We start from the raw sequence: 69,637 nt of genomic DNA on the forward strand, positions 1-69,637 counted from the left end.
ATTCCTCAACACAGGCTCTGGTGTATTCCTCCCTTTTTCTTGCCTGAGCAAGCCCTCCCTCCCTGTCTCTAACCTCTCCTCTCCATGCCCTCAAGTCCCTAGCTTGTCTTCCAGACCCTGGCTATGCAACATGCAGCTAACAGGGTAAGCACTGTCAGCTTGCCCCTCCTCTCAGCTGTGCCTTCTCCTCCTCACCCCTTGCCCTTTCCGCCTCCGCCTCCAACCACACATGTCCCAAGCTTTGAGGGTGGCGCTTGTTGTTCTGGTCACTTGATTTGCACATAGCTCCGCAGCCCAGTCATGAAAGAGAATGCCCACCTATCTTGGAGACTGGGCCAGAAGATGGCTTTGGGGATATGGTTGGGAGAAGGCTGGGTTAATGATGATAGATCCTTGCCTTAGTCTTCCCACGCTCCTCTTCCTGGGGACAGGCAATGGGGACCTGAACCCAAAGACCTGGTTTTCAGGTCTGGCTCTCCCACTTCTCCAATTCCCTCTTGGAACCCCAGTTTTCTTTATATGTGTCACCAGCACAACAGTAATCTGTGTTTAGAAGATTGAATAAGAAAATGATAAAGGGTGCTGTCCACAGGCTAAGGATTCTACAGGTAGCCTGTATGTCTGCCATCTTCCCTAGTCCTATTCTTTCCTCATTTCCACACCCCAAATCCCACCCTCTTGTGTCCCATCCTCCAAACTCTCCAGCCTGCGGCCCACTTGTCTTCTCTAGGCCCCGGACTCTCCAAGCCATGCCAATATCCCTCCATCATTGAGCTAACATCTCAGGAGGAGTGCCAAGAGCCTTAGTATCACCCTGTCTTCCGGAGCCAGACAGCCATCCCAGCCAGGAAACTGCCTCCTTCCACAGCCAGGTCCTGGCTGGGCTTCCTCGAGAACCCTGAAGTCCTCCTGCTGTCGATGCCCACCAAGAAAAATTTTCCATGAGTAAGTCTGAGCAATGCGGAGCTGCAGGCCCGACTGCCCCTGACCAGGACCTGTAACTGCAGGGACTGGCGGGGGATGGGGGTGGGCAATAGGAGGAGGAGGAGGAAGTCAGTCCTCTACCATCACCAAGCAAAGCCCTGCCCTCCCCCAAATCATGTGGAAGGGGCGCAGTCGTCAAGTACCTAGTTCTTTGCAGTGAGTCAGACCCCCGCCTCCAACCTGGCTCAGCCACCTTCTATTGGTACAAGGCGTGTCATTTAATCCTCTCCACCAGCTCCCCCAGGGTTACTATGGGACTTAAATTATATATCAACAGATATGATGATGTGTCACCTGCCGCGCAGTAGTGTGTCGCTATTCATAACACGACAAATTACTGCTAAGAATTATTACCCATTGATAATAATCATAAGACTGGTCTTGGGGTAGGGGTGCCCGGGCAGCTCAGTCAGTTGAGCGTCGACTCTTGATTTCAGCTTAGGTCCCGATCCCAGGGTTGTGAGGTCAAGCCCTGCATGGGGCTCTGTGCTGAATATGGAGCCTACTTAAGCTTCTCTCTGTCTCTCCCTCTGCCTCTCATACATACATACATACATACATACATAAATACATACATACACAAATACATAAATAAGCCTGGTCTTGGGGTAAAGATTTCACCTGTATGAAAAAGTTCTCAAATGTGACTTATGACTTGCTGCAGCCCAGTCCTCTTTCTGTTTTAAGATAACTGTTCAAAAGGCCCCAAGTCCAGTCCCCACAGCACCTAGGGTCCTTTCCTACCTCATGCTCCTCAAACGTGCTGTTCCACCAGCACAGCCGGGAGACCATCCACCTGGCCTCTGTCTAGATATGCCCCGCCACCATTCAGCCCTGCCAGCCATGCTACCAGCTTATAGAGGGACTGAGGAAACACATCTTGCAGGGGACTCTAGCACCGTCCTTCTCTCCATTTTGGGAGACCAGAGCAGGCTAGGAGGATCTTCTCTCTCTCTCTTTTTTTAAATATTATTTTTTAATGTTTATTTACTTTTGAGAGAGAAAGAGACAGAGCACAAGCAGGGGAGGGGCACAGAGAGAGAAGGAGGCACAGAATCCGAAGCCGGCTCCAGGCTCCAGGCTGTCAGCACAGAGCCCCACCTTGAGCTATGAGATCAGGACCTGGCCGAAGTGGGACACTTAACCGACTGAGCCACCCAGGCCCCCAGAGGCTCTCAGAAGGCCTGGACTACTCTCCATACAATGGACGGCTGCCCTCTTTTTCTCTTTCTCTCCCCTACTTCCAGAACTCCCTGAGTGGTAAAAAGCCCCCAAAGTGGAAACAAGGAGGAATGGGTTCTTAATTCTGGGACAGCCAGAACCAGCAATATGTTGTCTGGCAGATCTTTCTCCGCTCTGGACGACAGGGGCCTCACCTGCAAAAGGAAATGTTTGGAGCTGCTGTTCTCTGTGGACATTTCCACTCTAAACAAACATGGCACTCCTCAGTGCTTTCTTTCCCTTCCCTAAAATCTCTCTCCCCCAGGCTATCTTCTCACCAATAACTATCATGCCCTTCGATTTATGTTCTGTTTTCAGTCCCCTTTGCCCTGAGGGGACCAGATCCCCAAGGACCCCGATCCTTCCCCACCTCCGAGCACTGCCAGGATGGGTCTTTTTCTGTGACTCCTGCACCTGCCCAAGTTTAAGGCCACTCAAGAGAAGCCAGCCTTGACCCTCTTGGTCCCAGGTTTGGCCACAGGAAGTCCGAGGAACCAGTCGGTGAAGACTGTGGGGGTGAGCAGGGTGGCACGCAGGAGGGAGGGGGGATGCTGAGAGAGGGAGGCTGAGCCCCAGCTGCATCTTCCGACATGCTGTCACTGCGGGCCAGCTACTGAGGCCCTCCATCCTTGTGCCCCCTCCTCGGGCCTGCCCGAGGATGTACCCCTACACAACATTACCCAGCGGGAGCGAGAATGCCCTCCAGAAGATGCCTGGGACACACTCAGGGATCTTCAAGTTCTTTGCCACCTCCCCAGCTGCAGCCTACACCCCCAGAATTCTCATTCTGTCTGCAGCCTGAAGAAGAACCGGCTGACTTAGGGGCAGAGAAAGTTGAAAAGGAAACCCAAACACTGACCCAAGGAGAGTCTGCCCTGGCCTGGCCCCCACACCAGCCCCAGCAGGACCCCTGAGTGCCAGGCCCAACCTCGGTCCCGTCCTTTCTGCCTCAGATCAGCATCTGTCCCTTCACGCACGAGCCTGGCACTCTACCCCAACATGGGCAGGGACTCAAGCACAGACCTGGGCACCCCCCTTCCATGACCTTTGAACCTCAGGTAGACATGGCCTATTGGCTTTTCCATACCAATTCCACAACCCTCCATGGCTCAACTGCTTGTACCACCAGACCCCTCCATGGCCCGCACATGCCCATGTGCGTGCACACCTTTGCAGGTGAACTCTCCACCTCCCCGCACACTGGGGAGCCCCTAGGCCCAGCTTCACTTCCGGATACCCTGCACCCTATTCATAATTGTCTACCCACTGGCTTCTTCTAATTAGCCTGGTGCTGATCCCACCAACATCCCCTAGCAACGGACTGTGAGGAGCTCTGACCCATCCCTTAACATTGCCGTGGGTTGGGGGAAGCCCACTCCTCTTTCAGACATGTGCACCCCTGTAAGGTGTCCCAAGTCTACGTTATGTGAGCTGATGAATATGATCTTTTCCCAGGAGGACTCTGTTTACAGGAAACTAGGAGGGCTTTCGCTATGTAAGTGCCAGAGCGGCCTGAGTGGGGCTCAGGTTTTGCTTACCAAATGCTGACCCTTGACCTCTGATCTCCCTGTGGGGAAACCCCTCTACTCTGACACCCCTTTGCCCCCAACACACACTTTCCTCTTGATGGACACTTCTGGGCCAGCCCAGTGGAGAAAAGCGAGAGCACCTGGGAAGAGGGCTGGGTGAACCGGGACCTGCCCACGTGGCCCGGCAGTCCTTGTCCGGCTCTGAGCACCCCACCCCACCAGCCACCCCCGCTCCCCATTACCTCCAACCTCCAGCACCGTGAGAACAGCCTCACAGGAGGCCTGGCCCCGCTCGTTCTGGGCCCTGCAGCTGTACACGCCGGCGTCCTGTGCCCCGCAGCGCCGCAGCCACAGGCAGCTGGGTTCAAGGGCCGGCGGGGGCAGGGGCTGCCCGTCCCGGAACCAGCTGAGGCTGGGCTGGGGCGTCCCGCTCACCGCCACCCGCAGCCTCACGTCGCTGCCCGCCAACACCGCCGCGTCCTTCAGGGGCCGCAGGAAGATGGGCGCCCCGGCCACCGTCCCTCTGCCGGCCCCCACCTTGGCTCGCTTCGGGGGCACCCCGGGGCTGGGGGGTGCCCTCATGCCCGTGTCCCCGCCTCGCGTGCCCCGGGCTTTCTGCATGGCCTCTGTGAACTGCGCTGAGGGTGACGCTGGAACCGGACGGCTATGGGGGGCACCCCGGGGGGATGGTGCCCTGGGAGATGAGTCCTGGGGGGCCGGCGCCCTGCCTTCCTGCTGCCCGCCCGCCTTCGGCCTGTGTTACCCAGAAGGTCACCGGGGCGGCCTGCCGGTTGCGCCTCGGGGGCTATTTTTAGGCCCCCCGGCTCGGGTTGCGAGGGAGCAGTGGAGGGAGGGGGCAGCAGAGGAGGGGACTTGGACTCCCGACTGCTCCTTCCCTCTCTCCAGGAGCCCCTATCTCCAACGTCTGCTTAAAAGGGGCCCTGAGGACTTGTTCCAGGTCCTATCCCTCATGGTGCGCCCGCCCCCCAGCCCACCCAGGAGTCTGGAGTCGGATTACCCCGGGGCTCAACTCATTGCCCTCCCCTCAGGCTGCTCGTTCCCAGCTGGGGGCAGAGGGAGAGGAGGTCCTGGATGACCTGTCTGAGTGGCAGATGGGGAAGCAGGCCTGAGTGGAGGTGAGTAGACAGCCAGGAAGAAGGACCAGTGCTCCCCACCCCACCCCCCAGCCTCCATGCCAGCCCTGCAGACAGTAAGCTCAGGAGCTGGGAGTCAACGGATTCAGGCTCCCAGCTGGTCGGGTCCCAACTTGCTGGGCTGTACTGAAGCTCTCTCAACCCCCAAGTCCTCCTCTGTAAAAATGCATAGTTGAAGAAGGGTTGCACCAGGCAGAGAAGGGTGGAAGGACATTCCAGGCAGAGGGAATGGCATGACCTAAATCAGAGCATGATGAAAGGAGATGCCATGTTCTAAGAGTCAGAGGAGTTTGGAGACATTGACCTGCAGTGGGGTGCGGTCAGTGGGGTGGTAGTTTTGCTCGCTAAGGTCTGTATCCTGATGACTGTGGGGCGCCTCTGGAGGGTGGTAAGCAGCAGGAGAACGTGGTCAGAGCTGTGTTTTAGAAGGATCCCTCTTGGCAGCCAGGTGCGCAGGGTGAATTGGAGATCATGGGACCGTTGGAGGCTGGTGATAGGGTGGTTCTCAAAGAATGACACCCCTTGAAAGTACAGACTCTCAGTCCCCACCCCCAGAGACAAAGGTGCATAAAGGGTGCTGGGAGGGTCCAGGAATCTGCACACATAAGGAGTGGCCCAGGTGACTCAGACGATTCTAAGCGTTACCCTTTGACAAACATCAAGATAGGATATCACCACTTTTGTAAGTTCAAGTGAGACTTTTGCGATGGAACATTCCCATATGCTGACTGGGGTAGCCACATAAATCTACGTATGTGATAAAATTGCGCGTGCGCACACACACACACGCTAATGAGTGCATGGAAAACTGGTAAAATCTCAAGAAGACAAGTGGACTAATGGCAATTTCCTGGTTGTGATATTGTACTGTAGTTATGTGAGATGGAACCATTGGGGAAAGCCCAGTGAAGTACCTGTCCGTATTGTTTCCTGTAACCTCGTCTGAATCTACAGTTATCTCAAAATAAAAAGGGAAACAAAAGTTCAGACCTAGGCCTGAACTTGAGCCCCGAGGAGTGAAGCCGGGGAGGGCAGAGAGGAGCCCGAGAAGGAGCCCTGAGTCATTCTGAGATGCAGAAAGTTACTCTCAATGTCACCTCACCCACCACCTGCACTCGGAAAGACCAAAGTCACAGTGTGCTTGTGCATGTGAATAAAGAGGGTACAGAAGAGACAATTTAAGCACTGAATTATGTTCACAGGGATTAAGGGCCTTGAGGAATGAAATTTCTTTGTTGTTTGCATGCATTAGAGCTTGCTCTTTGTGCTGTTCAGTTCTTCCAGTTTTGACAAATGCACAGAATTGTGCATCCTCTACCTCAGGACCATACAGAACATCACCCTAAATATTTCCCTGAATATCCCCTTTGTGGTCAACCACATCCCCCCCACCAATCCCTGGAAGCCATTGATAACAAAGTCTTAAACATAAATGTGATTCTAAAAGGAAAGTGTGGGGGGAGCTTCACAAGCAGATGCAACATCAAGAACAAAGAACTAGAGAGGCGCCTGGGTGGCTCCCTCGGTTAAGTGTCCCCTTCAGCTCAGGTCATGATCTTACCCCTCGCTTCGTGAGTTCGAGCCCAGCATCGGGCTCTGTGCTGCCAGCTGCCCTCTCTCTCTGCTGCTCCCCATCTTGTGCTCTCTCTTTCTCAAAAATAAACATTAAAAAAAAAAAAGAACAAAGAACTAAAGACTGTTTTAAAAATCCAGTAATCCAAAGCCACCTAGCACTAGACCTCAACAATCGGCTCAGAATGCATACAGTTAGGTGGTCTGTAAATGTTGGCTGGGTTGTTCGTTGGTTGAATAAATGAACTGTGTGTTCTTGAGTAAGTCACTTAACATCATAAAGCGTCAGCTTCTTCATCTATAAAATGGGGTAGCCCAATTCAGGATTTATTTGTTCCTTCAGAAAGCATTTTTGAGGCCCTACTCTGTGCCTGGCATTGTTCTGGGCAGTAGGGATACAGCAGTGGACAGAAGAGACGAGGATTCCTGCCCTGTGGGGGAAACGGAGCAGAGCAAGGGGGATGCAAGTGTGGTGGGGCTTGCACTTTCAAATAGGGTGGCTGGAGCCTGGCTGGGAATAATTGAGCCAATCTTTAAGGAGTGAGGAAACAAAAGGTGGATTTCTGGATAGGACACCTTGGGCAGAGGGTGGAATGTCCCCGGGAGGCTCCAAGAAGAGCCAGGGGACCAGTGGGGCTGGAGGGAGTGGTAGGGAGGGTAGAGGGACATGAGTTCAGTTGGATAGGAGCGGCCAGATAGCCCGCATCTTGTAGGCCATGGCATTTTTATTCTTAGTGAAAACAGGAAGTCATCTCAGAGGCTTTTGAGCTGAGGAATTACATGATCTGACTTAGGTTGTTGTGATGGCTTTAAATTATTATATTAAATATTAAAATGAATATTAACTATTTAAAAGGGCCTGGCGCAGGGCCTGGAACATGGCTTGTGTATCTCTTGGCAGAATGTCCTGAAGTGGGGCATTCATTGATGTGTGCTCAGGGGTGTGTGGGCCTGGGTAGGGAGGGCACAGGCCCGTGTGAGTCACTGGCGCCCTCTCCTGGAGGAGTCCGTACTAGCCTTGACCATCAGAGGCCATCAGGTTCTGGCCAGGCCCACGACCCAGGGCAGCTGGCTGCAAGGTGCTCATCTGTCCCTCAGAATGGACCCCATAGTGCTCTGCGGCCTGGCGCTGGGCTGGGTGTGTGCTGCCAGTCTGCCCTGCCTTGTGATCACAAGCCTATGCTGTCATGGAAAGAGATCTGGACTCTGGAGGCCAAGGAGCTGGAGCCTGGTCCTCCTGTGCCATGGATATGCTGTGCGACCTTGGCAGGTCTCCCCACCTCTCTGGGCCATGGGGAGTTTCCTCTGGGACATCATGATGCACCATGTGCCTGGCACAAGGCAAAAGGTCAGCAGATGTTGGTTGGATCAGTGAATGAAGTGGGGGCCATCTGCCTTCCCAGTAAATATTTAATCTAGAGAAAAGTAAATAAAAGTGCTCCGTGGGTATTCATTCAACAAGTACTTAAATATTTAATGAGCACCTTCAATGGAGCAAGCACTCTCCCGGGCACCCGGAGAACCGTGGTAAGTAAAATGATGAACCCCCCCTTCCACCTTGGTTAGCTGACATTCGAGTGCTGAACCAGATGTCATTGATGTATTTGCATAAGTGTCCTGGGCCACCAGGTGAGAGGAGGGAGAGGGAGGGGTAAGTGGGTAGAAGGTGCCGTCTGGGGGGCAGGGGGAGGAGTGTAGTCAGAGCAGACAGAGGGAGCAGGACAGTGTCCTCTGAGCCCTCATTCCTGGCTCAGGGACATATTTGTCTTCACAGTCCTTCCTACCTCACCTCTCAGGCGGGGTCTGAGTTGGTCTAGAAAGGGTCCCCTCGGTTTTATGTGAAGGTAGTCAGTCCTCCTAGAGCTTTCTTATTTCATGATGTTCAGAGTCTTACTGGAGAAGACACCAGTGTCCCAAGGAACAGGGAGAGGTTTTTCCGTGGAGGTGATGGGGCACGTATGGATGACCACATGAAACCCGGATCTTTTTCTTGGCTTATTTCGCCCATTCTTTGCGAGTGCCATGTCCATGTCCCCTGCCCTAGAGTACCCGTATCACTGTCCGACTCCCAAGGGGGCAGGCAAAGCAGAGGACTTAGAACCAGAGGATTTCTACCTAGGATTTTTCTGTCATTTTTTAAAGATTTTATTTTTAAGTAATCTCTACACCCAACGTGAGGCTCGAAGTCACAACCCCAAGATCAAGAGCCAGACGTTCTACTGATTGAGCCAGGAAGGCGCCCTGAATCAGAAGACTGCTAGACCCAGGAAGGCTCTGCTCAGAGAATGCTTCCCCACTGGGGACACAGGGTGGGTCCGAGCCTTCTCTCTTCTCTGAGGACAGGTGGGTAGTAGTTACCCGAGACAGAAGTGTGCCAGGAGGAGGGCTTTCTGACTTGCAGAGCGCCCCACCGCTAGCAGGGGCCCCCAAGGAGGTAGTGTGTTCTCTGACAGCGGGGATATTCAAGCAGAGCTTGATGACTGCTCATCAAGGTGGTGGGGGAGGCTGGGAGGGGACTACTGTGTTGTGGGGGTCACTGCCTCAGGGACCTGAGGTCTGCCTATGAGAGTCTAAGATGCCTAGACTCTCTCCACTTTAATGACTAGTCTACACTGATACATTTTTTTGGAGGATAGGGGGTACCTCTAAGACCTTCCCTGACCTATATGTCCCTTTAGCCTTTGTGGGGTAGATGAGTGAACGTGCTCATTTAGGGGAAAGAAGAAATTGCTGAGAGGCTCCTGAAATTACAAATACACACACTATCTCTTATCTGCCTGAACCCAGCCTCACCCAAGTCTGTCTCTCACAGAGAGACTAACTCAGATTCCAGGGTCCCCACCAGGTTCAAGGATGAGAAGCCCCTCACCCACCCCTCCTCCTGTATCCCAGGGTGAGGACACTGTAAATGCTACTCCTAATTTCATTTCGGGTTGATTGGGGTAGTTATAGGGTCCGCAGGGTTCATTCCACTAGATCACTAGAGGGAAAGAAATGACCATGAGTCACCCGTGGCAGAGGCTGGGGACCTGGGGGGTGCCCCCGGTGCTCCCAGGGCAAAGATGAAGGATACAAAGGAGAATGTGGCCTTCTTATAGGGAGGGGCTACACAGCCCAGAGGTAAGAGGTAACACGTGAGGGAGGGTGGCATCCGTGGAGAGGGAGAATGACAGAGACACCAGAAAAGCTTTAGAAGTTTCTGGAAACAGCCAGTTAACAACGTCAGACTAGAGACCTTAGGTCTGGAACCCTATTAGGTTTGTTTCTTTCCCCCTGCTGAGTTTACCATGTTTGTGATCTCTACCCTATTCCCCTTTCTTATAAAGAGTAATCTCTTGGGGCACCTGAGTGGCTCAGTCGGTTAAGCTTCCGACTTAGGCTCAGTTCATGATCTCACGTTCGTGGGTTCAAGCCCTACGTCAGGCTCTGTGCTGGCAGCTCAGAGCCTGGAGCTTGCTTCTGATTCTGTGTGTCTCTCTCTCTCTCTGCCCCTCCCCGCTCATGCTCTGTCTCTGTCTCAAAAAATAAATAAAACATTAAAAAAACCTTTTTTTAAATAAAAAAATAAGAGTAATTAAAAAAAATAAAAATTAAAAAAAATAAAGAGTAATCTCTTAAATTTGTGAGTTCTAATTTGAAGGTTGAGGACTCTATGGATCCATCAGGCTTCCTAAATCTTAGATCCATCTGGAATGTTTTGGAAGGAGTAAAAAGAAACAGGCTTCATTCCTGCCCCAATGGCTACCCAATGACCCCCAAGCCTATATATTGAATATTTAAGTTTTCTCCACAGAAACCTTTCATGCGTCTGTGTTAATATTTTATTCTAGGACTTCCTAATCCTTTTTCATGTCTTACACCCCACCTCTCCTACACTTGCCAAATTGTCCCCAAATTTCCCTTTGGTATTTTCAGATTGCATTGCATTGAAATTATAGATTAATGTAGGATAAATTGACATCTTTAGAGCGCTGGGTCTTCTTCTCCAAGACCAAGATAAAGCTTTCCATTTTCCTTAACATTGTTTTTGTTCCTGAATCAGCCCTTGTTCATAGCAGGTGCTCAGGCAGGGGAAGGGAAGAGGAGAGTCCTACTTCAGGGCCAGTCTGAGTCCTTCAGAAAGAGCAGCAGCGGGTATCCTTGGGGCAGGGGGCCCAAGGGGGGCAGTTCAGGAAATGGGACCTAACAGCAGGTATTCAAGGTTCCCTAAAAAAAAGTTCCCTGCCCAACCCCCCTCCACCATTCACTACACACAACAAGGCTGGGAGGTTCTGGGAACAGCAGGGGTGACAGGCCTCAGGGGACAGTCTGACTGGGCAGGAGGGCAGCACACATTCCATCTCAAGGGGCAGCATACCAGGGCCCCAGGGGCTCCCACAGGTAAGCAGGCAGCCAACACAGCCAGGCATGTGCTAGGCTTGTGCTTCTCTTTTTATTGTTTCTGTCCAGAGCCCCTGCTGCAGGGGAGGGGCAGGCGTGGAGGGGGGACCCCTCCCCCTGCCTGAGACCGCTCTCCGCCTCTCTCCTCTCCTCTCCTCTCCAGCATCTCTCCCACCCTCTCTCCTTCCAAATCTCCTGCTCCCACATCTGGCACCTTCGGGGGTTCCCTCTTGCAGCCCCTGCTTTCTAAGCCCACTGTGGGAAAGGAAGGGGCCGGGGGGGGGGGAAGTTTCAAGCCCCCATTCCCACAGGGGCTAGTCTCCCAGTCACCTGCCCGGCTCGCTGGGGAGGCTGCCCTTTCTCTCTGACCCAGGCTAGGAAGTAGGGGGTAGGGAGGTCCATAGGTTCCATCCTGATGACGTGGGGCTCCAACACCTTGCTCTGGAGCCCTCTCCAAAGCCAGGGGCTAGAGCCTGAGGTCACAGAGGTAAGAGGGGCGGGGGCACTGCTCTGCCTTGGCTCCATCCTGGCCCTGCCTGGCACACCCTGAGGGCAGCCAAGAGCCAGGCTCTCTCATTTTCAACATCCAGGACTCACACAGCTGGGGCTGCCTATGCCTGGGCAGGGGTCAGCCCTGTCCCCTGGAGGGGCCATGAGCAGTGGTCAGTGAGCAGGGGTCAGAGGCTGTGAGAGGAGCACTGTGGCTGGGTGTGGTGACCTGGGATGGAGGGAGGCTGGCTTCAAGAGGCAGTGAGGACAGGGGCGAGGATGGTCTCTGATGGCAGAGGGGTCTCTGGCTTTAGAGCACCTCGTGTTGCTGCTGTGTGGCCTCACTGACGACCTGGGGAAGAAGAGAAGCCCCGGGCAAACCAGTGTTGGCAGGAGAATGGAGCCCCAATCCTGGGCTGCCCCCCAACTCTGGTGCAGCAGGAACCCCTCTCCCTCCAGGCAGAGGCTCAAACCAGCACAACTGGTGGGAGACACCTTGCCAACAGCTTCACAAGCACACCCCACAGCCCCCCTCCCCCATGGGTAAGGGGACCAGGCCGATGACTCACCTCCCCATCCCGGGTTTCGATGGTCTTGATCATCACTGTCTTCTTGGTATGGACCTCAGAACCCCTTTGCTCAGGGCTTGTTTCTGCAATAGATTCAACCACGTACTCGAGCCTGGCCAAATCCAGGCCTGGGCCACTCCAGGGACTAGGAGTCCATCCCTGGCTCCATGCGATGGAGCCCAGAGGTCGCCTACCCCTTCAAGATGGGTCTGTTACTTCTTTAGCAAGACTTTATAACCTGTCCTTGAGCCCAGCATCCAGCAGGTGGCTCTGCAGATGCTGGGGCCAATCCCACGGCTGAGATGGGCTCAGGAGCCAACACAGGTGCTCCAGCTGTGGGCTGATTTTGGAGGGTGGGGGACCCCTGAGGCCCCAGGCCACCCAACATTTCCATTTCTCGGGTACCTTTTTCCTTTCTCTCTAACCCCTCAGCTCCAACACATGAATTTGTACCCTGAAAGAACCCCAAAGCCAGCATCAACACACTCTTTTAGAGGACCTCATGGTACCCAGCCCCCTTTCAGACTCCAGTTGAGTCAACCATGTCTTAATGAAAGAGACACAGGCAGAAGTCAGCTACTGATCCATTATACCGGCGGCCAATCACTTGCCTCTCTGTGCCTCAGTTTCTTCACTGTGAAATAGTAACAGTGATACTTGCACCATCATGGCAACAGAACCATTGATTTGAAAAAGCCTTAAGCAGCTTCAGTTGCAAGGCTTACCCTTGGCTGTCTGCATCAACTACCAACTGAAAAAAGAGGTTCTGAATTTTATAGGGCGGGTCAAATTTAGGTCCTGGGTATTATGAGTTTGGTGTTCATGAATCTCCTTAGCGAGCAGCCAACCAGTGATAAACGCTGTAACTTGATGGAGCCCTGCATGTATTTTTCCCGATGGAAAAGAACGTCGAAGATATAAAAGGTTTGATCTAGGAAAGGCGATGCTGCCAAGGACTCTGACTTGCTTTCCTAATGTATCATTATAGCGTGTTTTTCTGCTCTCTGGGGTTGGAAAGCCACTCGATCTGCATATTCCTAATGTCAGAATGGCAGAATGCCCTAGGAGCTCGTTCTTTTAATTGTTTGGCTTTGCTAAGGTTTGGCTTCGTTGTTTTAAACATGCATCCAACATCTTGCTCCAGCAAACTGGAGGTGTACAACACACAGCTGGGGGTAGGGGTGGAAGTGGTAAGGGATGCTTGGCAATTTTCCACACAGACAGTGGCTGGTGGGTGCCTTGTAGTAGGGTGTATGGTTCTAGATGCTTCTGCTGCCAGACCCCCAAGGACACCCCTGGTCCCTTCAGAGGTTGGGCATATTGAAAACATCTCTCTGTTAAAAGGTGCCTCTCCCTAAACTTCCCCACCCACCTGCAGCAGCCCCCTTTCTCTTTCCCGGACCCCAGCCCTGTCCCCACGCCTCCATCCTCCTTTCTGGGCTGGCCTTAGGCAGTGCCCATGCTAGACTCCTGCCCCTGCCACCCAGCATCCACCAACCAGCAAGCACTCACCTCGGAAGTTGAGAGCAGAGAAGGTCTGGATGGGGATGTTGATCCTGAAAGGGGAGAGACCAAGCCCCCAAAGGGTTAGAACCCCCCATCTCTCCCTGTGACCCCCATCAAAGCTTGTCCAGGTCCCAGCTAATGACCACTGTCATCTGTCCCTGTCTCACTGACCTTAACACTCCCACCGTCATGCTACTAAGGGCATGGGGTCAAAGCTCCAGCACAGCTATCTCCTTCTGGAAGGATCACCCATTCCATCTCTGACTTGCTGGCCTGAAATCAGTACCGCCAACCCCACTGCCCTCTCCAGTTCACCAGGATTTCCTTCTTCAGGTGCTTCAGGGTGTATCAATAGCAGCCGTGGGCAATACCCTCATGTATGCCTACCCCCAGCCAGGCTGGAAACCTCCAGCCCACACGTGGGAGGACAAGTGCCAGGGTAAATGCCATCCCCGTTTATGCCTTGTGCTGGGAGAATGCCACACAACTTGAGCCACGTTAAAAGGTTATTATATGTAGATGTAATTCTATGAAATCTGAAATCTATGTGTAAGTCTATGTATCTAAACATGTCTGCTGATTTTTTAAAACCTTAGATATTACCATTTTTATAAATATCAATAGGTGTCATTTTTTTTTGAGCAATTGACCTGTTTTAAGTTGAGATTAAGTTACATACAGTGAAATGCACAGATCTTTAGTATACAGTTTGGTGAGTTTTGATCAGTCTACATCCATGTAACTACCAGGCTAAATCAAGATATATCTTGATTTCTTGGGCGCCTGGGTGGCTCACTCAGTTAAGCATCCAACTCTTGATTTCAGCTCAGGTCATAATCTTATGGTTCGTGACCTTGAGCCCCACGAGCCCACTTGGGATTCTCTCTCCTCACCTCTCTGCCCCCCTCCCACTTGTGCTCTCTCTCTCTCCCTCAAGTAAATAAACAAATAAACAAACATTTTAAAAAAGATGTATAGCATTTCCATCACTCCAGAAATTTCCCTCATACTGTCTTTTAGTCATATGTCATTTTCGGTATCTACGAGTTAGGTTGCTCTGAGCATGTCATGCTGTCTTGTCCTTTGAGCGTGTGTGTGCGTGCGCAAGTGTGTGTGCACGTGTGTATGTGTGTGTGCACTTGTGCACCTTCAGGGCACGAGTCTCTGCACTCTCCTTCTTAGCCTGTGTCCAAGGCTCTCCATTTCTCTCTATCTGCCCCTTCCCTTTTCTCCCTTATCATCCCTTACTCTGTTTTCATCTCTCCCTTGACTGGCAGTAATATTTTATTACTGGTGGCTGAACATGGTTTCATGCTGCTGGTTCTTAATTCTGAAGGTAGATGAGGGAATACTTATGTTTCTCTTTTTATAAAAGCCATTAATTAAATCACTTTTACCCAGGTGGCCTTGGTTAATTCTCTGCAATTAGTGGTTTGGTGGCCTCGTGTATAAAATTATTTCCAGATCTTGCTAGGGTGATCCTGAGCCCCCCTCCCAGGGCAGGAACAGGTGCCTCAGCACTCCCCAGAACCCCACCACCAGCCCCGGCCTCACCCCTCACCGGCTTTCCTCGCCCTCCAGCAGCTTTCGGTAGGTGGCGATCTCCACATCTAGGGCCATCTTGACATTGAGCAGGTCCTGGTACTCGCGTAGGTGGCGGGCCATCTCATCCTTGAGGTGCCGGATCTCTTCTTCCAGACGTGCAATGTTGTCTTGGTAGCCACTGGCCTCGCTAGCAAAGCGGTCTTCCAGCTCCCGCATCTGCCTCATTAGGGAATCGTTCTGCAGGAGAGGGACGCCCAGGTCAAGTACAGGCATGTAGGGGTGGGCACTAGGGACCCAGGATGGGGAGAGACACAGTCTCAGAACTAGGACGCAACCCCAGATGGTCAGGTCCAAGAGCTGGCAAATTCTTCCGAGCTAAGGGACCCTAAACTCAAGTGAAGTCTTAAAAAGAAACCCAGAGAACAGAAATGATAAAAGGAAGCATCAATGTTCATCCTCTCCACCCCCATGTAGGAGCCCCACAATTCCTGAGAGTCCAATTGAGAATCCACCCATCTGTTTTCATCCCTGTGGTAGATTTAAAGAGAGAGAGGCCCAGAGAGGGTATGTGATGGGAACCAAGGTCACAGAGTGAGAGTGTGAGCTGTAGACCTGAACGATTGGGCCCGGCAAGCTGGGCAGGGACTCACAGTGCCCTTGAGGGCATCGATCTCACAGGTGTAGGACTGGATCTGGTGTCGGTACTCCATCATCTCCTGCTTGGCCTGGCGCAGGGCATCGTTATTCTTGTTGGCTGCCTGGGTCAGGTCAGACACCTAAGGGTAGGGAGGGGCATGAGATGAGGAGAATGCAGGTAGGGATGGCAAGGGACAAGGGAGCATGGAGACCCTGGCTCACCCTCCTCCCCATGGATAGAGCACAGGAAGCATCTCCAAACGGGGGGTGGGGGGGGAGGAAGAAGGAGGGGCCATAGCCCCTGGCCAGGCTGCCCACCTTTGACTTGTACCATTCCTCAGCTTCTGAGATGTTCTTAGCCGCAATGGTCTCATACTGAGCCCGAATGTCCCTGAGGGCAGCGGTGAGGTCTGGCTTGGACATGTCCATCTCCACTTGTACTTGCTGTTCCTGAAGTTGGGCCTGTAGTTCTCGGATCTCCTGCAGGGTACAGCTGGGCTTCAGTGCTCTACCGAGCCTCACCCACACAGCACCCGCCCAACCCTGTTCCCAGAGCCTTGCACTGCCCCCTTTCCCTTCCAGCTGCTCTCACCAGGGTCTAAAGACCCTCAAGAGGAAGGCTGAGGACATACCTCCTCATGCACTTTCTTAAGGAACGCGATTTCCTCGTTGAGAGATTCAATTCTGCGCTCCAGGTCAATTCGAGCGAGAGTAGCAGCATCCACGTCCTGGGAGTGATCAAGCAAGAGGGACAAGGTCACTGATAACCCAGGCAGGGCGGAGGGAGACCAGGGGTCACATGGGGTCAGGAAGGTAAGGCTACTTGGGGACCAAAGAGGGCTCACCGCTCGGAAGGCAGCCAAATTGTTCTCTGCTTCTTCTTTCAACTGAATCTCCTCTTGCAGCCTGGCCGGAACAGCAGACAGAAAGCGACAGTTGGTGGGGATAAAATAGGCTGTAGAGATGGCTTGGGGGGACTGCCCAGGGCATAGGGCTTAGGACACCGTGAGGAGGCCTGGCTAGAGGGTAGAGACAAGAGGCCCCACCCACCCAGGGAGGGGACAGGAAGTGGCCCAATTTCTTCCCTAGAGCCACACCCCGGAAGTCTATGTCTCCACCAGATTGTGACCTCCCTGGGATTAGGAACTGTGTCTATTTTATCCGCCGCCATGTTCCTGGTTCCCAGCCCCAGCCTCCACCATGCAGGCGCTCAATTATTGTCTGTGTCCGCGTGGTAAGACACTGATTCTGCTCACTTAAGCTCTCAGAAGCAGGACCTACGAGTACTTGCTCTGTTCTCATTGCCTTTTCTTACGGGAAGCCTGACAAAGCCCACCATAAGGTCCTCCAAGCTTTCTGGGGGCTGTAACCAGCTCCCACCCCTTTCCTCTAGCTTATCCATTCCCTTTGTGAGGTGTCAGCCTCAGCCAGGCACAAGGACCAAGATCAGCTGTTTAGCCCCCTCCCCTGTGACCCTTCTTCATTACAGATGAGCTGAGAGCTGCCACTTGGATTCCCCAGCCTGTCCCAGATCTTCCTTGTCTCCTATCAGCCTCCCCTCCCTCCCCTTTCCCTCTGACTGAAGCCTGACCTCCTCCCTCTACTCTTCTGCCTGCCCCCCATCAACACCACCCCAGCATCTTAAGATGCTTTCAAGGAGACTGTCCACAGGGCCCAGGGTCTCCCATTTGCAGCCCACGTTGTCCCCAAGAAAACTCCTCCTTCGCACAGTGAGAGCACCAGGGAGAGACCTGGAGTCTGCCTCTCCTCGGAGGACACAGTAGGTGACTCTCTCCCCGAAGTGGAGAAGGAGAGTAGTCCCTGGTGCCCTGGGGGAAAGGCGGGTCCTGACAGCTGCGCCCCAACCCTCAGGCCTCGCCTCGGGAACCAGGCCCAGAAAGCGGGGGCTCTGGGAGCGCCGGGTCCTCACTTGGCCTTGAGCCGCTGCAGGTCGTCCAGCAAGTTGTCGCGCTCGACGTCGACGCGGGCGCGCTGGTTGGTGAGCACCTCCACCTGGCGCCGCAGCTCCCGCAGCTCCTCTTCGTAGATCTCGGCCACCCGGGTCGGCTCTCGGCCCTTGAGCCGGTTCACCTCGGCGGCGAGCGCCGCGTTCTGCTGCTCCAGGAAGCGCACCTTCTCGATGTAGTTGGCGAAGCGGTCGTTGAGCTCCTGCAGCTCCACCTTCTCGTTGGTGCGCGTGGTCAGGAACTCCTGGTTCACGGCGTCGGCCAGCGAGAAGTCCAGCAGCTCGCCCGCGCCGTAGGAGGAGGAGGAAGGCACACGGGTGGCCCCCAGCCGGCTGGCCCGCAGCGCCCCCAGGCCCCCGGCCCCGCCCGACGTGCGCGACACCTGGTACACGCGGGACGTCACCGAGCTCGAGGAGCCCTTGGTGCCGAAGCTCCCGCGCGGGAACACCGGCGAGCTCAGCGGGGAGCCGAGCGGGAAGCCAGCGGCCCCACCGAACCTGCGGTGGTAGGAGGACGTGAGCTGGCTGGACGAGTAGGCCTGGCTCATGGTGGCGGCGCGGGCGAGGCTGGGCGGCACGGAGGAGGCGGCGGGCGGCGGCCGGCCGGAGAGTGGATGCGTCGAGGGGAGATAGGGCCCCTGAGCCGTCCGCACTATTTGTATCCCTCCTGACATCAGCCCCCGCCGCCCCTCCCCTGACAGCTGCAGGATCCCGCTGTCCTGCCAGGAAAGGCGGCCGCTGGCGTGGGGGCGGGGAGGCCGGCTCCCCCGTAGGAGGCCTGCGCCCCTGGGCGTGTGGGAAGGGGCCCGTAAGAGGTGTGGGACTGGCCGGAGGACCTAGGAAGGCAGAAGATGGGCAGGCCTGCCAACCCCTTCACCGGGGCAGCAAGCATGTCCGGAACCCCTAGGCAGGCCTCTTTCAGCCCTTGGGTGCCTGAGAGGTAGGGGGGTTGGGGGGAGGGTAGTCAGAGGAGAGAGTGGGTAAGAGGCTTCCACTTGGTTTGAGGGTGTCCCTTTTGCTCTAAGGAGAGACTTCGGGTCATTGCATGAAGGAACAAGGCCTGTTCCCAAGAAAGGCTCAAAATCACCTTTCCCCCTAAAGATTGTCTAGAAGTGAAAGAGGTTGGGGAGGGCTCAGGCAGAGACAGTCCACCAGCCAGGCCCAGAGGAAGAGGGTCTTTAGGCAGATGGGGGGAGGGGGGGAGCAGAGAACAATCCTGGCCAGATCCCGCCTGTTCCTGTATATCCACGGCACCAGGGTTCTAGCCCTGAGCCTCAGTTTCCCTCTGGGCTAGTCTAGGCCCTTCCCCCCTCCTCTTCAGGTTAGGGCGGAGCCTCAAGTTTATAAACAACAGGATGATTTCCAGAAAGAGTCTAGTGCCCTCTCAGTTTCCACTTGCTATGTACTCTTACCCCCGCACAGCGTCTTCCCCTGGCTTCTGCCCCCTCGTGCCCACTCCCACCCCTTCTCTGATTCATGCCCCTACTCACATCACCCACCCCCACATACACCAGGGGTTTGTATTTTGTCAGGAGCCACACGTCTACCCAGCCATCTCTCCCGCAGCAACAGCTGCCAGCCCTGACATACCAGAGCTGGTATTTATAGAGGAGAATGCCTCAATCCGGGAAACAAGCACACAGGAAAGGCGCTCAGGGGGGATGGGGGCCGGGTATCTGAGGAGGCATGGGTGTCAGATGGCAGAGGTAGGTTTGGGGTGATAAGCCCCAATCACTTCCCACCCCCCCATAATGCTCCAAGCCCCCAACAAGAATGGAGTCCCACAGAGGACCTGTCCAGTCCTTCATAGCTCCCTGTCCTCAGTGTACAAGGTACTGGCTGACCTCTGAGGACATCCCCACTTCTCCACGAGCACTGGCCGTCTCCCTACATCTCCATCTGGCACTTCCCAGGCCTCTCTTGGACCTGACCCTTTCAGAATATAAACTTCAGAAATAGGGTACTGGTCCTGCCTCTGCTCTGCCATCACCAGTGGGCCTAATTAACAGCAGGCAAGTCCTTCTCTGTGTCCTCCACTAAAAGTAGAAATAGTCACACACACAAAATCAAATAAAGTGGAAATATTCAACCTTGCCATATCTACCCTACAGGGGTTTCAAGAGGCTTGGGTAACAACATGCAAGTAGTATCTTACACACACAGCACCCACTGTGTGCCACACTGCTGGGCATTCCCCACCATGACTCCCAAAACTCCAACAGTCCTAGGAGGTAGGAACCAGTATCAGTCCCATTTTATAGCTCAGGAAGCTGAGGCAGTCGGACTCCGGAGTTGTCCTTTGTCCCCAGACTGGATGTGAACGGGCCAGGTGAACTGTCAAGGGCATTGTTACTGCTGTCTTTTCAAAGCCTTTCCACACTAAGTATCTAATTTTTATCCAAGAGACAGGCCTATGAGGTGGGTGGGGAGTTCCAGATATTCTTATCCAGGCCTGGAGTCAGTGCAAGCTGTTGTGTTCTGGATATTTTTGTGTCTTGTCTCCCAGACTAGATTGTAGGCTCCTGGAGAATTTTAGAGACCATGTGGATCCTTAGCATATCCTAGGCAACAACCGTCCTTGTTGTCATTCAAACTAACCTGAAAGCTTTCTTTCCATTCTGTTATTTTGGTAACAAGTGCTACACACACACACACACACACACACACACACACAAACACACACACTGCACATGATGGGTGGATAGCTGACTCAGTTCCCAGCTGGGATTCTAAACTGTATCTCTCTGACTACAGTGATTGGCTCAACAGGTGACCTGGACCTGAGAAGGGCCAATCAGAGACCTTCCCTGGAATTTATAGCTGGAACAGGGATTGCTAAACTGGAGCCTGTGACAACCATGTTTTCTGCCCAGTGGGGTCTTTCTGGACTAGGAGGAAAGCGAGGTCAACATTCTAGGAGAAGCAGAGACACCTCAAGAGGAGACTGTCAACCCCAGGGCCCTGGTTCTGAAGCTCTTCCCTCAATGTGAGCTCCCCCAGTGTCCTTCCTGACTCTGGGGCCAATAAACTTTACCTTTTTTTTTTTTTTCTTTCACTTAAGGCACTTGGTGCTGGCGTCTGTCACTTGTGGCCAAAACATTCCTATTGTAGGAGACTGTGCACCCATTTCCTAGGGAGGACAGAACATTTTTGGGAGTCCTCTCTGTGAACAGTCCCCAGACCACATAAGGAAATTGCCCTTCAGACCAGCCCGAGATCTCAGTTCCTTGGTGAAACGAAGCAGAAAACAAACAAATAAATTATGTCACCTATTCTCTACTCAAAACCAACTTGGCTCTGAACCACTTGGGGCTGTTTCCAAACCTCAGTTCCAACCCTGAGAATTTGCTACCATGGAGGACAGCAAAACAACACTCCAAGTCTTGGACAGCAGATGAAAGAGGAGTGCTCCAAAACACGTTCTAACTGGGCAGCACCTCTGGAATGAGTTTCGCCTCCCCAAGGGACTTCTTAGACTTGGACACTCTAAAAATAATAATAACTTATCTGGATGGGTAGTGTACTTGGCACAAAATTCAAGAGGTTGTCCCCTTCTGTGGGTTGGTTGTCTTTTCACTCTGTTGATCGTATCCTTTGATTCACAAAAGGTTTTCACCTTGATGAAATCTGATGTATCTATTTTCTCTTTTATTCCCTGTGCTTTTGGTGTCATATTCAAGAAATCACTGCCAGATTCCATGTCATGAGTTCTACCGCCCCTGTTTTCTTCTAAGAGTTTTAGTCTTATGTTTATGTTGAGTTCACGTTTGTCTGTGGTGTGAGGTAAAAGTCCAACTCTGTTCTTTTACATGTGAATCTCCAGCTTTCATAGCACCATTTGTTGGAAACTGTCTTTCCTCCAATGAATGCCCTTGCTGAAAACCATTTCATCACATGTGTGAGGATTTATTGCTGGGCTCTCTGTTCTTTCCATTGGTCTATGTTTCTGTCCTTATGACAGTACCACACTGCTTTGCTTATTGTAGCTTTGTGATAAGTTCCAAATCAGGAGGGGTGCCTGGGTGGCTCAGTTGGTTAAGCCTCTGACTTTGGCTCAGGTCTTAATCTCACAGTTTGTGAGTTTGAGCACCACATCGGGCTCTGTGCTGACTGCTCAGGGCCTGAAGTCTGCTTCGGATTCTGTGTCTCCCTCTCTCTCTGCTCCTCCTCTCATCATGCTCTGTTTCTCTCTCCCTCCCAAAAATAAGTAAACATTAAAAAAATAAGAATAAGTAAAAATCTTTTTAAATGAAAAAAAGAAATTAGGAAATGTGAAGCCTTCAACTTTGTTCTTTTTCAATTTGTTCTGGCTATTCAGGGTCCCTTGAGATTCCAGATGAATTTTAGAATGGATTTTCCCATTTCTTCAAAAAATATTTGTGGAATTTTGATGGGGATTGCATTAAATCTGTAGGTCACTCTGGGCAGTATTGACAGCTTAATAATATTAAGTCATCCAATCTATGAATATAGGATGTCTTTCCATTTATTTGTGCCTTCTTTAACTTGTCAGTAATGTTTTATAGTTTTCGATGAACAAGGCTTATGCCTCCACCGTTATGTTTGTTCCTAAGTATTCTTTTGATGCTATTATGAATGAAATTGATCATGTGGGATTTCCCCTTCATTCTGTAAATGTGGCATATTAAATTGATTGATTTTCCTATGTTGAACATCCTTGCATTCCAGAAATAAATCCCACTTGTGGTGACATACAATCCTTTGAATATGCTGCTGAATTTGGCTTGCTAAACTGAATTTGTTTAAAAAATTTTTTATGTTTATTTATTTTTGAGAGAGCTAGAGGGACAGAGTGCAAGCATAGGAGGGGCAGAGAGAGAGGGAGACACAGAATCTGAAGCAGGCTCCAGGCTCTGAACTGTCAGCACAGAGACCAAGGGGGGCTCAGACTCACAAACCATGAGGTCATGACCTGAGCTGAAGTTGGCCACTTAACGACTGAGCCATCTAGGCGCCCCTAGATTTTACATCAATATTCATAAGGGATATAGGTCTGTAGTTTCATTTTCTTATGTGTCTTTGTCTGGTTTTGGTATCAAGGTAATGCTGGCCTCATACAATGACTTAGGAAATATGCCCTCCTCTTCAAATTTTTGGAAGAGTTTGAGTGAGAAGTACTGGTGTTAATTCTGAAATGTTTGGTAGAACTCCCCAGTGAACCCATCTGGGCATGCTCTTTTCTTTTTTGGGACATTTTGAGTCATTCTTCTTATTAACCTCATTTGTATTTCACTGTATGGATTTGCATAATTTACTCAGCCAGTTTTTTGTTGATAGGCATTTATATTGCCTCCATTCTTTCACTCTGATAAACAGTGCTGCTGTGAACATCCTGGAGACACACTTCTAAATTTATAAATTTGGGTAAGCTATTTAAAAAAAATAGTCACATAATTTTATGGTCACGGTCTTCCTTGAGCTAATTGATATTGGAAATGGGAAGGTTCCCCATGACAGACCATTTCATTCCGTGTTTGTCAGGGACAAAAAGGGAACAATTTATAAACCTGTGCATGTGGTATAGTGTCTTGTACATCGGGTGTTATCAATACATTTTGTCAAATCAAAGAAAAAAGTCGGTCCTGCTTTTGCTTGAAATCTTCCGAGGTTACCCCGACCTTGGAGAGTCTTGGGAGCTTGAGGTTGGAGGTGGCTTCAAAGGTTGGCAGTGGGCCAGTCCAATGTCCTTACTTCTCAGTTAAGGTTGAACTCTCTCTGGTGTTTCTAGCGAGCGTGGGTCCTGCTTGAATCCCTCCATTGCCTGGGAACTTGGTGTCTCCAGTCAGCCCGTTCCACTCCGCTGAGAGTCATTGGGTACCTAACACATCTCCGTCATGGACAGTGGAAACATTTCCTTAAGGGCACCTAGCTGGCTCAGTCAGTACAGCATGAGGCTCTTGATCTCAGGGTCATGAGTTCAGGCCCCACACTGGGCATGGAGCCTACTTAAAAATACATATATATAGGGGCGCCTGGGTGGCTCAGTTGGTTGAGTGTCTGACTTCAGCTTAGGTCATGATCTCACCACTCATGGGTTCGAGCCCCGCATTGAGCTTTGTGCTGACAGCTCAGAACCTGGGGCCTGCTTTGGATTCTGTGTCTCCCCTTCTCTCTGCCCCTCCCATGCTCATGCTCTATCTTTCTCTGTTTCTCAATAATAAATAAAAATTTAAAAAATTTTTAATTTAAAAATACACACACACACACACACACACGCACAATTCCCTTATATTTGAACCTGTATGATGTGTCTCTGCTCTTACTCTAAACTGGGAGCCAAGCAGAGCTAAAGGAACTCCACTTTCGCAGATCAAATATCTGGGGACAGTACTTCTTCCTCTTGGAGACTTTGCCTGTTTCACCATTTTCAGGTTCTCCCCCTCCCCTGAGCTAAGGAACCAGCAAAACCCAAAGTCATCACAGCCTCCGATCTCAGCTTGTTAGCTTCTCCTTCGGTTCACCTCTCTTCAGCCACATCATCCTCCTCTGTTGGGTGACACTGGCCAGATGACTGGCTGGACGACACTGCCAGGCTCTTTCCAGCCTTCAGATCTTTGCCTTTGTTGTCCCCTGCCTTTCCCTAAGCCCAAAGTCTGGAGGGCCTGTGGATGCCGACCCAGTGTCTGTAGAGATGGAGGCAGATGCCTGAACCTCACAGAGGGCTCCGGGAACATAAGGGCCCTGGCTGCCCATAGGACCTCCCAAATCCCATAGATGGCGCAGATGAGGGGTCAGGTGGCTGGCCTCACTGAGTGGCTGGAGTGGGGACGCTGACCTGACCAGCCTGGGGCATTTGGATTCAGGAAAAACTGAAAGAGGGCAAAAAAGGAGAACCAGGAGCCACTCCTCCACCTTGCCCTGTCTGGGGGTGCCTCACTGCCCCAAGTGTGGCCCAAGATCCCAGGTGGGAGACAGTGCCAATGTCTCCCCACAGTGCACCCTTCCCCCACCCACTGACCCTTCAGGGCTTGTCCTTGGGCCCCTTTCTCCTGGCCCCATCCCACCCCCCTTCTGTTTTCCAACTAAACACGGGCTTCTGTCCCAACCTCGGTTGGGCCAGGAGACAGCCATTGCATGAGAGCCTTGGAAATAGCGTGGCAGGTGTGAACTCTGGAGCCCCGCTCTTGCCTCAGCTTTCACACCTGGTAGTGAGGTAGGAGGCTTGAGCATGGGGGTGTGAGTGTAAGGTGGGCAGCCAGAGGCAAGATATGGGTCTTCATCCTGGGGGTCACCAACTAATCATCTGGGTGACCTGGGCAAGTCCCACGTCCTCTCTGGCCCTGCCAGGCCAAGGAGTGACAGGGGCTCAGGCCAGGTCACCTCTGCGGTGTCCTCAGCCTCTGATATCCCGAGTCTCTGGGCCAAGGGAGTGGGAACAGTGAGGGTCCCTGGCTGAGCCCTTAGTCTCCAGTTCCTCCCTGCCTCAGTGCTCCCAGAGCCCTCCCTGCAACGGCCCCTCTTCCCTGTGGCACCTCCCTCCATTCCTCTCAGCTCTGGTGGCTGCTTAACCTCCACAGGCCGCTGAGGAGGCTGGAGTGACTGTAAAAGGGAAGGAATGCCCAGAGGCAATTGTTTCTTCCTGATATGGGGGGTGGAGGTTGAGTTGGGGGGCCCAGGAGGACGTGGCCTCAGGATTCTCCCTGAAACTCATCTCTCTCATCCTGCCCCTCCCCAGGCGGGGCCAGCCACCCAGCCCGCCTCTGCCACCCTCTGCCTCTCACTGACTTAAGACCTTCAGGCCACAGTCTCCTTCGCCATGGGACCCCAGACTGCTTTCTGAGCCCCTGGATTCCCCGGCACTCCCACCTTCATTCTCATAAATCCCTCCTCCACCTCCGCCTCATCACCCCCACACCCCCGACCCAGCTCCTTCCCCGGGGAGGTTCCACAGCTCAACTCCAACCCCCTGCCTGCACCACGCTCCTTTTACAGACATGGAATGGCTGGAGGTTTTCTGCCAAAGTAGGAGAAGTCTGAGGCCGATCTCACCTCCTCCCAGCCCCCAACTGCTACCAAATTGGACGCTTTGCAGGCTGGAGGGGCTGTGGGGGTGGGGCTGATCTTCAAGGGGAGGGGCCACTGAGACGGCGAAAGTGGTAGCATCCTGGACCTTCAGGTGGCGCTCGTGTGGGTAGGAGATGGAGGAGCAGAGGATGGGGACCCAAGTCAAGAGGAGAGAAGGAGAAGGGGCTTCAGTAGTGTTAGGAGAAGGTCCCCCAGAAGGCCTCCTGATGTGCAGAGAGCAGCATAGGGCTGGGAATTGGGAGGCCGGATGTGGATAAGCTGTGTGTCCCGACTCTTACGCCCTTTCTCCGGGTCTCAGTTTCTCCTTGCTTTGAGTGAAATATCCTGGACGTCCCTCCCTACTCTGCTCCAAGGAAAGGAGTGGGAGAGGCCTTTTCCTTCTGAATCAAAGCTTCGGTGCCTCCCTGGGCAGTCCTGTTGGGAGCCTCTCAGACCCACCATCATTTGGGACCCAGCTTCTTGGCACAGCCCCAGAATGGCCCCAATCCCGCGATGAGACATGGCTACACCAGCCAGCAGAAATGGGATTAGAGTCCTTGAAGTACGTTCTCCCTACCCTCCTGTTCTCCTGTCTTCTTTCTCCCTGGGGGGGTGTCCTGTGCCGGCCCTCAGAGTCCCAGCTGTCCCCACACGGCTCTCTCCTCACCTGTTTGGAGGGGATACCTCTAAACTTCTCCAAATGGTGCCCAGTCCTAGGCCATTTTCCTGAAGAGAAAGAAAGGGGGCAGTGGAGCCCCCTTTCCCCACCCAGGCAGGCACCCCCCTGCGATACCCCCAAGCAGAAGAGGAGAAATGCCCTTTGAGCACACTAGGGTGTATCTGGGTGGAAGAGGGAAAGAGTCTGAGAACTGGGGTGAAGGGTGTCAGCGGGAGCTGGGAGCCCCTGAGATGGGGTCCAATGGTGCTCCACCCTGCTCCGACCTCCATGCAGATTTCACAGGCTCCTTCACCTGCCTACTGATTCACACCTGAGATAGCCTCGCAAGGTCTAACTCCAATGCCTCTGCTGAAATGCAAGCCGCTTCTTAGAATTTGACCAGATAGAGAAAGGCAGCTTCCTCGCTTCCCTGGAATTCTCGCAGGTTCTTAGCCATCACTCAGCCTCTCCTTCCCTGATTCATCCCCATTCCTTTCATCTTTCCTCATAGGCTTTTTCGGTTTCTGCCCCTCTAGTTTGGCCATATCTCTCTGTCCTGGGCCCTTTCCAGGTTTCCTACATCACTCGGAGGCTGTGCAGTGCTTTAAACAGGGCCTGAGCAGGCTGGCAATGACCTCACATGGCCACTATGCACAGTTGCTATCTATAGCCTTATAGGATCATCCTCTTCTTCCTCCAGCCAGCTGAGTCACAGTCATCTTGGGGTCCACTCAGACCCCAGGGCCTTCTCTGCCAGCCCAGACCACAGCCCATCACAGCACTCTGAGCTGTTCTAGCTGCCAAGCGGGATGCCTTGTTCTTCAAATCATCCTAGTACACAGTGGAAGTGAGTCTTGGGTTCCAGAAGATATCCCTTCACTGACCCTCAGTGTTTTTACCACCCTGTCCTTCATCCTTCTATCTCCTCACACCTGTCCCGATAGCCAGCCAATGGCCTACATTCCATTGGACTCTACAGAGGTATGGGTAGGGGGAGTGGGGATTGGGAAGCAGCTGTTGGGCCACTGCCTGGGTCCAAATTGGATCTATCACTCTTGAGCCCTTCTATTGGATGTATCCCTCACTCACCCTCCTGAGCCTCAGTTTACTCATTTGTAAATTGAGGCTAATAGTTACTTCCCAATGTTGTACGGATTAGAGACAAATTTTATATGGCAGGTGTTCAGAATACCATGCCCAACATAACTACCAGTTATGGAGCACCTACTGTATACTAGGCGTCGTATTCTGGACACCTACCATATGAAATCACCGTATCTTCAATCCTTACAACATTGGGAAGTAACCATTATCTTCATTTTGCAGTTATGGATACTAGATTCAGAGAGGTTAAGGAAGTTCTCTAAGGTTGCATAGCAAGTAAAAAACAAAGTCTGGGTTGAACCTTAAGTTGATAGCTCCTAGAAACCCAGCTCGTTTCTCTGGGTCTCTCAGGCTTTGCCACAGATTGACTTGGCAGGCTGAGCTCTAGGCTCTTCCTTTTTTTAACTCAGCCCTATCCAGGGATCTCCACTGAAAAGTCCCTTGTCTCGTAGTGGGCAAGTCCTTCCCAACCTTCCACCCTCTCCTCTCCCCAGCCCCACTGCCCACCAGAAAAAGGACTGGGCTTGGAGGGGGCAGATTTCAGGGAGTCAGACCCCATTAGCAGATAAGTCTGGCCTCCATCCCATAGGACCTGGGGGCCCTGAAGACATCCCATCCAGGGAATAAAGAGGCTGGTGGGGGTCACTCTGCTCGGTGCCACCCTCAGGCCAGCCAGGCACTGGGACTCCCCTGCCAGTTGGAGAGGATCCCCTAAATGCACCCTGGCCCCAGACTGCCCCCAGCTGGCCTGGGAGCTGGCCTCCGGCAGAGACAGGCGCCCTTCTGTCCTCGAGAGGCTGCCTGCTGGAGGAGTGGGACTGGGGGCTGGGCTGGATCCTGATGTCCAAGGTCAGCTGCTGGGGATTCCCACTGCCGTGGCTCTCAGGCCCCAGAGCCACCCAGAGATGTCTCAGATCCACCCCCCTTTCCAGCTTTAAAGAGACACAACTTGTTGAGAGCAGAGCACTGCAGTTTTTTCTCCAAACTCAGAGCAGTCAGAACCCTGTCCCAGGGAGCCGCCCTGATGCCCCTTCCCCATCCAGCCTCGAAGGGTTGGGCCAGGCTCTCTCTCTGCCCTTCCCCAGGCTCTCCAGGCTCCCCAGCCACACGGGGGAACCAGAATAGACCACTGACCACCTGCCCTGGGAGCTGGGAGGGGCCACAGCTGGTGCTGCCAATCAGGCATGGGGGTAGGGGTGTTGGGAGGAGAGGTGGCGGCCACTGGGACTGTGGGAGGGCGCTCCTCTGTTTTGTGCAAGGGCGCTCCTCTGTTTTGTGCAAGGGGCTCTCCACCAACACCCTACAAGCAACAATGCCTCCCACTTCCCAGCCCCAAGACTTAGAGTGCCAGATACCCTCTCAGGAGGGGGCTCAGACTGTCTCCATGCCCAGCTTCTTCTCCCTCTCTGGACTCTGCCCCCTCTCCCTGGTCTCTAGGCCATTCCTCCTACCCCACCCTCAACCTTCAGGTCTCTCCCCACCCCCCTATGCCCCCCATGGTCTCTGGGTCTCTGCCCCCACCCCTCCCCCAGCCTCCTCTGAGTGAGGATGCCCTTGCTTGGTGACCCCACATTCCAGTTACTGGGGTCAGAAGGGCTTCCGGCCTGGTGTGGGATCCCTGCCCCCACCCTTAGCTCCCAGCAGGCTCTTGGGACCCTGGCCAGCTGCTGGCCCTTCGCAGTCCCCTTCTCAGACACCTCCCCCAGCCCCAGGCCCAATTTAGCTCCTTTAATCTTCCCTGTAATCCAATCCAACCATTTCCTAAGCACACTCTGCACTTCCCCAACACCAGTCCCCGGAGAGGGGCGGGGGAGGGTGGCCTCAGCTCTACCCCGCACTGGAGCACCCCTGCTCCCTCCAGGCACCCCTGCAGTGCTGCTCTTCTTCCCACCTCTAGGAGGCCCCCTCCCCGGGAAGCTGCAGACTCTGCCATCTGGCCTCCACACAGCACGGCCTCAGACTAGCCTGACTCCTCACCTCCCTCTCCCACCTCTAGGCCTTTGTCAATGCTCCCGGCTCTGTCCGGAACACCCTCACCTCCCTAGTGCTTGTCTTCCCTAGGAACCCTTAGCCCTCCCCTCTCCAGACCAGCTCCACCCTGATCTCCCAAATCCCAGACTACAGGTTCTGGGACCAGACTGCCTGGATCCCTAATCCCAGCTCTGTCTCTTACTGACCTCGGGCAGATGGCTTCCCTAAGACTCTTCTTTCCTCATCTGTGAATGGGCATCATAACAGTGCATACCGCAGAGGGTGGCTCGGAGGACTAATTGAGTTACTTTATGCAAATAAAGTGCTTAGAACAGCTCTGGGTAGACTGTACGTGCTATTTAAGTATTAAATGAAAATTATCTTTTTCTGCCTTATATTCCAATGACCATTTCCTTCAAGACATCCATGAACTGTGAAACACTCCATTTACTTAATAACATCATTTCAGGGGGAAAAAAACATTACCGTATGGAATGTACAAATTGTAAGCCATCTTCCAATTTCGTGTATGTGCAAATGGTTCAGTGACAATATTTGTGTTGAGAAGAGCATACTCTTCTCTCTGCTTCTGCTCAGCCGGTCCCCTTTGCTGCTTCGTGTGCATTCATTTTTGATTAAAGTAACCTCTCCTGGGGCGCCTGGGTGGCTCAGTCGGTTAGGCGTCCAACTTCGGCTCAGGTCATGATCTCACGGTCCGTGGGTTCCAGCCCTGAATTGGGCTCAGAGCCTGGAGCCTGCTTCAGATTCTGTGTCTCCCTATCTCCTTGCCCCTCTCCAGCTCCTGCTCTGTCTCTCTCTGTCTTCCAAAAATAAATAAGCATTAAAATAATTTAAAAAAGTAACCTCTACACCCAAAGTGAGGCTTGAGTCTGAGGTCATGGCTCGCCTGGGTGGCTCAGTTGGTTAAGCATACGACTTTGGCTCAGGTCATGATCTCACAGTTCGTGGGTTCAAGCCCCGTGTCGGGCTCTGTGCTAACCACTAGCTCAGAGCCTGGAGCCTGTCTTCAGATCCTGTGACTCCTTCTCTCTCTGACCCTCTCCTGCTCACGCTGTCTCTCTCTCTCTCTCTCTCTCAAAAATAAATAAAAACATTAAAAAATTTAAAAAAAAGAGTCTGGGGTCAGATGCTCTACCCACAGAGCCAGCCGGGCACCCCTGTGAATTTGTTGATTATGATTTGTTCACAGGGCTTGGATTCAAGTTCTTACTCCCAGATGATATTTAGCTGATCCAACTTAAGTAAATTCTTTTGCTTCATTAAGCCTTGATTTTTCCTACACAGTCAAGATGACTCACAATTTTAGTGAGTACTAAATGAGATAATATATCCTTTAAGGTGTTAATACTGTATTGGATATTCAACACAAGAGAACTATCTATCATTCATTACCAGGATGATTTAAAAAACGGTTGTCTCTGAAGACAGGAGGTGAAGAGCTGGTATTTCAGGATCGAAGTGCCCTCCAGTGGCCATAAGGAAAAACTGCAGGCTTCCTGATGCGCTTGGGGCGCTCTCGTCCTTTGCTGTCCCAGGAATGAACTCAGCCTCCACCCCCACCCTCCAGCCAGGCTTATCCAACCCTTCTGGAATTCTTCACATTATCTCTCCTTTTACAGAGGCTTTAAGGGGCTTTACAGAAGTACTTAATAGGATAAAAGACCAGGGACGGAGCTTTAGCCCTGGAAGGGCTATAGCCTGGACATGCGCTGTCTCTCAAAACTTGTGGGCCCAGAACCCTGTGGCAGGAAGGTAGGATGGTGGAATGCTGTGCACTGGGCATCATTCTCTGACCTGGACACTGGTATATGGCCCGTGAGAAACCCTTCCTGCCGCCCACATCCAGAAGTCTAGCATAGACCGAGTATAGCCCATTGCAAGTATCCGCTTCTATGCTTTGACAGATTTGTCATCTATTCACTCATATACCCTTCCTCCCTCCCTCCCTCCCTCCCCCTCTTTGTCTGTCAGTATTTACTAAACACTGGCTGTGTACCAAGCTTCCCTGTCCTAGGTGCTGGGCTTAAAACGGTCAATCCAACATAGACACAAACACAGCCCCCAAGAGTTTTTCACAATGTCCCAGACACCACATGCAGAGTTAATCCTTGCATTTGAGTGTTTACGGCTTCTCTGGGTGGCTGAGTGGGAGAGCAGAGGCAGGAATGGCCAATCAGGCTGCCTGATTTCCCTGGATGAAATATGTCCATAATGGAAGCTTTGTCTGGCCAGGTTTGGGGGCTGACTTCCCCCTCCCAGGCCACATGGCTCCCCATCTCAAACCTTGACCAAACCCCCAGCTCCACCTGCCTCGGTGTCCCTGATCTCCCCTCCCCTCCCTCACCACTGCGCTCTGCCCAGGACCCAAATTCCCTGTGCTGGGAATCAGGGAGGAGGGTTGGGGGGCCTGAATAGGGATTTTACTTAACTGATTCTTAGCATCCAAACCCAGATCACTGGCCACATGTGGCCAACTCTGCATTGTCTAGGATTGAGAGAAAAGAGCTTTATTCTAGAGTTAATGCACGGGAGGGTGACTGGAGGCACCCAAGGTTCGTCTTTTGGGAAGACGGCAGGAGGGGGAGGAAGAGCTGAGGTGATGTGTGCATTGTTCCTAGGACTCCGTTACCTCCCTGAGCTGTCAGCCTCCTGCCTTCCCTTTGTGATCAAGCTTCTCAGATGTCTTCCCATCCCTTCCCACCCTCTTGCTTGCTCCTAATTGTTTCAGTTCCTCAGAATTCTTCCCAGCTGCCTTAGCACAGGCTACTGGTCGACCGCTGGGTCCCCTCCACTCCTAGACCAGCCTAACAGAAATCGAGAGACACACATGTATCATTTTAAATGTTCTAGCAGCCACCTTTTTATCTTTTTAATATTTATTTATTTATTTATTTATTTATTTATTTATTTATTTATTTTGAGTGAAAGAGAGGGAGAGAGAGACTTCAAGCAGGGGAAGGGGCAGAGAGAGAGAGGGAGAGAGTCCTAAGCAGGCTCCATGCTCTCATTGTGGAGCCAGATGTGGGGCTTGATCTCACGACCATGAGATCATGACCTTGAGCCAACATCAAGAGTCAAATGCTCAACTGACTGAGCCATCCAGGCACCCCTCTTTTACCTTTTAAAAATGTGGGTACGGATGCTTGGTGCCTCAGCGTGGAGCCTGCTTAGGACTCTCTCCCTCTCTCTCTGCCCCTTCCCCTGCCTGTACTCTCTCTGTCACTCAAAATAGACATTTAGGGCAGCCGGGTGACTCAATCAGTTAAGCATCTGACTTTAGCTCGGGTCATGACCTCATGGTCCATGAGTTGGAGCCCCACATCAGGCTCTGTGCTGACAGCTCAGAGCCTGGAGCCTGCTTTAGATTCTGTGTGTGTCTCTCTCTCTACTCCTCCCCTGCTTGTGCTCTGTTTCTCTCTCCGAAATAAATAAACATTAAGAAATAAAATAAAATAAATAGACATTTAAAAATGTTTTTTCATTTTATTTATATTAGGAAGAGAGAGAGATAATCCCAAGTAGAGCCCCAAGCAGGCTCCACGGTTAGTGAGAGGCCCCACACCGTGCTTGATCCTACGACCCTGGGATCCTGACCTGAGCTGAAATCAAGAGTCAGATGCCCAACTGACTGAGCCACCCAGTCAGTTAAGGCACCCCTTAAAAAAATGCTTTTTAAATAAATAAAAAGTAAAAGAAACAGGTGAGATTAATTTTAATAATATAGTATTTTAACCCAAAATTTTTACCATTTTAACATGTGATCAGTACTTTAAAATCAAGATCGGGGTGCCTGGGTGGCTCAGTCGGTTAAGTCTCCGACTTCAGCTCAGGTCATGATCTCGTGTTCATGGGTTCGAGCCCCGCGTTGGGCTCTGTGCTGACAGCTCAGGGCCTGAAGCCTGCTTCAGAGTCTATGTTTTCTTCTTCTCTCTCTGTCCTTCCCCTGCTCGTGCTCTGTCTCGCGTCTCTCAAAAATAAATAAACATTACAGGAAAATTTTTTTAAAAATAATAAAATCGAGATCTATTATACATTGTTTCATCAGCTGATGTGTATATTACTTTATATGTGTGGTGTCGCTCAATTCAGACGAGCCACACTTCAAGTGCTCAGCAGTCACGCGTGGCCGGTGGCTACTCTAAGGGGTCGGGCACACACTCTCGTTATGTGTGGCTAATCACCCCCTACCCACATGTCCTGTCTCCCCAGGGAGATTAGAAGCCCCTGGGTCAGAGCTTTCAGGTCATTCATCCCTGTAGTTCCCATGGCACGTTAAAGCCTCCCCCAGGAGGCCCTCCAAGCATGTTTGTTGATGGGAGTGAGCATTGGGGATTGATTTCTGTGGTTTCGTTATGGCTGTAAGCGGTGTATTATAGATCGCTTCTCTAGATGCACCCTGCTGCAATATTAGCAGAAACAAGCGGCCGTGGTTGTCGGCAGAGGCAGAGGCAGATGCCTCAGGGCCGATAGGGCACCCTGACTCAGGCTGGGGAGATCCCGCCAGACCGTATGCCATTGCTCTGGCTTAAGAGCCTGTCACTGCCACGGTGTGAGCCGGCCTGCAAGCCCTCCGTAGGCCTTGGCCGTAGCCCTTGTTGGGGTGTGTTACACAAAGGATGCGTCTCCACCATCCCACCGCCAGGCTGGGAGCTCCTTGGGGCAGAAAAGGAGTTACTGGGTGGACCAGAGCCAGATCTGCGACAGATGCACAAAGCATGCCTGTCGAGTGACTAAGTGAATGGAGAGTGAAGCCTCTCACTCGTGTATCCGCGCAGCCCAAAACCGCTTCTTGAGCATTTGCTAAGTGTCAGGTGCTGTGCTAAGCACCGGGGATTCAGTGGGGAAAAGCAGATGTGGGCCACGCCTTCCTGGAGCTGACTTTCTGGTCAGAAAATGGAATAAACAAGTAAACACATGAAAATGAAATAATTAGCACACTGACCTGGGAAGGGAAACGAAAGGGCCCAGATAGAGAATGAGAGTGGAATTCTTCAAGCAAAGAAGAAAGTCTGTCTGTAAGCTTCTGGGATGCAGGGCCCTCCCATGCCCAGGTCAGGGGCCATCATTTAGACATCGGCCACTCTCGGCCAGCCTGAGGCTTGGCGCTGTAAGGGCATTACTGTTTCTTGCATTGATGGTGTCACAATGGGCTCTGTGGGGACAGGGACTGAGGATCCTGTGAGTTGCTGCAGAGGGGCAAAGGCAAGGGGAGGCGCTGGCAGAAAAAGGCAGTAGGGACTCCAGCCGCCTCCTCCCCCTCCCGCCACGTCTCTATTCAGCCTCTGACAGACCTGGTCCAGCTCAGGAGGAGGCCAGCAGGTGACCATGGCGCTCAGCCTCTCTGCCACATCCATTTCCAGCAACTGGCTCCCAGGCTGCCCTGAGGTAACTAGGCCTGTCTTCTAGGTCTGTCTTGGGTGGGAAAGTCCCAGCCAGAGCAGATGGCAGACAGGTAAGCTGGCTGTTGGGTCCTAGGCATTGTGTGTTGTGGGGGGGGGTGTGAAAAAATGAAGGAAATATGGCCCCTGCCCTCAAGTTGCTGACAAATTAGACTTTATGCAAGAGGCTTATCAGAATAATACTCCTCGTCCTCTCTTGGCTAACTTTGGAGGAGGAAGGTGCTGTTAGTGGGATCATCACAGACCCTGTCTGGTCCCCCAGTTTCTGTCTCTGGGAACCCAAAAAGCACTGAACTTAAGGGCAGCTTACCCATTGGCAACAGTACTTTTGAGAACCTGAACTGTTTATCGGGGTGATCTAAGGACAGAATTTGCAGCGTGGCTTAAAAATGCACATTCCTGAGCCTCAGCCCAAACCTTCCAAAGCAGGGTTCTCAAGTATAGGGCTCATGAATCCGCATTTTCAAAACCACCCTAGGTAATTCTTACCCTAAGCACTGCTCTGGTGTTTGTTTGTTTGTTTGTTTTTTAATTTTTTCATGTTTTTATTTATTATTGAGACAGAGAGAAACAGAGCGAGTGGGGGAGGGGCAGAGAGAAAGGGAGACACAGAATCTGAAGCAGGCTCCAGGCTCTGAGCTAGCTGTCAGCACAGAGCCTGATGTGGGGCTCGACACACGAACCGTGAGATCATGACCTGAGCTGAAGTTGGCCACTTAACCGACTGAGCCACCCAGGCTCCCTAAGCCCTGGTGTTTAAATACCGACTACAGTTCCCAAGTCCAGCTGACCAGCATGGGTCAGTTTTTCTGTCCAAGGTGGGTGTTGGCTTTGATATTTTTATTACTGATGAAAAGCCATGATTCATAGGCTGCTAGTGGCTGGTTGTCAGCTGGGAAGGAATCAGAGGCCACCGAGAAAAAAATTCTCTATCTTTTCGATCCATCTATAAAATGCTTACCTGAGCAGACACTGTTTAAAGGCCATTAAAATACCAGACACAGAATAACCCAGTCCCTGGAACTTTATAGACATATTTACTCAAACCCAAGTGCTTGCAAAAAGTAAATAAAAGGGAAGCAAAATGAGCAAGCACCCCTAGAAATACAAACAGAAAGTAAACAGCCTTGTTCACTAAAATAAACAGGACAAATCCAGAGAGGATTAAATGACCTCTAGTCAGACAGGCTCCGAGCCAGAAATGCCCCATCTTGGCTCCAGGAAGAAGGAGAGGTGAAGGCTTGTCCCTGTCACCTGGGGGTATGTGCCAGGATCGCTGCCTTGGTGGCCAGAGCTGGGGCTGCAATGGCAGACATTATCCTGGGGGGTCCAGGTGCTCCCCAGCTCTCCCTGTGAGTCCCCCATGGGACCTGAACATCGCCATGTTTAAAGATCAAGAAGTGTGTCCCCAAAAGCCTCTGATAAAAATGCATGTTTTCTGGAGGTGTAGAACCTTGAGTGGCTATTATACCCCATTTATTCCTTAATTTGGGGAGCATTTATTTGGCGCTTGCTGTGTTTCAGACCCTGAGCCGGTCGCTAAAGATATCAAGATAAGGAAGGCATTACCGAGCCCTCAAGTTGCTCACAGCTTACTATGAAAGAAGCAGAAGAAATAATAAATAGTAACCTTTATTGTTCACTGAGAATTTGGCAGACTTAATGATAAGCACCCTACAGGCACTGTTAACCCTCATAACATTACAGATCTCATTTAAGGACCTCATTTACTCTTCCTAACATTAGGCAGTCATTACTGTTGTCTTTCCACGTTTTACCGATGCATAAACTGAGGCTCAAAGTCTCTGGTATGATGGTAAATGGTTAATAAGTCTCTGAAACTAAAAAAAAAACAACAACAAAAAAAAGCCCTGATTCATAGTGTTTGTCAATCCCAGTAATGTAAATACTCGAGGGCTGGTTCCAAGCTTCCGGCCTGATGTCACTGAATATGAAGTTGGAAAGACATAGGAGTGTGAGCGGTCCCAGCACCACGCTGCAAACAAGGCTCCCAGCTAATCGATGAGTGTGTAATCCCAACCCCCGTGCACAACCATGTTGTTACACTGCCAATAAGTACATGAGATCATTGACATTTGAAAGGGATACATCTTAAGACCTTTGCAAAGTGCCAGTTTTACAATGCTCCATAAAACTTCTTGGCTGGTTAATAGCCTGTGCTTCCTCTCTGTTTTCATTGCCCGCCAAGAGCAGTTGGGTTTTTTTTGAGGGCCATTTAAAAAGCTTCTTAATTTTGAAATAATTATCATTTGCAAAAATGGAGCGGTCCTGTGTACCTTTCACCCACTTCCCTCAACGGTCACATCTTACATAACTACAGGACAGTATCACAATCAGGCAAGTGACACTGGCAAAAGGTGTGTGTGTGTTTCTATGCCCTACTATCTAGGAGTGCCAGGTTTGACACATAAAAATAAAGGATACTCAGTTAAAAAAAATTTTTTTAGTGTAAGTATAGCCCATGCAACATTTGGGACATACTTACACTAAGAAATTATTTTGATCTGAAATGCAAATTGAGTTGGGTGTCCTGTATGTTAGCTGGCAACCGTCATCTTATCACATATGTAGAGTCATGCAAACACTGCCCTAACCAAGATACAGGACTCTTCTGCCACCACAAAGATGTTTCTTGTGTTACCCTTTAGAATCACACCTATCCCGTAGCAACCACGAATTCCCTCTCCATGCCTATAACTCCGTCATTTTTTCCCACTCAGCATAACATCCACGAGATCCATTGGAGTTGTAGCAGTTTCAATGCTTTGTTCCTTTTTATTGCTGGGGAGTTTTCTCTGAGGGCCAACATTAACAATCATTTTTTTGAAATCTCATTCATTGGGTAAATATTTACTGTTATCTCTACAAGGTGCGAGGGGCAGACATGGAGCAGGGGAGGAGCTGGTTGCAGTGAGGGCTGGGCGTTTGCCAGGCAAGTAAGCAAATACAGAGTGGCAGGGCAGAGACATGATTAAGACAACTGAGCGAATTATGCTGGGCAGGGGACGGAAGCCGAGCCTAGAGCAGGGAGGAGCAGGGAAAAGCTAGGATCAAGAGTTCATAGTTCAATGTAGGTGAAGAATTAATGGAGTCGCGTAACTTTTTCGGAAGGTTTCCCTATCTCGTGCCCAGTTTGTTTTTTGTTTATTTTTAAAGTTTATTTATTTTGAAAGAGAAAGAGTGCTCCTGCCCATTGCAGGGGAGGGGCAGAAAGAGGGAGAGGGAGAATCCTAAGCAGGCTCAGTGCTGTCAGCATGGAGCCTGACGTGGGGCTCTAACTCACATGATCACATGTGAGATCATGACCTGAGCTGAGATCAAGCGTCAGATGCTTAGGACACAACCCATTGAGCCACCCAGCTGCCCCTATTTTCTAATTTAAATATCAACATCAAAAGAAACATTCTATCCACATCCCATTTTGTATGTAGACATACTTTCTATATCAGAAGTAATACAGTTTTACATGGGCATTAAAATATTTTTTCAATGTTCATTTACTTTTGAGAGGGAGAGAGAAAGATAGAGTGTGAGTGGGGGAGATGAAGAGAGAGAAAGAGACAAAGAATTCGAAGCGGACTCCAGGCTCTGAGCTGTCAGCACAGAGCCCGATGCCGAGCTGGAACTCATGGACCGCAAGATCTAGACCTGAGCCCAAGTCTGAGGCTTAACTGACTGAGCCACCCAGGCGCCCCTCATGGGCATTTTTAAACTGAAGGTTTTAGGGTTAAATGTTAACCAACAAATTGCTCACTAACTCAATCAGAGTACAGAAGAAAACAAGGTTATGGTCACAGAAAGTACCTAAAGGTCATCTTTCCGTTTCTAAATTTACTTATTTTGTTTTAAAAGTAGGTAATATGGGTATGTAGGAAAAAATTCAAACATACAAAAAGATTTATAGGAAAAGAGAAACAGTCCTCCTATCACAGACCCTTGGCCAAAATTTCTCCTTCCTAGAGTCACTATTTTCTTGTGACTGCTTTTAAACATATAACAATATGTCTCTCTGTGTGTGCATGTATGTTTATCCACAAACAAAATATACCATAACTGCTATGCTGCACCTTGTTTTTTCCCTTAGTATATCTTGGAAACTGTTCCTTACCAGTACCTACAAAGGTGCTACATTCTTTTTAACCATTTGAGCTACTTATTAAAGCCTCTCTCCTAGAACATAATTGGTTGAAAATTACAATCTCACAAGCTACTCACCTCAAGGCATCCTGGAATTTGTAGTTCTTAATCAGTTGAGTCTTGCATGGAAAACAGAACTTGCGCAGAAGACATGTGCTGGAAATGAAAACGTCCTTCCAACAACACTGTGAGAGGACATATTGTACTGTGTCCTGTGTGTGCTCCTATCATTATGCCCGGAAGCGAATTATTCATGCACTTAAACCACCAAGATATCAATGAGAGACCCAGGTCTGTCTTAGCCTCAGGAAATCAAGATCATTTTAGCAGACAGGGACAAGACACACACACACACACACACACACACACACACACACACACACACACACACCATGCCTTCTCTCCCTTACAGCATTGCTTTGGTCTACTGTATCATAAGGTAGTCTTAACAATTACGTGACAAATTGCTACTTAGAAAGCTTCTCTCACAAATAGAGAGGTCAGAAAGGACACATATAATCAATGAATGCACGCTGATGTGTGTGTGACCAATTGCTATGGTAACTTCCAGGTATTTGTTCCTTAAAACTTGTTTAGTCAAGGCGGCACCTGGGTGGCTCTGTCCATTAAGCCTCTGACTTGGGGTCAGGTCATGACCTCCTTGTTCGTGGGTTTGAGCCCCGGGCCAGGGTCTGAGCTGTTAGCTGTCTGTCAGCTGTCAGAGCCTGCTTCAGATTCTGTGTCTCCCTGCCTCTCTGTCCCTGCCCTGCTCACACTGTCTTCTCTCTCTCAAAAATAAATAAACATTAAAAAAATAATAAGGTAATATCAAAATTGGTCAGCCAAACAGAAATGAATGACAGTAGCATTATAATCATCAGCTAAGGACTGATGGGGAAGATTTTCCCAGCAGGCTGAGGGCAAGAATGATTCTCAGAAGCTTTTGGGTCGCTAAGGCCTCCTTGACCCTCCCACTTCATAACCGATACCACTGCATTCTCCTTCCAAACCTGTTTCCATGCACTTACATGTATACGTATATAAAATCTAGACATTTAGTTCATTATGTGAGTTTTACCTAAATGCTCTTGCCCTTTAAGTGTTGTTCTGGAAATTGCTTTTTTTCATTCAGTATATTTTTCTATGATAACACACGAAGATTGACCTCATTGCTTTTTACTACCACATGTCAGTCTGAAACACTGTCTCAAACTTGAACTCTCATTCAGATCATCTAAGGATCTTGTTAACACGCTTTGATACATTTGGGGTGAATCCTGTGATTCTGCATTTCTAGAAAGTGCCCTAGTATTGTAGATGCTGCTGGTCAACAAATCACACTGTGAGGAACAAAGATGTGGAGTCTGAGAGAAGTTGTGTGCCAGAGCTGACTTGGATCAGCTCATGAGACATGATTGTCATCATTTTGTCCAGGAATTTTGTGATCCTGTCACTAAACATAGAAATCATTAAATATTCAACTATGCAAGCTTTTAATAAATTATATTACAAACATATAATAAATACTGAAAAATCATCACCTTCCTAGCTATTTTATTATCAATCTATGCTCTTTTTTTCAGTTTATTTATTTATTTATTTAAGTAATCTCTATACCCAAAATAGGGCTTGAACTCACAACCCCAAGATCAAAAGCCGCATGCCCTTCTAACTGACCTAGCCAGGCACCCTCAATCTACGCTCTTGAGGTTATTTATGTCCATTATATCAGTATGGTATAAATCTATACAATGCCCTGCTTTTGCACGTCTGTTCCTAACTCCACATCCAGTTCAGGTTGGCAGCTTGGAACCAGGCACTGGGTGAGTTTAGAGTTTACACCACAGAAATAAAGGCATGCATTACCCCAAGTTTTCTCCAACACTTGATATTACCAATTCTTTTCCTTTTTGCTAATCTGACAAATCAAAAATGGTATCTCATTTTTAGCTTGCATTTCCTAGATTACAGTGAGACTGAGTGTCTCTTACACTCATTCTTAGGAATTTAATAGTATATCCAGTTCTTATAAATAAGACCCTTTTACTAGTATAATTTCTTTCCAGTGGATTATTGCCTAGGAAAGCTGATAATTTTTAAAATCAGGTCATTCCTCCTACCAGTTCAAATAGCTTGTCAGTTTATTTTCTTTCTTTTTTTAAATTTTTAATGTTTTATTTATTATTTTTTAAATTTATAATAGTTTATTGTCAAATTGGTTTCCATAAAACACCCAGTGCTTCTCCCCACAAGTGTGTTTCATTTATTTTTGAGAGAGAGAGAGAGAGACACCATGAGCGGGGAGGGGCAGAGAGAGAGGTAGACACAGAATCTAAAGACAGGCTCCATGCTCTGAGCTAGCTGTCAGCACAGAGACCGACGTGGGGCTCGAACCCACGAACTGTGAGATCATGACCTGAGCCGAAGTTGGATGCTTAACCAACTGAGCCATCCAGGTGCCCCTTGTCAGTTTATTTTCTTGGAAGTTCTAGGCAATCAAATAATCTATAAATAATGAAAAATTTTACTTTTCCATATATATAGTTGTTTATTATTTTTCTTTTTTTAACATTTATTTTTTATTTTTGAGAGACAATAACAGAGGACACGCAAGGGAGGGTCAGAGAGAGAGGGAGACACAGAATCTGAAGCAGGGTCCAGGCTCGGAGCTGTCAGCACAGAGCCCGATACGGGGCTCGAACCCACAAGTTATGAGATCATGTCGTGGGCCGAAGTGGGACACATAACGGACTGAGCCACCCAGATGCCCCTATAGTTGTTTAATCTGCTTTGTGGTGCTGGCTGTCACGGCGGGGCCACATTGACTACCATCAGTAATAGCTCACCAGTGTCTTCCTTCTGACTTGAATAGGAGCACTTCTGTGTTTCCCACTAATTTATATTGTAGATTTCTGGCAGATAGTTGAATCCTTCCTCTTTCTGGTTTCTTTTCTTTTTTAAATTTTTTAAATGCTTATTTATTTTTGAGAGAGAGAGAGAGAGAGAGCACAAGCAGGGGAGGGGCAGAGAGAGAGACACACACACAGAATCCCACAATCCAAACCAGGCTCCAGGCTCTAAACTGTCAGCATAGAGCCCGAGGCGAGGCTCTAACTCACAAACTGCGAGATCAAGATCTGAGCGGAAGTCAGCCGCTCGACTGACTGAGTCACCCAGGCACCCCCCTCTTTCTCAGTTAAGAGGATTTCATTTTGGTGTGGGTTTTTTTTTGAATCAAAGATGGATGTTCAAATTTATCAAAATGTTTACTTTGTCTAAGTTACCCATTTTGGTGATATTTGAATTTCTCACATTAGCACATACTCTTTTTTTTTTTGTTTGTACTCAGAAGAGCATTAAAATTTTTTAAGTTAAATTTCCTTCCCTTATACATTGTACCCCTGTTTCAGTTCTTGTCACTGTCCATAAATGTGTCCCCCACTAACCAGCCTCTGGCTCTCAGAGGAAAAGAATGTTCTTTCCATGACACTCTCAGCATGGAAACTATACATGATGACATTTCAATAAACAGAGAATGCCAGGAATTTACCCCATCGCCTGTATATTCTTGAACACTTCCCTGCAATACCTACTTCTGTGAATCGAGGGCTGCAGGGCCTTTCTGACTACTCCGCTGCCCCATTCCTGCCCCAGTACACAAAGGGCAGATTGCTGACCTGCAGTCCCTAGAGTGTTAACACCTCTGAGTGTTGGGCCATGTTTGTTTGTTTTTTTAATAGTTTATTGTCGGATTGGATTCCATATAACACCCAGTGCTCTTCCCCACAAGTGCCCTCCTCCATCACCACCACCTCTTTTCCTCCCTCCCCCTTTCCCTTCAACCCTCAGTTCATTTTCAGTATTCAATAGTCTCTCAGGTTTTGCATCCCTCTCTCTCCCCAACTCTCTTTCCCCCTTCCCCTCCCCCTGGTCCTCCATTAGGTTTCTCCTGTTTTCCTGTTAGACCTATGAGTGCAAACATATGGTATCTGTCCTTCTCTGCCTGACTTATTTCACTTAGCATGACACCCTCAAGGTCCATCCACTTTCCTACAAATGGCCATATTTCATTCTTTCTCATTGCTATATAGTACTCCATTGTATATATATACCACATCTTCTTGATCCACTCATCAGGTGATGGGCATTTAGGCTCTTTCCATGTTTTGGCTATTGTTGACAGTGCTGCTATGAACATTGTTTTGTACCTAAGGGCCGCCATCAGTCCTGATCAGAATCTATGACTAGGTGGGTACCTTGGTTTTTTAAATTGTGGCTTACCACTTTTGACATGTGAAAACTAGGATTGCCTCCAAGAACACGTGGAGTTTATTTTGTCCTTTTAAGAGTGGAAAGAGTGCAGGTATGAGTCATTCTAGATGCAGTTGTGTGATCTTAGGAAATCAGTAACTTCTCTGTGCCTCAAGGACTCTCCTGTGTAACATTACACTTACTTACCAAGGTGCATAGAAAAAGACGCAGAAAAGACCAGAGAGTGGCTTGTCTCAAGCCTCCGGAATCAAATTAATTGAGCTCAAAGCCCACCTCTGCCATTTACATATGGTATCTGTCCTTCTCCGCCTGACTGGACAGGTCACTTGCCTCCGTATTTCGTTATATTCATGTGTAAAATGGGGACAGTAAAAATACAAAGTTGCTAGAGCAGTTGTGAAGATTAAACAAGGTAGCACGTTAAGCCTTAGCGGAAAGCTAAAGCTTATTGTGAGCGCTCCGTGAACACTAGCCATGTTACTTTTATTATCACAAGGGTGCCTGCGGAGAGAGAGAGCACTTTGTACCGTACTCGTCGGACCAGGTGAGCCCACAGGGGCAAGTTTTTTCTCAGACTCTGACCTGGGACAGGAGACGAGGAAGGTGGCCAGAGGCTGTTCTAGCACCTCCCGGGCAGCAGAGGGCCCCCGCCCTTACCGCGGACGGCGGGGCGGGGCTGGCGGAGCGGCCTTCCTCGGGGCGGAGCAAACGGCGCGGCAAGGCGGGGATGGGGCGGGGCTAGCGAGGGGCGCGGCGGGCGGAGAGCCACGGCAGGGTGATCCTACACCGGCCCACGCCTTGGGCTATGCAGGTGAGTGTGTCCGACCCGCCCAGCTCCAACTCAGATCCCCTCCGATCCCGCTCGGGACTAAGGTTAGTAGCGCGCTGGGGTGAGGGCCGTGCCCGACCTAAAGCGAAACCGAAAGCCCGGCCTCCGTGACCCGATCTTCCTGGGGTTGGAAAGGGTGGCCTGCTATAGATTGTGTGGGTCGAGGGGAGGTGGCAGTATTCCCCAGAGAATAGGGCTTTGGCTCCTTGGTGCACGCCCGCCCAGAGTTAGGGGCCCATTTGGCGGCTGAGAGCTCGGAACCAACCGGGATTTCCCCGTGGGGCAGGCACGTGGGGGGTAGGATTTAGGGGGCCGGGCTAAAGCTCGAATTGGGGCGGGCCATCTGGGAGGAGCTGGGCAGGGAGCGCCTTTCGGGTTGTGATACTTTGGCTGGAGGGCTGGAGCTTTCAGCTGAGAGAGGTTTGGCTGGGCATCTGCGTCTTTCCGTAGGGAAAGGGGCGGAAGCAGAGGTCTGAACCTCGCAGCGGTCACTTAGGGAGAATAGGGCTGGGGAAGGAGGTGGTTCCCGGGGCCCGGATAATATAAATCTAGGGTCCCAAACCTCGTAGGAGTCTGAGCACCTCCTTTCCCCTAGGTGGCCATGACCGGCAGGGCCCGCAAAGAGGCGGTGCAGGCCGCGGCCCGGGAACTCCTCAAGTTCGTGAACCGGAGCCCTTCTCCTTTCCACGGTAAGTGACCAGGACAGACATGAGGAGGGTGGGGCCGGTGTGCCCCCTTACCCGCTTCCACTGCTGTGAAAGCCCTCTTTCTCTACAGCTGTGGCCGAGTGCCGCAGCCGCCTCCTCCAGGCTGGCTTCCATGAACTCAAAGAGACCGAGAGCTGGGATATCAAGCCAGAGAGCAAGGTACTTGGTATGGGGTGGGGGCAGAGAACCAAGTTCCTAGGCTGGGGCTCAAAGTCCTTTGTGCCAGCTGGCTGGCTAATCCAACTCAATCTCTGCACCCCCATCTCCAGTACTTCCTGACCAGGAACTCCTCCACCATCATCGCTTTTGCTGTGGGAGGCCTGTATGTTCCTGGCAATGGTTTCAGCCTCATTGGGGCCCACACGGACAGCCCCTGCCTCCGGGTGAGGAACTGGGGCAGAAACGGGCAGGGGGTGGCAACCGGGGGAGTACAGGGCAAAAGGAAATGGAGAGGTACAGATTGGGGGCTCTATTCCTGGAGCCGGGGAGACTTTTCACCCCCTTCCTCCACACTTTGGGCCCTTCCCTTCAGCACTATGTGTTGTGTGTTACTTAGCTTTCCATCTGTCTCATCTCCAAATCATGTCGTTCAGCCTTCTCTCACTTCTTGTCCCCACTTTCACACTCAGGTGAAACGGAGGTCCCGCCGCAGCCAGGTGGGATTCCAGCAGGTTGGTGTGGAGACCTATGGTGGTGGGATCTGGAGCACCTGGTTTGACCGGGATCTGACCTTGGCCGGACGAGTCATTGTCAAGGTGGGATCTGGGGTCGGACCTGGGAGGTTCTCACGTTTGGCTGCCTGAAAATTGACTGGGACCCTCTCTTAGGGTACCTGTGGAGAGCCCCCCAGGGAAGGGGAGGTAGGGCAGTCTGGTCTGAGGACCGTGTTGGTCAGTCTGGGTGGAGTGGGGGGTTTTAACCAACCATGGTCAGGACGTGCCCTGGGCTGACTTGGCTTGGGGGGGCCACAGTGCCCTACCTCAGGTCGCCTGGAGCAGCGGCTGGTGCATGTGGACCGGCCCATTCTCCGCATCCCGCACCTGGCCATCCATCTGCAGCGAAATATCAATGAGAACTTTGGACCCAACATGGAGTTGCACTTGTGAGTCTGGTGCAAGGGCTGTGGTGAGCGGGAGGGGTGGGTGTGGCACCAGGGGAGGGAAGGGGCCCGGTGGGATCTGGGACAGCACTACCTAATGATGGCCACAGCTAGGTTCTACAGTTGGGACCCAACTGATCCCACTTGGAAAGCAGGCTGGGAATCGGAGGACAAGGGCAGTTCCCATTGGGAGACGCTGGAGCTCGGGGTCCCGTGCCTCCAGCTCTCCCCATACATCCCTCTTGTGTCTCCGCACAGAGTCCCCATTCTTGCCACAGCAGTCCAGGAGGAGCTGGAGAAGGGGACTCCCGAGCCTGGGCCTCTCAATTCTGCAGTACGAGAGTCCCCTGCTCATGGGGAGGGATGGGGCAGGGACTGACTCCCTGAGAAGGGGGAGGAGGGGAAGAGCAGACCTTTCTGCCAACATCCTTCTGCCCTGCAGGATGACCGGCACCACTCAGTCCTCATGTCCCTTCTCTGTGCCCATCTGGGACTGAGCCCCGAGGATATCTTGGAGATGGAGCTCTGCCTTGCTGACACCCAGCCCGCGGTAAGAGATGGGTGCGGGAACTTGAGGGTGGGGACCGCTCGGGTCCTAACCCACCGCATGTGCCCTGAAGCCCTCACCGCCTCGGCCGGTCCCCCGGCTCCTTTATCTCATCCCTGTTCTTCCCAGTAGTCACCATGCCCCTCTGCCTCCAGGCCAGTGGTTCTCAAAAGGACCTGGAAATCAGCCCTTCCACACACTCCTTAGGAGTTTCTGCTACAGGCGGTCACTTGTTCCTTGACTCATCCTGGCCCTGCACCTTTCAGGGCAGAAGGCCTGGATGTGGCCCCGCCCCCTTTCTCTGGAGCCTGCCCTCGTGTCCTTCCATGTTGTCCACAGTAGGAGACCGTGAAGTCTTTGCATGTTCGGGCCTGTATGAACGTGCAGTGTTTCTGGGCTGGTCTCTTGTGTATTTCCTTAGCTCTTCTTGTGACCGTTCAGCTTCTCCAGGAACCAGTAGGAACTGTAGGCATCACCCTCACGTCCCTCAGCTCCTGCCTGGCCCCTTTCCCCATGGTCCCCTCAGCCCTACACCGCAGGATCACGGTGCCTGAAGCCAGGGGGCAGGGAAGAGCTGTGCACAGACCCACTGGGCTCACTCACACTCAGGCCTTGGGGAGCAGGGAGAAGCAGATGAGTTGGGGCGAGGGGTTGAAGGGCGGGCTGACTGTCCTGTGTTTCTAGGTGCTGGGTGGTGCTTATGAGGAGTTCATCTTTGCCCCTCGGCTGGACAATCTGCACAGCTGCTTCTGTGCCCTGCAGGTGAGCCGAGGCAGCAGCGCCCCGGGCAGCACACGCCACCCGGAGGAGCGGTGACCGGGGGACTGCCTCAGGTCCCAGCAGGTCATGAGAGGGCCACCAGCCCCTTCCCTGGTCTTCTGGTGCTGGGTGGACCACGGGCAGGGGCAGGGGTGTGGTAGGGGAAGGCTGAGAGGCTGGCAAGGGCACTGTGGCATCTCCTCCTAGCCCTGCTCTGGCTGCTTCTCCTTTACGTTAGCCTCTGCTCCCCGGGAGAAGCCTTAGCATCTCCCAAGGCAACGTCCTCCGCCTCCCTCTGGTCCCCCTGGCCCCCAGGCCAATGCCCACTCAGCCTTCTCTCTGTGCCTTGGGTTCTCTCTTCCTGCCAGTCACCTTGGTGTCCCACCTTTCTGCCCTACTTAGTTCTATTTCCTTTTTTTTTTCTTGAGAGAGAGAGAAAGAGGACACAAGTTAGTAAGGGGCAGAGAGAGAGAAAGAGAATCCCACAAGGAGCAGAGAGAAACAGAGGGGGAGAGAGAGAGAGAAGCAGGTCTCACCCGAAGTAGGACTTGTGCTCAACAGACACGGGACTCAAACTCACACACCGTAGAATTATGACCTGAGCCAGAGTCAGATGCTTAACGACTGAGCCCCCCAGGCGCCCGTCAGTTCTATTTCTTTCTTTCCTCCTGCCCCATCCCTTTTCATACCTCTCCCTCCCTCCGCCTCCTATTCTTGGAGACAGGCTTGGGACTGTCATTGAGACCAGAGCCAGACCTGGGACCTGTATTCCAGCCACCTGTATCACTTCGATGGAGTCCCGGTCACTTGGTCACCCCTTCGGACCTCGATCTTTTCACTGAGGCCAATTAGGTTACATGCTCTGTGTGGTTCTTTTGACTTTCCAGGATTCTCTGCTCTTCCCCTCCAGCTTACTCATCCTCCTGCCTTTGGCAGAGGGAGATAGGGGAAGAGAGCACCCAAAGGGCAGATCTCCCAGCCCAGGTGAAAAGGTCTTCCACATGCTGGGCAGCGCCCTAAGTGCTGAAAGCCCGTGAAAGCCCCAGCCCCCTTTCCTCCAGCCATGACCACAGAAGGCAGGTGGGGAGTGTGAACCTCCAAGGTGTTGGGGGGAAGGGTGACAGAAGGGGAGATGAAGAGGATGTTCTTGATACCTGCTACCCCCCCCCCCCAACAGGCTTTGATCGACTCCTGCGCAGCCCCTGCCTCTCTGGCCTCAGAGCCGCACGTACGCATGATTGCTCTCTACGACAATGAAGAGGTACATAGAGGGTTCTGGGGGGGTTCCCCTCTGAAGCTTCCCGCAACCGGCTTGCACCAGGCACCCACTGTAGGCCAGGGCTATGCTGGAAGCCTCAAAGATGGGAAGATATTGCCTGTGGTCTTTTAGGGCTTGGTCCCTCTGGCTCAGCCTCTGCTTTCAGTAGTGAGACCACGCCTCCCCTGTCTCTACGTGTGCCACATGGTGAGCGCCCCGAGAACAGCGACCCTGCCCTTCCATCCGTTTGTCCCGGGCTCAGCACATGGTGGGTCCCTACTCTGTGTGCCTATGTTGGGTGCGGTCTTTGACAGCGCACCAGAGCCTGAATAGATAGATTGTTCCCTCTCACGTAACTGCACAGGTCAGAGTTAGCAGTTCAGGACAGAGCTCTGCCACCCTGAGCACTCGGCTTCCATCTCAGGATCCAGGGTGGCTGTTCTGGCTCCTGCCATCGCATCTGTACTGCATGAGGAGGAGAGAAAAGGGCAGAGGGAGAGTGAGAGTGTACGCGCATCCTTTTAAGGCGCCACCCAAAGGTGGCGTGCCTCGCTGCCCATGCTCATGGAACCTGGCATGGCCACCTTTAGCTGCAAGGGAAGCTGGGAATGTCCTCTCTACCTGAGTAGTCGTATGCTTAGCTACAGTCTGGGTGTTCTGTTGTAGAAGACAGCGTGGGTAGTCAGCAGTCTCTGTCACGTGCATCAGAGAAGATTGGCAGGTGTGAGAGGGCATCTGTGCTGAGCCCCAGACATGAGGGTCGGGGGAGGGAGGAGGGGAGCAGTGTAGGAAGCCCACAGGAAGTGCTGTTGCTGCCCTGGCGGTGACTCAGGGTTGGTTCGGGCCCTGGCCCACCATCAGGTTTTCCGTGGTACAGTGTTGTCGAAGTTGCTGACACATCCCGCAGTCCTCACCCACTGAGTCTGTTGGGTCCCAGGCCAGTCTGGGTGTGGGGCCTCTCTCCTTGGCCTCTACCTCAGGCCCCCCAAGCCCAGAGCCAGCCTCTGCCCTCACCAGGTGGGGTCCGAGAGCGCCCAGGGGGCACAGTCACTGCTGACAGAGCTGGTGCTGCGCCGGATCTCTGCCTCATCCCAGCACCTGACGGCCTTCGAGGAGGCCATCCCCAAGTCCTACATGATCAGTGCAGACATGGCCCACGCCGTGCACCCCAACTACCTGTGAGTCCGCTGGGCCCCGCCTCTCCCCCTTCCCCCCCTTCCCCATTCTGGTGGAAGGTCCGTGGTAGCTTACTTTCGACTGCTCCCAGACCCAACTCGGTCAAAGTCATATAACGCCCCACCCACATAGGTTGAATAGACTCTGTACATTCCTTTCCCTCTCGTCCTGCCTGGAACACTGGCATGCCTCTTGGGTCCTGCTGGGCTTGGGATGCTTTAGTGAGGCCTCCATTGGGAAGGTAGTGGGTGTTGCCAGGCCCGTTTCCTGGTTGCCATTTCTGGCCCTCAATCTGCCTCTTGCAGGGACAAGCATGAGGAGAACCACCGGCCCTTATTCCACAAGGTGAGGTCCTCCTATTTCTCCTTAGGGACTTGGAGGCCTGGCTGGTTCTGGGTCCCATCTCATTCCTCTGAGCCCCTCACCCGTGTGTGGCTCACCCTTGCTTCCTGGTGTCCCTCTCTCCAGGGCCCCGTGATCAAGGTGAACAGCAAACAGCGCTACGCCTCGAACGCAGTTTCAGAGGCCCTGATCCGAGAGGTGGCCAACAGGGTTGGGGTGCCCCTGCAGGTGAGGCCGGGCCCTGCCTGGGAAGATGTGGATGGAGGGAGTGGGGTTCGGAGGGTGTCAGCAGATGGGCCCCTGGTGAAGGGGAGGCCTGGTAGCCAGCCTGTAGCAGAGGGGCTTCCAGTTGAGTGGGAAGAGCGGGGTTTGGGTGTAGGCAGAGCTGGGAGCAGTGCCGGCTCTGCTATGGGCTAGTCTCCTTTCTCAGAGTCTCAGTTTCCACACCTGTAAAATGGGGCTGATAACTGCCTCTTCTGCTGGATTTCTGTCAGACTCGAAGGTACAGGGTGCTCGAAGGCACATGGTGGTTGGGTCAGTCCTACCTTTTTCCCATCCGGCCCCTTGTGTCTCCCTGACCCATCCTGGGGGCTGCCATAAGGCAAGTTCAGGGTTGGGGAGACTGCTCATTTCCATTCTTGCCTCGGCAGTGGGTCCATCTTGAAAGAAATACGTAGAGGCAGAAATTTAAGGGACTGGGACCCAGGTGATCCAGTGACAAGCAGCAAGCAGGTCCTGGTGACTCAGGACTAAGATCCTGGCATCCTCTCTCCTGGCTCAGGGTGCTCTCTGCTCACAGCCCCACCCTGTCCCCTGTAGACCTGAGTAGTTCCACTCTCAGGGAGGCCTCTTGAGGAGGTGGCGCTTTTAGCTGAGACTTTACTAGAAAGAGGCAGCTGTGGGTGAGTCTGCAAGGAAGAGCATCCCACGGCCACGGAAGGGGGTTTTTGCATTTTCTTCTAAGGCAGAGAGACAATATGGGAGGAATTTTCTTTAATAACTTACAGCAGAAGCAGTACATGTGTACTTCAGAAAATTAGGAAATACAGAAAGAAACAAAATGTTAATCCACAGAGATTTGTGTATATTCTTCCAGATTGTTTTTCTATGCATATATTTAACGTATATATTCTTTTTACAAAATGGAATCATGTTGGACATATTTTTGTTCCCTCTTCACTCCATATTCTCTACCTTTTCATTTCAGTAAGTTTTTGTTGCAGTAAATTTGTGTCTAATACACAGACCTTTTTTTTTTTTTTAAGTATGCTTTACACCCAATGTGCTTAAATTCATGACCCCAAGGGGTGACTGGGTGGCTCAGTTGGTTATCTGATCTCAGCTCAGATCATGATCTCATGGTTCATGGGTTCAAGCCTCACTTCAAGATCTATGCTAACAGTTCAGAGCCTGGATTCTGCTTCAGATTCTGTGTCTTCCTCGCTCTCTGCCCCTCCCTTGCTTGCCCTCTGTCTCTTTCAAAAATAAAAAACACTAAAAAAAATAATATGTTCGTGACCCCAAGATCAAGAGTCACATGCTCTACCAACTGAACCAGCCAGGCACCCCCAGATCATTTTCAGTTTTTCCTAGTTATCCCCAAAATATTCTTTATTTTGAGAGAAGGAGAGGGAACTCAAGTCGGGAGGGGCAGAGAGAATCCTAAGCAGGCTCCACACTGTCAGTGCGGAGCCCCATGTGGTGCTCAGACTCATGAACCATGAGATCATGACCTGAGCCAAAGTCAGACACTTAGCCCACTGAGCCACCCTGGCGCCCCTCTCCAAAATGTTTACAGACATTTGTACCCCCTTAGTATCCAGTTCAGGACCGCGTTACATCTGGCTGATACATTGCTTGAGTGTCTCATAACGTAGTGCAGCCCTCACTGCCCCTCTTTCAAAATAACATTGACTTAAAAAAGTAAACTATTGACTCATTGAAGAAACAAGGCTCATCAGCCCATATGATTCCTACTTTCTGGATTTGTCTGATTGCTTCCTCTTGGAGGTGGTCAGGTTCTGCATTTCCTATAGATGGGAAATTACACATAAAGCCTTAATAGATGAAACCTTGGCCAGAAGAGGTCATGACGGGTGTGTCCCTCATGTTGCACCATACACGTATTATCTGAGCACTCCACCCTTAGTGATGATAAGATTGAGCAATGCATTGGGGTGCTCGCCTTCCCCTACAGCATACGGGGGTTTTCCACCTTTGGCTGGACAGCAGCCTGTGCAAGTGATGTGTTCCCTAGCAACCAGACAGGATGGTTTTGACCCCCATCAATAATCCTTGCTGAAGTCACTAAATCTGTCCCCCGATTCGTCCCTTCTCCGTGTCACCCCTTCTGCGTTGATCAGCTGCTATTCTGGGAGGCAGAACTTTCTCCCTGTCAACTAGGGCTATTTGGTTCTCATGAAATAGGGTTTCTGGTGGAAAGACAGGGTAAATGCTAATTCTTTCCCTGTACTAATCAGTTATACATGGTGACAAATAAGGGGCTTTCTTCCTTTTCCTTTTTTTTTTTTTTTTTTTTTTTACTGTTTTTATTTATTTTAGAGAGACTGCATGAGCAGGCGAGGGTCAGAGAGAGAGGGAGGTACAGAACCTGAAGACAGGCTCCAGGCTCTGAGCTAGCTGTCAGTACAGAGCCTGACCCAAGGCTTGAACCCATGAACCGTGAGATCATGACCTGAGCCAAAGTCGGATGCTTAACTGACTGAGCCACCCAGGCGCCCCTTCCTTTTCCTTTTCTGACTGTCATTAAATCAGGGTTTCGTTGGGTCGGTGTGACCCGAGGCACTGTAGTTGTTTACTTTCACTGTCAGATTGTCATAACTTTGACCACTGGGAACCCTGCTGACATGTGTCCTTTGTCGGGACCCTTGAGAGTTTTCTTGCTCTTTGTACAACAAAAAATTGCAGGTCCATCCATCCTGTTCAGTTGTCTCTTCGGGCGTGGATGATGATTTTAGAGACTGTGGTCTAGTGCCATGAGTGTCCTTTGTTATTGGGGAGTCAGGGGTGCTTTGGGGTCATTTCTGTAGACCTAGTTAGAAAACCATGTATATTTTTTGAAAACCATGAATGAATACTAACTATATTTAGGTAAAAAGTCATAGTCACTGCTTAATTTATCTGATTTTATAATTCTGTTTTCCCTTATACTAAAAATCTTCATTTTTAGTATATTATGATTTTCTTATTTACTTCTTTATTTTTTTAAATCTTTATTTTTGAGGGAGCGAGAAAGTGTGAGCAGGGAAAGGACAGAAATGGGACAGAGGATCTGAAGCAGGCTCTTTGCTGACAGCAGACAGCCCGTTACGGGGCTTGAACTCACAAACCATGAGATCATGACCTGAGCCAAAATCAGACGTTAAACTGACTGAACCACCCAAGTGCCCCTTCTTAGTTAATTTAATTTTATCAGAATATAAAGATATCAGAGTGCCAATAGCAGTATTTCTAAAAACACTAAAATTATGAAGTCATTGTTCTTAGTGGCTGGGGCGGGGGGACAGGGAGAGAGTGTGTGCTAAGCAAGAGGTTGATATAAAGGGTATATATGTTTTTACTGCCCCTGCCCGTTATGTGGAGAATGGAATTTAATGGAAGGGAAGGTGGGGGTAGCTGGGATTAGGGTGATGGTAGTTCAGATCCAGAGAGTAGGACCAGTTCGGGACATACTGTCCTTCGGGCCTGCCGTTTAACGGAGGCTGTTTTTATTCTGGTCACATCTACTCTCTGAGGGGGCAGAAGTGGGTGCTCTGCCAGGCCCCTGGCAGTCCTGCAGTTCTAAGATGACTTCCTGTCTGGGCTTAATGAGCAGACACCACGTGTTTGTGAACCTGTCCTCCTCTCCTAGGATCTCATGGTCCGGAATGACTCTCCCTGCGGAACCACCATCGGACCTATCTTGGCTTCTCGGCTGGGGCTGCGGGTGCTGGACTTAGGCAGCCCCCAGCTAGCCATGCACTCCATCCGGGAGACCGCCTGCACCTCAGGAGTCCTCCAGACCCTCACCCTCTTCAAGGTGACTCCCACCTCACCCATCACCGTGGCGGCCGGGCTCCGACTCTGGTGCCTGGACTGGTTGCTGGGGCAACAAGCTACGGTGTAGGAAAGGAAGGGTCCCCGTTCTTCTTAAGACGCAGGGGCCCCAGTCAGCCCCCAGGATAGTGATGGGACGGAGATGGGAAGACCAGGGCGGTTGTCACATGTGGGTGTGTGTCACCTGTGTCTCTCTGGCTGGGCCAGTGTTGGCGGGAGCAGGGCCCCCCCATCTATTCTGCACTAATTCCAGATCCCTTGCTGCTCTCCGTTTCAGGGCTTCTTTGAGCTGTTGCCTTCTCTGAGCCGTAACCTTTCAGTGGACTGAGGCCTCTTGGAAAGACTTCTCTTGCACTTGACAAGTTGTCAGCTGAGCTGAAGCCAGATTATTAAAGTGGATTTTTCACTCAGATGCATTCTATCATGCTCATTTGGAGACCAGAGGGGTGGGAGTTGAACCTGGCTTGAACCTCTGGAACCAGAGGGGAAGGTAGGGGGGAGGTGGGGGAGGCCGCAGCTCCTAGGAGCTGATGGAGGCCTGAACTCAAGTCTCTTTTCCTTAAGCCCATGCCCGAAGTGGGTGATGGGTAGGTGGGTTCACAACTGGAAGGTCCCTTCTCCCATCCCTAGTCCCTCTCTTCTGGGAAGCGGCCTCAATGCTCTTCCATTACCAGAATATTCCAGGAGCCCTTCTCTGTGCTGTGACGGCTTCACACTCAGTGTGAGAGCTCTGGGGAGCTGCCCTGGGCAGCCCAGCTGTCCCCCTCCCTGCCCCTCTCAGTCTCATGGATTTTTATAAATAATCTCTTATTATTAAATGTTTTTCCTTTAGTTAATAATTTCCCCCTGTCATTTATATCTCCTTTTTCCCTCTTTTTCTTCCTCTTCCTCCTTCTCCATGTCTTCCTCCTCCTCCCCCTGCTCCTTTTCTTGTATTTGTTCATTCCCCTTCTTTGTCTTACAGTTTGCTTGTTTTGTGGCTTTTTCCTAAGCACCAGCAGTCTTATTGTTAGTGTGACATGCGCTGGTGACAGACACTGGCATGCGGCACTGTCCCCATTACGAGCCTCCCGCGGGCTGAGGAGCCCAGGCCTTCAGAGGCCGGGCTGAGGGTATAATGCTGCTTGGAAACTGAGCTCCCTAGTGCTGATGTGATCAGAGGAGCTCAGAAGAGCAGAGACCAGGTGGCGGCACTTTGTCACCAAAGTCTGTAGTATTTTCTCGTGTGCGGTAACCACAAAACACAAATCGTTTTGTTAAGTTTTTTTGAGAGAGACAGCGTGAGTAGGGGAGGGGCAGAGAGAATCCTAAGCGTGCTCCGTGCTGTCCGTGCAGAGCCCCACCTGGAGCTCGTCCTCCAGAAACACATCATGACCTGAATCAAGAGCCGGACGCTTAACCAACGGGGCCACCCAGGTGCCCCGAGATAGGAGTATTTTTATTTCCTTCCTTCCTTTGGTTGAACTGAGTGGCTTTTGGAGGAGGTGTGGAGAGATCTGGACTTCAGCAGCTGCTGAACTCCTATGGGGACTGCCAGGGCTGTTTGTCATGGAAAACATGTTGGTAGAAGACACTGTTACTAACCCACCTCGGGCCCTTGCTTTGATCACTTCAGTAGACTTGGCCCAACTTCCAACTGCCCAGAGCTACACTTCTTTGCCTCGGGGCTGGCTTTTGCTGCTTGATTAGTTTCCCACTCATGACATCTGGAAATCCCAGGGAACAAATTCTCCCCACCCCAGAACAGCTCCAACCAGAAGGCCAAGACTAGAAAAAAATTCCAGCTCCCTCGCACCCTGGGAGATCACTCGGACATGGGTAGTTTACACTGGCTTCCTGACCCTCTCCAGTGGAATCAAGCTCTAGAATTAAGCCGATAACACACCCCTTTACTGGCCCTCCTCTCTCATCTCATATCCCCATGCCCCTACCAGTGTTTACCTCCACCTCCCAAATAAACTCCCTGCACTTGGATCCTGGTCTCAGGTCTGCTGCTGGGGGAGCCTTAAATAGTATCCCTTGGCAGGGAAGAGTAAGACAGGATGCCTGGTTTTCTATTTCTAGTCGATATTGTACTGTTAGTCCTTAGCTTGGGTGATACGGTGAGACAAAGGATAAAAGAGGCACTGAGAGGGGAGGAGTACACTTCCTTTTGATATGATTTGTTACATACAAAACCCAAAAGCTGTATTATTTGAATAAGAGTTTATCAAGGTAGCTGGCTGAGAAATCAACACACAGAAATTAATTCTATTTCTTTAGGCCAGCAATGAATAGTTTGAAAATGAAGATTTAAAAGAACAACGTCTACAAAGCATAATAATCCAGTACCTATGAATAAAATATAAAAAGTGTGCAAGATTTCTACAGAAAAGAATTATGTGAAAGGAAGTCCAAACAATTTGCAAGATAGGTGTTATCTATGGATGCGAAACTCAATATTTTAAAAATATCGGTTATCCTCCAAAGTGATAGATAGGTTCAGTGCAATCCTGGTAATAATGTTAACGGGTTTGCTCCTCCCTGCTTTTCTTATTTTGTGCAAGTTGACAAGTTGATTCTATAATATATATGGAAATTGCTAACACACTTGAAGACAACAATCACCTTATCAGTTACCAAAGCTGATTGCAAAACTGTAGTGATTAAGAGAGTATATTATTGTCTCAAGGGTTGACTGACCAATAGAACAAATAGAGACAAGTAAATCGCTGTTACTGGATTTATGAGGGAAGGGGCAATTCAGATGATCTTTTCAATAAATTGTGCTATGAAAATTGGATATCCATATGGAAAAATCAAGTTGGAGCCCTACCTCCCACAACACGCAAAATCAATTGCAAATGGATTTCAAATCTAAATGTAGATGGCAAGATAATAAAGCTTTTAGAAAATATTAAAGGAGAATGCGACCTTGGTTAGGGGAAGATTTAAGTAGGGTTCAAAGAACACTAAGTTTAGAGGGAAGTATTGACATCTGGCCTCATTGAAATTAAGACCTCTCTAAGAGGATTAGAAGGCTTATTTGTAACCCATGTAATTGACATAGAGCTCATATTCAAAGGATATAAGACCTACAGTCAATAAGAAAATCAGACGTCTAAAAGAATGGGCAAATTACTTAAACAGGTACTTTGTTAAAAAAAGAAATTCTAAACAGCCATTAAATATATGAAAACATGCTCTACTTCATCAGTCATCAGAGGAATTTGACTGAATCATGAAATTGTTTGTGTCTGACCATTTTGACCAACAAAATGGCAATTTCATATGGTTTAACCTAATATAAATTAAAACTGAGATGACTCTGCCACCCACCAGTTATGATAGATAACATTTTAAAATCTGACACTACCAAGTGTTGGTGAGGATGTGGACCCACGGGAACTGTGGTAACAATGGGAATGTAAGTTGACAGCAGTTCAGGACCTCAGTTTGGCATTATCCTCACTGGCCCTGCTATTTTACTCTAGTAGACGCCCTCAGTAAAAGTGAGATTGGGGAGTCAAAGGGCTCCATAAAAAATCTGCTTTTCTTTGGTAAGACTGTACACCCACTTATGCCTTGTAATTGCATAAAGCATATGTCCTTCTTGGAAGGGACAAAGAGTTGATGATTTCTTTAGGATAGATAACACCTGAGGAAGGACCAGATGCAGATGAACGGAGGACGCTCTCATATGTGTATTCCAGACCACCAACACTAAGAACACCTGGACCCTTGTCTTTGTTCCAACTGGTTCCTAGATACCCAAGAGGACATGTACTCCAGACCTTCATCCTCAATAAAAGCCCGGGTCCCAAGCAAAGGTGAGCCTCTCTCTCCTTTCCTTACAGAGTCTCCCAGACACTTTGTACCTACACTCTCTCTCTACCGTCAACGGATTCTGCTTTCACCTCCTTCTGGCTTGTATTTGGTTTCTATCCTGCACACAGCCAAAGACCCTCTTGGCTGGTCCTGTGGGATCACTTCTGGGTCCCTGGACATAGCCTGCTGGCATGAAAAGCATCTGCCTGTGCACCAGGAGATGTGCAAGAATATTCATAGCAACTGTTCACAAGATTCCCAACTCGGAAACAACCCAAGAGTCCATACACAATACAGTAGACCCTGGGAGAGATCCCAGTTTTGTGGGGGCTGAAACATACAGTTTGGGGACCCTCTTTAAGTAGAAGAATACAAAATTACAAATAAAAATTTAGTATGAAAACAAATTTAAGAATGAAGATGTTGAAGGAAGAAGTAACACCAATTCTTCACAAGCTCTTCTAAAGAGCAAAAGAACATCAAAACCAGATGAAGATATCACATGAAAAGAAAAGGAAAGAAATTCACTCATTGTGAATATAGATGCAAAAATTATCAACAGAATAGCAAACTGAACCTAACAAGTAAAGAGGATTCTACATCATGACACAGTGAAACTTACCCCAGGAAGGAAGGCTTGGTTCAGCTTATGAAAACCAATCAACATAATATGCCATATTAATTGAATAAAATGCTAGAACCACATGATCATCTCAATAGATCCATGCATAAAAAGCATTGACAAAATCCAATATCCTTTCATGATTAAAAAAATAATAATAACATCTAACACTCAGAAATAGAAGGGAACTTCCTTACCCTGATAAAGGCTATCCCTGAAAAAACCACAGATAAATGTCATACTCAGTGATGAAAGACCAAAAGCTATCCCCCTAAGGATCAGAGACAAGACAAGGATGTCTACTCTTACCAATTTTAGTCAGGATTATACTAGAGCTTCTATCCAGAGCAGTCAGGCAAGAAAAAGGTATAACTAGAATGTGAATATATAGTATAACAAGTTACTTCTGCAAATCATATACAAATATTTGATCATGTGAACACATTGCTAAGGCTCCTCCCAGAGCCCCGAAAAGGCTCTGTGAAGACAAAGACCCCTAGAGCTAGAGGCTCCTTGGCTTTATAGTACTCCCTACTCTGAATTGTCATGTAACATTATCACACAACGGAAGACTATAAGGCAATGAAAATGAATGCAATACTGTTTCACTCAATGATACGGGTAAGTTGGGGCATGTGGGTGGCACGGTCAGTCAGTTAAGCTTGCAACTTTGCTCAGGGCATGATCTCACCACTTGTGAGTTCGAGCCCCGCATTGGGCTCTCTTCAGCACTGATCCAGCTTTGGATCCTTTGTCCCCATCTCTCTTTGCCTCTCCCCTGCTCTCCCTTGCTGTCTCTCTTTCTCTCTCCCAAAGATAAATAAACATTTATTAAAAAATTATATGGGTCAGTCTTTAAAATATAATGTTGGGGCACCTGGCTGGCTCAGTCAGTAGAGCATGTGACTCTTGATCTTGGGGTCGGTCGTGAGTTTGAGCCATTGGCATTGGAGATTACTTTAAAAAATAAAATAATGATGTTGAACAAAAGCAGTCAGCACAAAATAATATATATTGTGATTTAGTGATTTGAATAGCATATCCCCCAAATTGCTGCCTCCCTGGAACCTTAGAATGTGTCCTAATTTGGAAATAGGGTCTTGCAGATGTCATTAGTTAAAGATCTCAAGATGAAATCATCCCGGATTTCAGGTGGGCTCTAAATCCAATGATTAGTGTCTTTATAAGAGAAAAGAGAGGGAGATGTGGATACACAGAGACACGGATGGAGGCAGAGATGCTGTCACAAGCCAAAGAGTACCAAGAGTCCCCAGAAGCTAGGAGAGCAAACAAGGATACTCCCTAGAGCCTTTGGAGGGAGCACTGCCTTGCCCACACTTTGATTTTGGAATTCTAGCCTCCAGGAGTGTGACAGAATACATTTCTATGTATTTTTTTAATTTTATGGGTTTTTTTTTTTGAGAGACAGAGAAAGACAGCATGAGCAGGGGAGGGTCAGAGAAAGAGGGAGACACAGAATCCGAAGCAGGCTCCAGGCTCTGAGCTGTCAGCACAGAGCTTGACACGGGGCTCGAAGGCACGAACCGTGAGATCATGACCTGAGCCGAAGCCAGATGCTTAACCGACTGAGCCACCCAGGTGCCCCAATTTCTATAACATTTTTAAAGTTTATTTATTTATTTTGAGAGAGAGAGAGAAAGAGAGAGAGAGAGAGAGAGAGAGAATCCCAAGCAAGCTCTGCACTGCCAACACAGATCCCAACACAGGGCTTGAACCCATGAACCGTGAGATCATGACCTAAGCTGAAGTCAAAAGTCAGATGTTTAACCAACTGAGCCACCCAGGGCCCAGAGAGAATACCTTTTTGTTTTAAGCCACCAAGCTTGTGATTGGTTGTGGGAGCCCTAGGAAGCTAGTACACCATATAGGTAATTCCTAAACACTACTCTTTAGAAATGTGTACCTGCTTACATTGCACAACAACAAAGATAAGGAAGGGAGTTATGCCCACTAAGTCAGGAGAGTGATTAACTTCGGGGAGAAGGAAGGCTGTGGTCTGGAAAGGACAAGGAGGTGTTTCTGGGGGTGCTGGCAGTGTTCTGCTGCCTGGAGAGTATGACATGGTTGTTCATCTGTTGAGCTGCACCTTTGTATCTTAACCACTTTTGTTTATCCGTATCACTTTTCACAATCATTAAGTAAATATACTCATTAGAAAGTGGGGAAATCATAAAGCCCTCCAAACACAAAAGTTGGCATTAGATGCATTCTAAATTGAAGGCGAGGGGTGGGGGGGGGGGGCGCCTGGGTGGCTCAGTCAGTTAAGCGTCTGGCTTCGGCTCAGGTCATGATCTCGCGGTTCGTTGGTTTGAGACCCGTATCGGGCTCTGTGCTGACAGTTCAGAGCTTGGAGCCTGCTTCAGATTCTGTATCTCCCTCTCTCTCTCTGACCCTCCCCTGCTCGCACTCTCTCTCTCTCTCTCTCTGTCTCTCAAAAATAAATAAAAGACATTAAAAAAATAAATTGAAAGAGGGGTTGCCTCTAAGATGATAGGGTTATTAGACATAAAGGAATGTTCCCTTCTTGAGGAATACACCTGAGAAGCTCAGGATTGGTCCTGGGCAGAGAGTAGATGAGGTGGGTCCAGTTTTCCCGGAGCATCCACCCTTCCCTAGTCAGGCTCCCCTTGCTTCCCCCAGGGGGCGCTGCTCTCCACGGAACTCAGCTTCCAGGTCCTGGAGATCGCCCTTCCTTTGCTCCTTTAGTGCACAGCCTCATTCTCCAGGAGATTCCCACCCCGGATGATCATGTCCTTGAGGGAAGACCATGTTGCCTGACAAAAGGGTTGTGGCCCAGGTCTTACAGACCTCAACACAACGGTAATATTTCCTTCCCCGGATATCCAAGAGGAGGCACAGGAATGGCAGCCCATGCCTCACTCATTACCTGCTCCCCCCCCCAAAGTAAACCGCAGACAAAAGCCCCTAGGGAGCCTCCAAGGCTGAGTTCAGCTTCAGTCTGGCTTTGGTGAGGCTGCCTCGGGGCTCCCTCTCTCCCCATCAGGGTGGGCAGCTCCTGTGCTCTGGGTCTAGCTGGGCTCTCTCACCCCATCTCCCCAATGAGCTGTGAGGCAGGACTCTTGCGTTCTTGTTGTGCACAGAAGCAAGGATGTGAGGATAAGGGAATGAGAAAAAGAAGAGAGAGAGTCAAAGGATGGGGACAGGAGAAGCAACATGAGCAGTGCCCATATTGCCACTTTATTCCTCATAAGCAAGTAGTTTTATACAGACAGCCACAGGTGTAAATAATCCCGGAAGATCACCAAAGCTTGAAGCACAATCAACATTCCAACTCAAGAAGCATGAAGGTCATTTGTACAATTAATATTTTGACTCAAGTAATCTAATCCTAGAGAAACTGGGGGCAGCTGCAAGGGTTGTAAAGGCACGAGGACTTTTGCTCAATCGCACTCTCCCTACTGGATCCTTGCTGCTGCTTCCCACATGTTCTGCTCCTGATTCTCTACCAGACCTGCCCTTCAGGGCTTCATGGTCTTCCACACACCCACGGGGCTTGGGCTGTGATCTGAGAATCCCAGGGAGGCCGAAGCCGAGGTGGAGCAGAATTCAATTCCCATGTTTGTATAGCATGACACTATTCTCATCCATCATCACCATTTCATTCTCACGGTCTCCCTCATAGGATGCCCATCTAACAGACAAGAACACTGAGGCACAGAGGTTTCCACACCTGTCTCTGGACCCAGAGTCTCTTTCATTTGTTCAACAAATATGTATTGAGCATCCACTCTGAGATAGGTGTGACACTGGGGGTGTGACAGTAAGTGAAACAGACATGTCCCCTGCCCCTCTCCAGCAACTGACACTCCAGTGAAGAGGCAGAAAAAAACAAGTAGGGGCATCTGGTGGCTCAGCTGGTTAAGCATCCAACTCTTGGTTTTGGCTCCAGACATGATCTCGTGGGTTTGTGAGTTCAAGCGCTGGATCAGGCTCTATGCTGAAAGCACAGAGGCAGCTTGGGATTCCCTCTCGCGCGCGCTCTCTCTCTGCCCCTCCCCTGCTCACACTGTCTGTCTCAAAAATAAGTAAAAACATAAACTTAAAAAAGTCAACAAGTAAACAAAGGAACAAGTCATTATAAATAGAGACAGGCGTTGTGAGGAAAGTGAGGCAGTGATGATGCGTAGGGAGAAGAAACATCTCTGAAAGGGTGGTGTTTATAGTGAAACCAAGAGATGATCATGAGGGCGGGGAGAGGAGGAAACAGTCTGTGAGAACTGCTCAGGGGTTCACGAATGGAAAGGAAGTTGGTGTGGCTTGAACACGGAGAGGAAGCGGAGAGAAGGAAACAGGTTGGATAGGAAGGTGGGGCTAGGTCATGCGCACCTTATAAGCAGTTTGGTAGTTAGTCTAAAGTTCAGGAAAGCTATGGAAGAGGGGTAAGCGATGGAGAAACATCCTTCAATTTCTATTTTAGAAAGCTCCTCCGGGTGCTTAGAAAAGGGATTATTGTGAGGCAAGAGTGGAACAACGCATATTCAAACATATATTTATTGAGCACCTGCAAGTGAGTGTGCGGACACCATTCTGGACTCCTGGAACACACCCCAGTTTATCATTATTACAAGCAACCAGATGAGATGCAATCTAAGCAGCAGGTAAGAGATGACAGGGGCTTGGACAATGGCAGTGGCATAGGGCAGTGACAGAAAGCTGGATGGGAGAACAGTCGTGGCTAATGGTAATTGAGTACTTACTATGTGCCAGTCCAATCATACTTCTAAATGCTTCACGGGGAATGAAACTAATTAATCCTTCTAGGGAGACTGTGAGCCAGATTCTATTATCATCCTCCTCTGAGAGATGAACTGGAGCACGAAGTCAAAGGGCTACCTGCTCGGTCTTGGATTTGACCCCAGGCCATCCCACCGCAGCACACCGTCTTAAGGAGTACTACGTAGGGGACCCTACTTCTCGAGAACTATGCCTGGGTGCTGTTTACAGATTTGCAATTACACAGGGTATCCAGCGCCCCCTCCCCACATCTTTAATACTTGGAGATAAGGAGATGGAGGTTAAGCTTCTGGGGATGGGAGGATGGGGGGTGTCCGGAGGGGATTCTAGAGCGACGGTCAACTATATTCAGGAGCAGCCCACTATTAAGAGCAGGACTCTGTCGCCAAGACCGGGAAGAGCCGTGGTTGGGGGCCTCGTCACCAGCCGCCTCCATCGGCCGAACTGCCAGAGAGGGGCGCTCGCACTGCCGCTGGGGTCTGGCCTTGGCCGCCGTTGGCGCGGTGGAGCCGGCAAGCGCCAGAGCGACCACGCAGCAGCCGGCCCGGCGGGCGCGGGGGGGGGGCCCGGGGACCTGCGGGGATGCGTCTGATTCTTTGTTTCCTGCTGTTGAGCAGCTGCCCCGGGGGCTGGGACGCCGGTAGTCCCCACTGTCAGGAGGAAAGCTGGGGGAAGGCCCGGGAAGTGGGGGCTGTGGAAGCGGCTGGTGCACGAAGCTGGGGGAACCATGTGGGGTGGGGAAAGTCAGAGGGCGTCGTGCAAGCCGAGGGGTGGGGGTGGGGGTTAAAAATCGGAAGGTGGAGGTAGGACGGAAGAGAAGTGGGCCTCAGGGGAGATTAGGGGTGCAGCAGGAGGAATGGAGGGGACCCCCGACCAGAGAGGTGACAGATCCAGGCCATGTAGCCACGGGAGAAAAGCCCGCGGAGGGCCGGGGTGGAGGTACCTGGAGCTGAGGGGGTAGGTGCAAGGAGCCTGGCCACAGGCACCCAGTCTCACTCGAGGCCTAGGGCCAGTCAGGTGCCTGGGCTTACCTCTAGCCTGGAGAGGCAGGTTGGGGCGGCTGCGGGAGGACGCCTAGCGTTCCCCACAGTCGTGGCCCTCCCCCTCCACTTGAACTTGGACTTCTTGCGGGCCTGGGGCTCTGCAGAGTGCTGAAGAAGCACAGAGGGGCCTCAGGCCCTGTGCAGATGCCTGAACCCTTTCCTCTTCTGGACTTTCCCTCCACTCCTTCCCGCCAGTCCTCCCGTCTACCTGGACTGAGGACGGTCTGTATGGTAGAAAAGTTACTTCCCGCATTGTGTAGCTGGGTATACTGTGGCTTTCAGGATTAGAACTTGGGACCCCCAGGCCTTACAGCCTGAACCCAGCTCCCAGGCTTTAGTCCTCCAAGGATTCTGGAACTCTTTCCAGCTCTCCACCCAAGAAGCAGCTGAACTTCTTTCCCCCATCCCTACCCTGTCACCCTGTCTGTCCATTCAATTTTTGTAGCCCTCTGAGGCTCTGCTCACCTGTCCATCCACAGGTTTCTCTTTGTCCGAAAACTCTGCTCTCACCTGGAAGCCTGTGCCAAGGGTGAGTGAGACCCAGAGGGAAAAGAGGAAAGGGTGGTGATGGGAGAGAGTCAGTAACTGGGAAGGGGGAGGGATCCCAGCGTGATGGTGGCGGGGGTTCTGCCTCTCTGCTCCCAGGCCCTCGTGAAGGCTTTTGGCCAAGGTCCCTACTAATGCCATTCTGTGCCCCTAGAGGGACAGCCCCAGGCGGCCATGCTGCCAGCCAGGTCCCAGCAAGAAATCGTCAACCTGGTCTTCCGATACTGGCAAGGTGTGCTTCAGTGGCTTCATTAAAAGCTCCTCCCACAAATTTCTCTGCCTGAAACTTTCTCTTTATCCTCACCTCCAGAGCCTCACCTGCTCAGACCCTGAGCAAGTGGTGGTGGTGGTGGTGGTGGTAGTGGTCTCCCAGCCTTTGTGGGGAAGCTGTTCTCACTTGCCTTCCTTATTTTATTTTTTAATATTTAGTATTTTTGAGAGAGAGAGAGAGCACGCGAGCAGGGAGGGGCAGAAGGGTTGGACAGAGGATCCGAAGCGGGCTCTGTGCTGACAGATGTTGGCACATCGGGTCTGCCTGACCGATGTTGGGCTCGAATTTACAAACCGAACTGTGAGATCATGACCTGAGCTGAAGTCAGACACTCAACCGACTGAGCCACTCAGGCGCCCCTCACTTGCCTTCTTTAGAGGACACAATAAAGGCAATTAGAAGTCCCTGGAAGAGGTCTGCATAGGTCCCCTTGGGACTAGCCCTATGCCCCCCACCCTGTGCTATCCAAGTGCTCAGGGCCAGAAATCATGGGGCTCCCAGTCAGAACCTCTCCCTCCCACACACATATTCCAGACTCTGAACTGAGGGAGTAGGCAGCTCGGAGTGAATGGTCAATAGAAGCATGACAGATAGGGGTGCAGACTGGGAGGGGATTCCTTGGGGAGACGTGTCTGATCCTCCTTGAAAGCAGGGTTTCATGGTTGCAGGTTCAGCAGAGAGATCTGCTCGGAGTTCGGATTACTGCTACACATGATCAGAGTTTATGATATGTGAGCAATGCCTTGGAGTTTTAAAACCACTGTATTTGTCCTCAACTTCCATTTGGTCCTCATAACAGCACCCTCGTTAAATTCACATTTGGCTACTTATTGCCCACCAGCTGCTGTGCTAAGAAACTTACGTGGATTACCACCTGTAATTCTCTCTACAATCGTTCATCATTTCACGGCTGAGAAAATGGAAGCTTGGCCAATTTAATTAAGCTTCCCAGGGTCACAGAACCAGTAAGAACAGGGATTCCAGTGCTGGGGGGGCGGGCATAAGGCAAACCCCTGTACCCCAGCCAGTCTCTGGATCCCTCCACTGCCCTGTGGCCCTTGTGTACTTTAGGAAAGCAGAAATTCTGATCGCACTCTGGTTTCTGAGGTAGGCCAACCCGTCCCGTGTAAACTCACACTCCTCCCTTTCTTTCTGCAGGACTGTTCTGGAAGGATGATGTCACTCAAGACGTAAAGCCCCCGAAGATGGAGCACATGTCCAGGCTCCACACCTCTGAGACCTACATGAGGGAGGGGTAGGCGGCCTTTCCCACCAAAACCACCATGCTGAGGTGTGTGAGGCCCGTGGTCTGGCCACACTGCACATGTCTGGTAGAAAGAGCACCTGGGAGGGGAAGCAGTGTCAGGGCTGCCCGCAGGAGCTGTTAGAAGCCCAGGGAATAGACTGAAGAGAGCGCCTGTCTGGTTTCGGCCAGAAGCAAACCCATGATGCCTTAGTGATGGCTGCAAAGGGAAGGAATTGGGACACATGGCCACTCTGGGGTACCCCGGGCTTCGTCTTCACCTTCCAGGAGGAAGTGCAAAGCGAAACTCCAATTGTTGTTCCCTAAAGTGAGAGTCCCTTGGGGATTTTGAAATGCTTCATTTGGACCCCATCTCTTTTCCCCTGGGCCTTTTCGCTGTTTTCTCTTGACCCTTGACTCCTGGCTTCCCTCCCCTCCGAGCCCAGTGACCAAGGTGAACAAGGGATAATGCCTGAACTCTGAAATGGGTTCGGAGGTCCTGAACCAAGAGATGACCAACCACAGCAAGGCCCCTCTCCAGGTGAGGGCCTGGCCTTGTCCAAGAACACTGAGCCCACCAAGGACCTGTTTACAGAGGGGATGGGGTGAAGAGGGGTTAGACATTGGTTGATAAGGAATGATTTCACTGAGCCTGATGGAGAACCTTCTGGAAGAGAGGGCCTGGAGGATGGAAGAGAAAGAGCCAGCCGAATCTTCACTCTACCACTGCCCAACTGCGACCTTGGACACATTACCTAGGCTCTTCAAGTCCCTTCTTCCACATCTGTAAAATGGGAATAAATAAAGACAATCCCTCTGGTGTTTCTGTGTGGATTAAAGACAAATATGAAAAATACCAGTGGTTGCTGGATTGAGGGGAAATTCTCCCGTTGCCCACTGGAGGGCGTCCCCACTTTCTCTCACACAGCTTTTCACAGATTCCAGCAGTTGGGGGATGCAAGGGGCTGGGGGCCTGCAGTGGCCTCTTGCTCTGTAAGATCAAGCACAGGCACAGAGTCTGAAAGGCCTGCAGAAATCTACTTGAGAGGTTTCACAACTTCAAAAATATATATGGGCTCCCTGTTTTTCTAAGAAAATCTTGAGTATGACATGACCCTAAACTCTCACCTTGTTCATCTATCCATATCCATATATCTATATACATTTCTCTCTCCCTCTTTCTGTAAACATGCACACACGTATATTTGTACACACACACACACATATATAGATATGAAGCTACTATCCTTAAGTGAGAGAGGAGTTCCCAGAGCCTCTCACATTCAGCCTCCCCCTTGCTCTTCTCAGTGGTGTGGAGGAAGCCACCTGGGAAGGCTTCTGGGCATCCCCTTGGACCCTTGAGCTCTCTGGAGCCCAGGTAGGAAACTACCCTACCTCTTAGTTATCCATCCATCTTTACAGCTGAGAAACTGAGTGCCAGGGCCAGACCTGGTCTCCGACCCAACCTTCCCCCATCCCAGCCCCACCCTTCCTCTCCAAGGCCCCCATAGAGGGTTGAGCTGCTTGACACATCAGACTTCTCCACACCAGGGATAGTCTGAGGAGGTGACAATAGAATTTTGACCTAAATGACAGCCTGGAAACAGCCAGAGGAATTTCTGGAGGAAGAATCCCCAAGGCAGAGAGAATTACAAATACAATTGCCCTCAGGTGAGATTGGAGGACTTCTTAGGAGAACAAATAGAAAGACTTGTGGCTGCAGAATGGGTCCAAGGACTATGCAAGTCTGTAAGACAGGTTTGGGTTTTGTTCAAAATGTAGTGAGAAATCATCAGCAAGGGAAGGGCAATATGATTAACAATTCTATAAGGATATAGTGACGCTGCTGGAAAATGGATTATGAAATGGACAAGAGTAGAACCAAGTAGAACCATCTGGGGCTACTGAGTTGTCCAGGTGGGATCTGCTGGTACCTTAGACGAAGATCGGGGCAGCCTTGCTAGGAACCTCTTAGCTGGACTCCATCGGAGGCAGCCTGCACCTCAGAGGTGCGCTAGCCTTTTACCCCTTTCAGAAGAACTGGTCTTCATCTCTGTCACCATGGCAGCCAGGCCTCCCTGGCTTGGATTGGTTGCTGGACCACATCATCAGTCCTGTGACTGACCCTGTGGCAGGGACCGGTTGCCATGGTTCTATCAAGTGTGCAAACAAGGAGCTGCCATTCTCTTCAGGCTCAGGGGACCAACCAGCCCTGTGTCTAGTGGAAAATCCCTGGAAGGAGATAGAATTAGAGATAGGGACCAGGGAAAGGCCTGTAGTCTGACAGTGCCTGAGTCCCTTGTCTCAAGGCTTATTCACGTCAAGACTGCTATGGAGACTTGCTCTGAATTTGGTGGGGAGGGGTGGGGCCGGAAGTCAGTGTATTCATTGAAAATTCCTTGTTTCTTCCCATTTCAGGATGTCTTTGAGCCATTTCCTAGTCTGAGTCACAAGTCACAACCTCATAGCTGATTAAAACCTGAGGGGAAGCCTCCCATCCTCCACACCTTCCTGGTGCTCTCAAGAAGGGCAATTTCAGGGGTTGCCTGGGTGGCTCAGTCAGTTAATCGTCTGACTCTTGGTTTCAGTTCAGGTCATGATCTCGTGATTTGTGGGTTCGAGACCCATGGTGGGCTTTGCACTGACAGTGTGGAGCCTGCTTGGGATTCTCTCTCCCTTTCTCTCTGCCCCTGCCCTGCTCATGCTCTCCCTCTCTCTAAATAAATACACTTAAAAAGAAAAAGAAGAAGAAGAAGAGCAATTTCAGGCTGACCCAAATTTGGATCTGGATCATTAAAGCTGATTTTCAGGCAAACTCTTTCTACAGACTTGTCTGGAGGCAGGGTGGGTAGGGTTTGGACCGGACAGAGGTCTCTGAGGTGAGAGAGTGGATCAGAACATAGAAAAAGTTGGGGTGTGGGGTTCAGAGAGCACAGCCCTAGGTGCGCCCAATGCCTGGCTTCTGGTCCCTTCCCCCCTCTACAGATCATTTCTAAGGCAGATGAAAGACAAGATGGAATCACAGCTGGAGAGCTAGCCATCTCCACCCACAGCCTTCAAATGTATCACCTTGGTCTCCCTTCCATTTGTGGAAGGAAAGTCTTCTTTCCAGACCTCAGGTCTGCAAGGCCTGGGACCTTGATCTGCCTTTGAGGTTCATGGTATCCTCTGAGCATTGGGGTCCCCTACAGAGCAGTTATGCAAGCCTCAAAACCAAGAAGCCCCAAACCCAAGAACCCACCCAGAATTCTGTGACTAAACACTTTGCACATTTAAAAAAATTTTTTTAGTGTTTTATTTATTTTTCAGACAGAGAGAGACGGAGCATGAGCGGGGAGGGGCAGAGAGAGAGGCAGACACCATGATCTGAGCCGAAGTTGGAGGTTTAACCAACTGA

The 69,637-nt window shown here is 50.7% G+C and overlaps 3 protein-coding genes across 13 annotated transcripts in view; 1 reads left to right on the top strand and 2 right to left on the bottom strand.

Moving 5' to 3' along the window:
• SPEG (striated muscle enriched protein kinase) overlaps positions 1-4,427 on the bottom strand; it is a 57,507-nt gene extending 53,080 nt beyond the window's left edge. For 2 of the 7 annotated variants that reach the window (XM_029933736.1, XM_029933748.1), the window contains exon 1: positions 3,977-4,426. In XM_029933736.1, the coding sequence (XP_029789596.1) occupies positions 3,977-4,355 (379 nt within the window). In that variant the 5' untranslated portion in view covers positions 4,356-4,426. Of the gene's footprint in view, positions 1-3,976 lie in introns of all 7 variants that reach the window. The other 5 variants (XM_029933740.1, XM_029933738.1, XM_029933745.1 and 2 more) reach the window with 5 other exon arrangements.
• Positions 4,428-11,087: 6,660 nt separating this feature from the next.
• Positions 11,088-18,191, bottom strand: DES (desmin). The gene is made up of 9 exons (XM_029933749.1): positions 17,516-18,191; positions 16,431-16,491; positions 16,218-16,313; positions 15,904-16,065; positions 15,600-15,725; positions 14,966-15,186; positions 13,411-13,454; positions 11,899-11,981; positions 11,088-11,681 (listed from the first exon to the last, which is right to left on the bottom strand). The coding sequence occupies exons 1-9, from the start codon at positions 18,097-18,099 to the stop codon at positions 11,640-11,642; spliced, it is 1,419 nt and encodes a 472-aa protein (XP_029789609.1). The 5' UTR covers positions 18,100-18,191; the 3' UTR covers positions 11,088-11,639.
• Positions 18,192-34,530: 16,339 nt separating this feature from the next.
• Positions 34,531-54,344, top strand: DNPEP (aspartyl aminopeptidase). 5 transcript variants are annotated; one of them, XM_029933754.1, is made up of 17 exons: positions 34,531-34,649; positions 34,737-34,782; positions 43,656-43,703; positions 44,584-44,677; positions 44,766-44,854; positions 44,965-45,078; positions 45,325-45,450; positions 45,667-45,797; positions 46,053-46,128; positions 46,237-46,344; positions 47,026-47,103; positions 48,278-48,361; positions 49,376-49,536; positions 49,840-49,879; positions 50,003-50,104; positions 53,748-53,915; positions 54,210-54,344. In XM_029933754.1, exons 4-17 carry the CDS (start codon positions 44,590-44,592, stop codon positions 54,258-54,260), a joined length of 1,416 nt encoding a protein of 471 aa, XP_029789614.1. In that variant the 5' UTR covers positions 34,531-34,649; positions 34,737-34,782; positions 43,656-43,703; positions 44,584-44,589; the 3' UTR covers positions 54,261-54,344. The 5 variants fall into 5 exon arrangements, with proteins under 5 accessions (XP_029789614.1, XP_029789610.1, XP_029789611.1 ...); XM_029933750.1 differs by lacking the exon at positions 34,737-34,782 and having other exon boundaries at positions 34,574-34,715; XM_029933751.1 differs by lacking the exons at positions 34,737-34,782; positions 43,656-43,703 and having other exon boundaries at positions 34,575-34,715.
• The last annotated feature ends 15,293 nt before the right edge of the window (positions 54,345-69,637 follow it).

Source organism: Suricata suricatta, chromosome 3, assembly GCF_006229205.1.
Source record: "Suricata suricatta isolate VVHF042 chromosome 3, meerkat_22Aug2017_6uvM2_HiC, whole genome shotgun sequence".
Lineage (NCBI taxonomy): Eukaryota > Metazoa > Chordata > Mammalia > Carnivora > Herpestidae > Suricata > Suricata suricatta.

Coding starts and splice junctions, on each gene's coding strand:
- DES (XM_029933749.1), bottom strand. CDS start 18,099: ATGAGCCAGGCCTACTCGTCCAGCCAGCTCACGTCCTCCTACCACCGC. Junction 16,492..17,515: donor CTGCAGCGGCTCAAGGCCAA/GTGAGGACCCGG, acceptor TGTTCCGGCCAG/GCTGCAAGAGGAGATTCAGT. Junction 11,982..13,410: donor CTCTGCTCTCAACTTCCGAG/GTGAGTGCTTGC, acceptor AATCTATTGCAG/AAACAAGCCCTGAGCAAAGG.
- DNPEP (XM_029933750.1), top strand. CDS start 34,656: ATGGCGCTCAGCCTCTCTGCCACATCCATTTCCAGCAACTGGCTCCCA. Junction 45,451..45,666: donor CCGGACGAGTCATTGTCAAG/GTGGGATCTGGG, acceptor GGGGGGCCACAG/TGCCCTACCTCAGGTCGCCT. Junction 50,105..53,747: donor GGGTTGGGGTGCCCCTGCAG/GTGAGGCCGGGC, acceptor CTCCTCTCCTAG/GATCTCATGGTCCGGAATGA.